General features: G+C 45.5%; 2 long non-coding RNA genes across 2 annotated transcripts; one reads left to right on the plus strand and one right to left on the minus strand.

The window, feature by feature from the left end:
• Positions 1-9,420: 9,420 nt before the first annotated feature.
• Positions 9,421-11,226, plus strand: LOC127000105 (uncharacterized). The gene is made up of 4 exons (XR_007753785.1): positions 9,421-9,776; positions 10,200-10,288; positions 10,669-10,827; positions 10,959-11,226. It is a non-coding gene; the product is annotated as an uncharacterized LOC127000105 (long non-coding RNA).
• Positions 11,227-27,628: 16,402 nt separating this feature from the next.
• LOC127000071 (uncharacterized) lies at positions 27,629-33,610 on the minus strand. Its single transcript, XR_007753770.1, has 3 exons — positions 32,742-33,610; positions 31,609-31,668; positions 27,629-30,625 (listed from the first exon to the last, which is right to left on the minus strand). It is a non-coding gene; the product is annotated as an uncharacterized LOC127000071 (long non-coding RNA).
• Positions 33,611-72,089: the final 38,479 nt, after the last annotated feature.

Raw genomic sequence — 72,089 nt, forward strand, 5'->3', positions numbered from 1 at the left:
CAATACAGGTTTAGTTACCTACTATAGCTTCGGCGCGGGATTGGCGGAGCACCTCCGCTCGCCTCATTTGCCTGGATTGCCTGCCTCATAGGGAAGGGCAAGTACCGTTAATTTCAGTACCGGTAGTACCGGTACCGAAAACTCAGGTACCGTTAGTACCGGTACCGGTACCGGTACCCGAAGTAGTATTTTTTTTATCTATGACTTCAGATGAAATTCCCAAATAAATTTCCTGTAAAGAAAACTCTCTCTCTCTCTGAATGAAGTGAATATTTATTTTTTCGATAAAAAAATAGCATGTATATATTAAGTTATTATGGATGTACTCGATCATTGTCTAATAACAATAACAATATTTATTAGCAACATAAAAAATAAAAAGAATCGGACATAAAGAATTATCCAGTAACTCCAATAAATAAAACAAATAATAAAATAATGGAAACGGGATACCACATTAAGGCGGGCGGGCGAGCACCGAGCGTCCCCAAATTCCAAACGGTACCGGTACTAGCGGCAATGCGCAGTGCCGAGTGATCATGACGCTTCCCGGCACCCAAGTGATCATGAGGCTTCGCGGTACCAGATACCGGTACTGGGTACCGCGAGGACTCGATTCCTCGCGGTACCAGGTACCGGTACCTGGTACCGTGAAGAATCGATTCCTCGCGGTAACCGGTACCGGTACCTGGTACCGCGAAGCCTCATGATCACTTGGGTGCTATAAAGCGTCATGATCACTCGGCACTGCGCATTGCCGCTAGTACCGGTACCGTTTGGATCTTAGTGACGCTCGGTGCTCGCCCGCCCGCCTCAATGTGGTATCACGCGGTATGGGCCCTGTATGGAGACGCTGAGTCACTGCCTCGCTGACCGTCCCCCCAAGTTCCCACCATTTTGTCCTGCTTTCCGTTTCCATCACAGCTCCCGTTTCCATTATTTTATTATTTGATTTATTTATTGGAGTTACTGGATAATTCTTCATGTCCGATTCTTTTTCTTTTTTAGGTTACTAATAAATATTGTTATTGTTATTACTTATTAGACTATGATCGAGTACCCATATCACCGAGATATCCACTCACTGAGTGGTGATCTCTCTCTCTCTCTTTCTCTCTCTCTGAATGAAGTGAATATTTATTTTTTCGATAAAAAAATAGCATGTATAGTTATTATGGATGTACTCGATCATAGTCTAGTGACAATAACAATATTTAGTAGCAACCTAAAAAGAATCGGACATGAAGAATTATCAATAAATCCAATAAAGAACTCCGAGCAATCTGGTACCGGTACCGTACTGTTTAGCTGGTACCGTTAGTACCGGTACTGGTACCGGTACCAGCCCACCCTAGTCTTAGGCCACTCGGCGGTGACTGAAAATCCCAGCTGTGTGGCAGCCAGGATTCGAACCCATGTCCCTCCTGGATATATATATATATATATATATATATATATATATATATATATATATATATATATATATATATATATATATATATATATATAAATTCATATATAAAAAAGAAAGAAGGAAGAACATGTGAAGCAATTGTAGAGAAAAAGTATCTAGTCTGGCTGGAGTAGGTAGGAAGACACCTACCGAACGGGCGCAAGCCACTCCCGGTGAGGTATATATGGGAGGTGAGAAGGGAGCTGAAGCCTCCAAAGACCCTTCCCAGGTCCTCCCTAACCGTTTCCCTATTGTCTCACCAACACCGGAGAGTAGTTCAGCATGCTCTCTAAAGACAGATCCTCTCTTTATCAACACCACACTACATTCACACAACATATACACCTTTTCCCAAAATCAAAATTTCAAAATGGCGCGCATACACCAAGCCTCGGAGTCCCCGACTGGGGGGGGGGACCACAAATTCCCCAGGAGGACTCCCTTCTGGCTGCCGACCTGAGAGGTGTCTTGATAACTCCTCGAACCTCTTTCTTCTCAATTTCTGCAACATTCGCGGTCTTCGCTCTAATTTTCATTCTGTGGAACATCATCTCTCCTCCTCTAAACCTCACCTTCTCTTCCTTACCGAAACCCAGGTTTCTGAGGCTACTGACAGCAATCTCTACTCTGTTCCTCCTACTATATCCTAAATTTCAATCCAAAGCTAGATGTTGTGTCTACGTGCGCAACGACATCACTTGCTATCGTGCCCACGACATTGACTCTTCTGAATTTTCCACCATCTGGTAAAGACTTCACTGTCATTCTATTACTAAATACATCTGTGCTGTTTATCTCTCACCTAACTCTACAAACTATGTAAAATTCTTTGACTATTTGAATTCTAAAGTGGAGCACATCTTGACCCACTCTCCCTTCGCTGAAATCTCCATCCTAGGAGATTTCAATGTTCACCACCAGCTTTGGCTTTCATCCTCTTTCACTGACCATCCTGGTGAACAAGCCTACAACTTTGCTATCCTCAACGACCTAGAGCAGTTGGTCCAGCACCCTACACGTATTCCTGACCGTCTTGGAGATCGGCCCAACATTCTAGACCTCTTCCTTACCTCAAACCCTTCTGCTTATTCTGTCAAACTGTTCTCTCCGTTGGGCTCCTCCAATCACAATCTTATTTCTGCATCCTGTCCTATCGCTCCTGTACACCCTCTGGACCCACCGAAGAGGCGATGCGGTGGGACAACCTGAGGATGTACTTTTCCGATTTCCCGTGGAATGATTATTGCTTCCAGGATAGAGACCCCTCTGTGTGTGCTCAGCGCATCACAGAGGTGATTGTCTCTGGAATGGAGGCATACATTCCTCGTTCTTTCTCTACTCCTCACGCAAAAAAGCCTTGGTTTAATCACGCTTGTTCTCGTGCTGTCAATGATAGAGAGGTAGCTCACAAAAGGTACCAGAGCCTTCAAACTAATGCTAATTATGAACTTTACATTTCTGCCCGAAATCGTGCCAAATCTATTCTCCGACTAACCAAAAATTCTTTCATTAATAGAAAATGTCAAAACCTTGCTTTCTCTAACTCTTCTTGTGCCTTCTGGCATCTAGACTAAACATCTCCTCCAACTTCACTTCTTCATCTTTCCTCCACTCCTCAGTCCTGACGGCAACACTGCCGTCTCATCTATCTCTAAGGCTGAACTCTTCTCTCAAACTTTTTCTAAAAACTCCACTCTGGACGATTCTGGGCATATTCCTCCTACTCATCCCCCCTCTGACTCCTTTATGCCTGTTATAAAGATTCTTCAAAATGATGTTTTCTATGCCCTCTGGCCTCAATCCTCAGAAGGCTTATGGACCTGATGGAGTGCCTCCTATTGTCCTTAAAACTGTGCCTCCGTGCTGTCACCCTGCCTGGTCAAACTCTTTCGCCTCTGCCTGTCAACATCTACCTTTCCTTCTTGCTGGAAGTATGCCTTCATACAGCCTGTACCTAAGAAGGGTGACCGCTCCAATCCCTCAAACTACCGTCCTATTGCTTTACTTTCTTGTCTATCTAAAGCTTTTGAATCAATCCTTAACCGGAAGATTCAAAAGCACCTTTCCACTTCTGACCTTCTATCTGATCGCCAGTATGGGTTCCGCAAGGGGCGTTCTACTGGTGATCTCCTAGCCTTCTTAACTGACTCTTGGTCATCCTCTCTTAGCCGTTTCGGTGAAACTTTTGCTATTGCGCTGGACATATCAAAAGCTTTTGATAGGGTCTGGCACAAATCTTTGCTTTCTAAACTACCCTCCTACGGTTTCTATCCTTCTCTCTGTACCTTTATCTCCAGTTTCCTTTCTGACCGTTCTATTTCTGCAGTGGTAGACGGTCACTGTTCTTCTCCTAAATCTATTAACAGTGGTGTCCCAGAGGGTTCTGTCCTATCTCCCACTCTTTTTCTGTTGTTCATTGATGATCTTCTTTCCAAAACGAACTGTCCTATCCATTCCTACGCCGATGATTCCACTCTGCATTATTCAACTTCTTTTAATAGAAGACCCACCCTTCAGGAACTTAACGACTCAAGGCTGGAGACTGCAGAACGCTTAGCCTCAGACCTTACTATTATTTCCGATTGGGGCAAGAAGAACCTGGTGTCCTTCAACGCCTCAAAAACACAGTTTCTCCACCTATCCACTCGACACAATCTTCCAAACAACTATCCCCTATTCTTTGACAACACCCAGCTATCACCTTCCTCAACACTAAACATTCTCGGTCTATCCTTAACTCAAAATCTCAACTGAAAACTTCATATCTCATCTCTTACTAAATCAGCTTCCTCGAGGCTGGGCGTTTTGTACCGTCTCCGCCAGTTCTTCTCCCCTGCACAGTTGCTGTCCATATACAGGGGCCTTGTCCGCCCTCGTATGGAGTATGCATCTCATGTGTGGGGGGGCTCCACTCACACAGCTCTTCTGGACAGAGTGGAGGCTAAGGCTCTTCGTCTCATCAGCTCTCCTCCTCATACTGATAGTCTTCTACCTCTTAAATTCCGCCGCAATGTTGCCTCTCTTTCTATCTTCTATCGATATTTCCACGCTGACTGCTCTTCTGAACTTGCTAACTGCATGCCTCCCCCCCTCCCGCGGCCCTGCTGCACTCGACTTTCTACTCATGCTCATCCCTATACTGTCCAAACCCCTTATGCAAGAGTTAACCAGCATCTTCACTCTTTCATCCCTCACGCTGGTAAACTCTGGAACAATCTTCCTTCATCTGTATTTCCTCCTGCCTACGACTTAAACTCTTTCAAGAGGAGGGTATCAGGACACCTCTCCTCCCAAAACTGACCTATCTTTCGGCCACCTCTTTGGATTCTTTTTAGGAGCAGTGAGTAGCGGGCTTTTTTTTTCATTAATGTTTGCTTTTTGTGTGCCCTTGAACTGTCTCCTTTGCTGTAAAAAAAAAAAAAAAAAAAAAAAAAGTCTATTTGTCCTGTACTGATCCTGTAGCAAATCAGGCACCAAGGAATCATTGCCATCTCTTACAAAAAAAATATTTCAAAATCTTTAAAAAAATAAACTATCATTTATTCATGGCATCAAGGAACTTTTGTTGAGGTGAGTTTTATGGTGTGGGAGTAGTTTGTGTCCCAGTCAATATTAGGCAAATTGAAGTCTCCAGTGATTAAGGTTCCGTTTCTTTGATTCCCAGCTTTTTCCAGAATCTGGTGCAACAGTCGGTCATTTTCTTGGGAGGAGTTCCCCTTCTGGTAGATACAACCAGTGAGCACCCCGGGACCCCCATCTTTTCTGATCCAGCTGAAATGGCATTCAGAGAAACGTGCAGCAATGTCATCTACGTCGTTGCAGGGCACAACATTCAGGGCTTTGTGGAAGTACATAGTAATTATTCCACCTCATTGTTCTCTTGTGTTATCTTTTCGTGTCATGTGGTAGTTCTGTAGTATTTCACTTTTGAGTTCGCTGTCGAGAACATTATCTGGTTTGCACCATGTTTCAACTAAGTATTTTATATCAGGTTTTGTTGAGAAAACTAAGTGTTTAAATTCTGGTATAGTTTGTTTCTTAAACTTTCACAGTTAGTTAAAATACACTTGAAAGTGCTCAAATCTGACAGTTTTTGGGGTGAAGAATTGCACATGTCAGGCACTTTGAGATTATTGCACTTATGACCTTTTGTACTTTGAAAAGACTTATTAATAGTATCACAACTCTTTATCTGAGAGATCCTTTAGTTTCTTATCTATATCTATATTATTTACATTTGTTCTGCTCGAGGTGATTTCATCTAGCTACCCCTCTCCAGCCTCCTTCAGTGTCAGAGGAATTCCTTTGTGGAATTCCCTCCCAGAATCCCTAGTCACCCTCCAGTCTCTATTTAAGTCAGCACTAGCTCGTCATCTTGGGGACAAACTTTTAGAATAGCTTTGAATAGACTATAACTCTTCGTCTTATCTTATAAATTCAATTACAAGTTGACTGCATATGATGCACTATCCAGCTCTTTCACTAGCACTTGTTTTTTTTACATCCCCTCCCTCCCTGCACTCCCAAGTAGTAATTCCCAAGAATAATCAATAACCAGAATAATTTGAAACATATACAAACCTATCAGAAGAACAGTGTGGTCCTCGTAAATAATGTAAGACTGTAGCAGTCACCGCTCAAATTCCGTGTTCCTTCCCCTTAGTGAAAAGAAAATGGGGTGCTGCAAAGAGAGACTAAGATTCTCAGTGTTTTCATGTAATGTCCATCGTCACTGTGTCTGCCAGTCTGTCTTGTCGCGTCTTCATCGTTAACTTTCTTTGTATTCGTTTACCTTTGACTGTCCGTCCACGTTCTCTTGTTGTCCACCGTTACACATTGTTCCACACATACACCAACACTTAAATGTTAACCTACACAAACAACATTCACACAAACGCATACACAAACAAACACCTATCCTATGTGTTGTCCTTGTCGTGATGAGCTGTGTAAGTTTTGTCTAATAAAGTAACCCTGGCGGATATGACTTTCTCTATCCGTGAACCGATTAGCACTTAGAACACTCGCTACCACCAACAATTGGTGACTCCGGAGTGTTGCTATGGTTCAAGGTGGCTTATAGCCGGTGCCGTTTTAAGGGCACTCTCTCCTAGAGTGGAGGACCTGGGCAGGGTAACTTGTCCATTCGTCCGCCCTCTCCTGGGGCAAAAATCCTCACCTCCATTCGGGGTTCGTGGGGCTGAGCACTCAGGTCGGGAGAAATATTACGCCGTAGGCGTAGCTGCCACCTTCAGGGTTCTCCCCCGCCCTCCCCCAGGCGCCCTCTGCGCCTTCCCCAAGCACCCTCTGTGCCTCCCCCAGGCACCCTTTGTGCCCTCCCCTAGGCGCCTTCTGCGCCTTCCCCAGGCACCCTCTGTGCGCCTCTTCCAGGCACCCTCTGTGCGCCTCTTCCAGGCACCCTCTGTGCGCCTCTTCCAGGCACCCTCTGTGCGCCTCTTCCAGGCACCCTCTGTGCGCCTCTTCCAGGCTCCCTCTGTGCGCCTCTTCTAGGCTCCCTCTGTGCGCCTCCTCCAGGCATCTTCAGCGCCCTTCAGGCATCTTTTGTGCCCCATGGTGCTTCTCCCGGCGCTCACCCACCCACCCCCACTCTTCCTCCTCCCTGCTTTTCTGCTGGTCCGGCGACTGAGACACGCACATCGTGTGACACACTACACAGACTCAGTGAACACTCAAACACAGTGCTACACATTACTGAGACACAGTGCCACACACTCAGTGTACACGCCACACACAGACTCGGTGTACACGCCATACAGACTCAGTGTATACGCCGCCACACACCACACAGACTCAGAGAGACACGCAAACACTGTGTGACACCCCACTGGGACTACTAGCTGCCTCCTGGATTAACCACCGCCTCCTGGATCTACCACCGCCGTCTTGGATTATCCTACACTTGTGGATCTTTGTGTACAGTGCAGTGTGTCCAGCAACAGTTCAGTGCAGCGCGTCCCCAGCTACAGTTAGTGTCACAGTGTTACATACTAAGCGTTTAGTGTTGTGTTACAGTGCCTTTTTGAACACTGGTTCACTCCCCGAGCCACAGAGGCCCCTGGCACGTGCCAGCGCCTATAGTACACGCAGTTCGTTTTACTCTCACGGACTGCCGCGGCTCCTGGCACATGCTAGCGCCCCTAACTTTTCAACTCGCTGTGGCCCCCGGCTCGCTGGCATCTAGCGCCTTCCCACGCAGTCGTTCGACGCACTCACGACTGCCGCGGCTCCTGGCATATGCTTGCGCCCCTCAATTCTCAACCGGCTGTGGTCCCTGGCACGCTGGCATCTAGCGCCTTACCACGCAGTCATTCGACGCCCTCACGGACTGCCGAGGCCCCTGACACGCTGGCAGCTGGCGCCTTTAATACACGCAGTCGTTCTACTCTCACCGACTGCCGAGGCCCCTGACACGCTGTCAGCTAGCGCCTTCACACGCAGTTCCCTCGACGCACTCTCTGACTGCCGTGGCCCCCGGCGCGTTTACGCCAGTGCCTTTCGCCCATCTCCACGCCGCTCGACTTCACCATACCTGACGACGACATGCAACTCTTCCTCTACTACGGCGGTGTCCTTCAGAGCACCACTCTTCTGCTCAGGACCCGTCTACGTGGTTCGCGATTCGGGAGTGCGGATTCAAGCCTTCCAGGATCTATTAAACAGCCAACCACTCAACTCACCGCAGCCCACCTTACGCAGCCCACCTTACGCAGCCCACTTCACGCTGCTCAACTCCTCGCTGCTCAACCCCTCGCTGCTCAACTCATCGCTGCTAAACACTTCAGCTCGACTTACCGTAGCTGTCCTCACTGCGCTACTCATCTCAGCTCGACTCACCGTAGCTGTCTCCTACGCGCTACTCACTCCAGCTCGACTCACCGTAGCTGTTGTCACCGCATTACTCACTCCAGCTCGACTCACCGTAGCTGTTGTCACCGCATTACTCACTCCAGCTCGACTCACCGTAGCTGTTGTCACCGCATTACTCACTCCAGCTCGACTCACCGTAGCTGTTGTCACCGCATAATTCACTCCAGCTCGACTCACCGTAGCTGTTGTCACCGCATTACTCACTCCAGCTCGACTCACCGTAGCTGTTGTCACTGCATTACTCACTCCAGCTCGACTCACCGTAGCTGTTGTCACTACACTACTCGCCCCAGCTCGACTCACCGTAGCTGAACTACTCAACGCAACTCGGCGCAACTTACCGCGCACCTCAACGCAACTACTCAGCGCAACTTACCGCGCATCTCGACACAACTCTACACAACGCTACTCATCGCAACGCATCACCGTCTGCCACAGCGCCCCAGCACCAGGGAAGATTTCGTTCCTCCTTCCTCGTCACTGGGGGGGAGTAATCTGTAGCAGTCACCGCTCAAATTCCGTGTTCCTTCCCCTTAGTGAAAAGAAAATGGGGTGCTGCAAAGAGAGACTAAGATTCTCAGTGTTTTCATGTAATGTCCATCGTCACTGTGTCTGCCAGTCTGTCTTGTCGCGTCTTCATCGTTAACTTTCTTTGTATTCGTTTACCTTTGACTGTCCGTCCACGTTCTCTTGTTGTCCACCGTTACACATTGTTCCACACATACACCAACACTTAAATGTTAACCTACACAAACAACATTCACACAAACGCATACACAAACAAACACCTATCCTATGTGTTGTCCTTGTCGTGATGAGCTGTGTAAGTTTTGTCTAATAAAGTAACCCTGGCGGATATGATTTTCTCTATCCGTGAACCGATTAGCACTTAGAACACTCGCTACCACCAACAAGACCGGTGATATCATTAACACGCACTATTTGCCCGACCCAGCGGCCTGTGGCTTGCCTTGGTGCACCCACCACAACCCTGATCCCTCCCACCAACTTCAGTTTCCTTACCAGACATTTTTTTTCTTTGCAGAACACGACTTTGTGTCCCAATGGCCACCACTGGTTTTAGTGTCGATGGTAGGCATTGAGACAGCTGCTGTGCTCTGTACTTCTTTCGTCCTTGGTGCCGCTGACTTCAGGACTCCTTGGTGCATCCCTCTAATGTGTATATTATATTATACATGTGAATGTGTGAATGTATGTCGTTACGCCATGGCACAGCGGCGCCAGGACGTTACACGTAGACGCTACGTTGTGCTTAGGAGGTGCTTCTTGCCGTGGGAACGGTGTTGATTCAGCAAGCCTGGTGCCCCGGCCCGCTCCTGCGCCGGGAGAAGCCGGCAGATATTAGCGGGCGGCGGGCGAGAGCAGAGGACTTCTCGGGGTGTGCGTACGACTTACGACTCGTCCACAAAATACTGTAACTATTCTGTAAGACTGTTGATATAGTTAAAAAGCCTATATAATTGTTTAAACTACCAGAGAGAGAGAGAGAGAGAGAGAGAGAGAGAGAGAGAGAGAGTAAATTAAGTGAACTCAAAGTGACCTTAACGGCTCCGCTCGGCCAACACATAATACACCTCACTTAAGTAAAGGTTATTGTGTTGTCTCAACCACTTCAATCAACTGGAGAAAGCAGGCAACGGTACACCGGACCTGACGTGAGATAACAGTTCGCGCCTTAACCCTATACTTCCCACCCGGACGAATTCGTCCGGTAATTTATAACAGGACTCTATGGGCAATACACTGCATATATGATCTTGTTTCCCAAGCCGACGAATTCGTCTGGTATTTGTGCATCCCGCCACACGTGACTCCGCCCACTTTCTATTGTTTACAGCTCAGTATGCGCCTGACAAATGAGGGAGGTGGACATGCCTGATTTTGCTGCAGGCGCTCTCATTTATGACCACATGGATGAAATATCAAGTAAGTTTTGCATATAGAAAAAATCAGAGAAGTTGTTGAATAGTTATACTTAGGTGTAGTATGTATAAAATCAGAGTTAGATAAAGTTTGTAGCTTATACAATAGTATTAGTTTAGCAGACGAGTTCGTCCAGTTGGGAACATCACGTTCCGTTTTCTATTATACCTACTCGATAAAGAAAATGTACATATATTTATAATCTATTGTTGATACATATTATATTGTAGGCTATTGTTATGTACTATATCATTGTCATTCATAGAGCCTAGAGTTTATTATTATTATTATTATTATTATTATTATTATTATTATTTTATTATTATTATCTATTTATTTATTTATTTATATTGTTGTATTATTATCGTTGGTTTCTATTTCAGATATCCCGTCGACTACATTTTATGGCAGACAGATTGACAGGCTACGTGCAAGAGATCAAGAATATGCGCAAGAAATCAACCTAGAAAATGAAGAAAGTGATGTGGAACCTGAAGAAGAGGAGGTAGATGACCCTGTCATGCCCACAAATCTACTCACTGGTAAGTTGAGAATCTTTCTTGGTTGAATCATGACCTGCAATATATATATATATATATATATATATATATATATATATATATATATATATATATATATATATATATAACTTCCTTTCTTATCTTTTTTCTAGATACAGCACAGACTGAAGATATTCATGCTGAAAGGGCTACCTTTGATGCAGAAGCATACCTGCCACTCTCAGAAGATGATACTGTTGTTTTGGAGGTTGCAGAAGCTACAGTGGACAATGAATTTCTAGTTCAGTTCTAGTTAAGGAGTTGAAAATGTTATTTTTTTACTATATCAGTATTTGATGCAAAATGACATCAAAACTGCTTTATATGTACATTGTAACCACTGTTTAACAAAAATAAACACTTAATCAAGTCAAAGACGACTTTACCTTGAATGTAGAAATACTTGTTTTCTTTTATTAAGAAATTACCCATTATTCACTGTGCCCATATGGACGAATTAGTCCTCTAATTCTGTATCATTTAATATATGTAATATGATGAAAAATTCAAAATGATTAGATATTATTGATGGAAACAAATGCAAAGAACAGCAACATTATTTTTTTCTCAAAAAAAAGGAAAACTTGGGAAGTATAGGGTTAAACATAAAAACTTAAAAACAGCTAACAAAAAGGCTAACAAAAGTGGTGAACAGCGGTTTCCGGACCATCCGAAGTGTTCAATCAGTGTTATCTTTCTCTCTCAAACATATTAACAGTCGCAGGTGGGGTCAAGGGGCAGACAAAGGGGAGTGCAAAAAAACGCTGACAGAGCCCGCTCCCTTCCTCTGCCTTGCTGTGTCGAGTAGGGGTGGGCAGGTAGCGGTACCAGTACCGGTACTAACGGTACCAGCTGAACGGCACGGTACCGGTACCAGATTGCTCGGATTTATTTATTGGATTTATTGATAATTCTTCATGTCCGATTTTTTTTTAGGTTGCTACTAAATATTGTTATTGTTATTAGACTATGATCGAGTACATCCATAATAACTATACATGCTATTTTTTTATCGAAAAAATAAATATTCACTTCATTCAGAGAGAGAGAGAGAGAGAGAGAGAGAGAGAGAGAGAGATCACCACTCAGTGAGTGGATATCTCGGTGATATGGGTACTCGATCATAGTCTAATAACAATAACAATATTTATTAGCAACCTAAAAAAGAAAAAGAATCGGACATGAAGAATTATCCAGTAACTCCAATAAATAAATCAAATAATAAAATAATGGAAACGGGAGCTGTGATGGAAACGAAAAGCAGGACAAAATGGTGGGAACTTGGGGAGACGGTCAGCGAGGAAGTGACTCAGCGTCTACACACAGGGCCCATACCGCGTGATACCACATGGAGGCGGGCGAACTAAGATCCAAACGGTACCGGTACTAGCGGCAATGCGCAGTGCCGAGTGATCATGACGCTTCCCGGCACCGGGTACCGCGAGGAATCGATTCTTCGCGGTACCCGGTACCGGTACCTGGTACCGCGAGGAATCGATTCTTCGCGGTACCAGGTACCGGTACCTGGTACCGCGAAGCCTTATGATCACTCGGGTGCCGGGAAGAGTCATGATCACTCGGCACTGCGCATTGCCGCTAGTACCGGAGTACCGGATGTTTAATATTTTTCCTGAATTGTGAACATTGTTTGCATTTTAGGTATACTCATTAATTTTATTTTCTCCTTTCTTGTGTGTTTTCATCATGCTAAGTATTCACTCATTATTCTTTTCCCTCTTTTTAATGCCTTTTGGAAGCATCTAGGGTGAGTGAGCACACACTTAGCAGTGTTAATTTTTCCTTTTACCATATTTTTCCTCATGAAGCCTTATTTCCCTAATGCCTTTTTTTTTTAAATGGCAGGTCAATCTGATCCGGAATTAGAAACTTTGACCAAGGAATTCCAGATGTTGGTGCAGGATTCGGAAGCGACCGCCGAGGATGACAATTTCCGTGTCCTAAGGAGCGGGTCAGCTCATGACAGTGTCCCTTCCTCCTCCTCCTTCTTCCCTCCCGCATGATAACAAAGGATCCACAATGGCTACTAACACTACTAAACTTCTGCCGACTACGGCATCAGTCAGAGCTTTCGCAGGCAATAAACCGGATTACAGTGCGAGAGACTTCATCCTACAATGCGAGGATGTAATGAACAACTCATTTGTGTCAGAACCGGGAGATAAAATCTCCTTCATTAGGTCCAGATTAAAGCCGGGAACAGAAGCATCCGCTCTTATGTACACCAGCGCGTTCATGGAACCGCAACAAACCAAAGATTATGCCCAGTTTCGGTCACATTTTCTGGAGTCTTTTGGGGAAGATGTTAGGCACAGCCTCGTCAGAGGTGTTAATGTAGCTGTGACCAAATTGATTTCAGCTGTGGAGAGTAAAGGGCTTTTTGCCGGACAAGTAGACGCCTATCGGTTGTCTACTGATTTGGGCTCATATTTGAAAGCTGGTGGCTGGACAGAGGGAGAGAATATGTCTCTATCTAATGTACTCAAATTTCTGGAATTTTTCATGTACATGGCTGTCATCAAGGGTCAGTTTCGAAAAAGTTCTTTATCCCTAGCCTACGGCCCCACTGACAAGTTGCACGATTTCGTGCTGAAGATTAAAAAAAAAAAAATTGAGGAGAAAGACCACTGTTCCCACTGTAGTCGCTGTCGACCAGAAGGCCGCAAATGTTAGCGCGTCCTCATCGGTGGTGGCGTCCGCCACCGAAAAGCCTAAGCGCCACTGTTCATACTGTCAGCGCGACGGTCATAAGGTTGACTATTGTATAAAACGTCAGCGGGATCGCAGGGCTAAAAGGGAGAGGGGAGGCTCACCGATGTCAGGCAAATATGCTTCTCAGAAGACCCCGGCCGCTTCAAAAAGTCGAGCCGAGGGCTACAACACTGGCAAGTTCTGTTTTATCCACGGTACTGGTAGACACACCACAGAGGAGTGTTTCTCTGTGCTACAGTTAAAGAAAGAGCCAGCAGGAAAGTTCGTGAAGAAATTGAGACTGCAGTGCAGGCTGACAATAGTAGCTTGTATGAATCTGTTGTGGCCTCGTGCAGTCAGCCTGAAATTATGGCGCTTAGAGTCAAGTTGGGTCCGCTACAAGGGTCATTTGCGGTCGACACCGGCGCTGCGGTTAATGTGTTGTCAGAAAGGACGTACATGGCTTTAAAACTCGCGTCGCGGGGAGGCCGCTACCAGCTACGACCCTCTGACCTAAGCCTTTGCGGTGTCACCGCCAACAGGTTTAACATCCTTGGGTTGGTGAGTTTGCCAGTGAGTATGGGACGAAACACCCCTGTCATGCGTTTGGATTTTTACGTGACGTCAAACTTTTCTCTGCCGTCTGACGGTCTTCTTGGGTTGTCGTCTCTGAGGTCTAACCGCATGGTAATACTTCCAGATAGTAATACAGTAAGGTTTCAAGGGAGATGTTTCAAGGCCATGGATCAACCTGTGCGCCTCGCTTCTCCCTGGGAAAGAAAGGAAACACCCAGCAAGGGTCGGGAAAGTGTTTCTCCTGAGTCGGTAGTGCATACCGTGCCGACTCTTTCCACGGTGCCAGTGCATGGCGCGGGCACCAACTCACTTCATGATCAACCACCAACACCACCTGACGTTTTCAGGGGATGGAAAAATGTCAATGCGATAGTCGTAGGGAGTCATGAAATTCCTCAACGAACCGCAATGCACGTCCCCGTGTCAGTCCCTAACGCCACCGTAGGTTGTGACATCTGCCTAGAAGGGCCTAGTCGTGTCAACACGCTAGCGATAGAGTCCACCCTTAACACGGTACGCGAGGGAAGTAGGACCGTAGCTTTAGTGGTTAATGCCACTGGCGGTCCAGTTAAACTCAAAAATGGTGTCATTTTGGGTCGCGCATTAGCGTTCGACGGACAGGTGTCCCCAGATCCTTTAGAGTTAAAGCGGCCTTGTTTCGGCGCGGTGGGTCAACCTGCCGCCGGCGACAAAACATGTCAGGCCTCATCTATCGATTCTTTAGTCAAAGTGGTCGATTATCCCGAGCTTAAGGGCCCGCTTCTGAAGCTTTTACATCAGTATCGTGATGTCATTGCCCTGCCCGGTGAACCTTTAGGTGCGACTGATACGACAGAGCACAAGATTAGGGTTAAACCCAACACCGAACCGGTGTACACTCCTGCATACAGACTCCCACACAGTCAAAGGCAGATTGTAGATGAACAGGTTAAAGATATGTTAGACCAGGGTGTTATTCAGCATTCCCGATCTCCGTGGAACTCGCCCTTGTTTCTACTCCCTAAAAAGGACGGAAGTTTCAGGCCTGTCATCGATTTTAGGAGAGTAAATGAGGTGACTGAGGATGATAGGTACCCTCTGCCCGTTTTAGGTGACTTGTTAATGTCCCTGGGGCAAGGGAATACTATTTTCAGTAGTCTTGACCTTTTAAGTGGGTACTGGTAGGTGCCGGTGGCAGCTGAATCCAGAGAGATTACAGCCTTCAGTACCCCTAGCGGTCATTTTGAATGGTTAAGGATGCCGTTCGGCCTCAAAACCGCACCCATTACTATTCAGAGGATGATCAACACATTGTTCTCAGACATGATAGGCAAAGAAATCTATGCATATTTTGATGATTTAATCATCTGTAGCAGGGATGGCGGCAGTCACCTAGCTAAACTAGAAGCAGTTCTGCTTAAACTTAGAGGCGCTGGCCATAAGGCCAGGCTGACTAAATGTATATTTTTAAAGCAAAAAATCACCTTTTTAAGCCACACTGTTGATGGAGATGGTACCCACACTATGGACGATAAAATATCGGCCATAAAGAATTTTCCGCAACCCCAAACCGTCGAAAACGTTCGGTCTTTCCTTGGGTTGTCCGGCTACTATAGGCCTTTCATACAAGGTTTTGCCAAAAGTGCTTCGCCTCTAACGTAACTTTTAAAGAAAGAGTTACCTTTTCATTGGAATGCCCCACAACACAAGAGTTTTACAGGCTTGAAGTCAGCGTTAATCAACGCTCCAGCCTTGGCATTGTAATGTGTATATTATAACATACATGTGAATGTATGTCGTATCGCCATGGCCCAGCGGCGCCAGGACGTTACACACAGACGCTACGTTGTGCTTAGGAGGTGCTCCTTGCCGTGGGAACGGTGTTGATTCAGCAAGCCTGGTACCGCTGGCCGCTCCTGTGCCGGGAGACGCCGGGCAGACGATAGCGGGCGGCGGGCGAGAGCAGAGGACTTCTCGAAGCGTGCGTACGACTTACGACTCGTCCACAAAATACTGTAACTATTCTGTGAATATATTTAAAAAGCCAATACAACCATTTAATCAACCAGAGAGAGAGAGAGTAAATTAAGTGAACTCAAAGTGAACTTAACGGCTCCGCTCGGCCAACACATAACTAAAAACCTATTGTGTTGTCTCACGACCTCTATCAACTGGAGAAAGCAGGCAACGGTACACCGGACCTGACGTGAGATAACAGTTCGCGCCTTAAACAAAAAACAAAAACAAAAAAAAACAAAAACCAGCTAACAAAAAGGCTAACAAAAGTGGTGAACAGCGGCTTCCGGAGCTTCTCCGAAGTGTTCTATATGTGTTATCTCTCTCTCTCTCTCTGAACACTTAACACTTAACGGTCGCAAGTGTCGTCAAGGGGCAGACAGGAAAGTGTGCAAGAACGCTGACACAAGCCGCGCCATCCCCCCTGCCCCGTGCGAGTCGAGTCAGCACACTCCACCACACCGCCCCGCGCGCCCCGCACCTCCCCGCGCGCCAACATCGCCCCACTGTCGGGGATCCTGCTTCCCAATTCTGGGACGCCCACTTGTCTGCTTACGACACAGCCATTCGTGGGTGGGCGCTTACCTTCGCCAGACCAGGGCGGACTTTTGGCGACGACCTTGGTGGAGCGTGGTCACTCCCCCGCCCATTCCTCAACGCTGCCGGGCGCCGACTTCTCCCGCCCATTCCTCCCCGCTGCCAGCCGCTGCCGGGCACTGCCGGCGGTCTCTCGATCTGGCCGCTCCAAGGACGCGGGGACAGCCAGCCAGGGACGAGGGCAAGCCAGCAGAGGACGAAGGAGTGCCACGGGCATCTTCACATTTTTATGGTATGCACATGCATGTAGCTGACACAACACTAATTATATTAATACACCACTTGTTGATGACATTTCAGGTGATTTTTACGTGATTTGTGTGTCTCCGTGTGGAGCCGTTTCTAGTTTCCCTTAGTCTGTTGACTTTTATTCTAGTGCGGAGGGATGTTCAATATTTTTCCTGAATTGTGAACATTGTTTTCATTTTGAGTATAGTCATTTATTTTATTTCTCCTTGCTTGTGTGTTTTTATCATGCTAAGTATTCACTCATTATTCTTTTCCCTCTTTTTAATGAGTTTTGGAAGCATCTGGGGCGAGTGAGCACGCACTTAGCGGTGATACTTTTCTTTTACCATATTTTTCCTCATGAAGCCTTGTTTTACTAATGCCTTTTTTAAATGGCAGGTCAACCTGAGAAGGAGTTAGAAACTTTAACCAAGGCATTTCAGCAGTTGGTACAGGATTCAGAAGCGACCGCCGAGGATGACAATTCCCGTATCCTAAGGAGCGGGTCAACTCATGACAGAGTTCCTCCTCCTCCTCCTTCTTCTCTCCCGCATGATAACGAAGGTAATATCTTAACTAACCAAGAATCCACAATGGCTACTAACTCTATTAAACTTCTGCCGACAACGGCATCAGTCAGAGTTTTCGCAGACAATGAACCGGATTACAGTGCGAGAGACTTCATTCTGCAATGCGAGGATGTTATGAACAACTCATTTGTGTCAGAACCGGGAGATAAAATCTCCTTCATTAGGTCCAGATTAAAGCCGGGAACAGAAGCATCCGCTCTTAGTTACACCAGCGCGTTCGTGGAACCGCAACAAACCAAAGATTATGCCCAGTTTCGGTCACATTTTCTGGAGTCTTTTGGGGAAGATGTTAGGCACAGCCTCGTCAAAGGTGTTAATGTAGCTGTGACCAAATTGATTTCAGCTGTGGAGAGTAAAGGGCTTTTTGCCGGACAAGTAGACGCATATCGGTTGTCTACTGATTTGGGCTCATATTTGAGAGCTGGTGGCTGGACGGAGGGAGAGAATATGTCTCTATCTAATTGTTATGCCGGACGTATTACTTAGGTTCCTTGTCGCCGTCAGGAGACTCCGTGGGAGGGAGATATGTCAACACTTTGCACAGCTTCTGTAGTTTAATATTCTTCCTTAGTAGTACACTTCACTCTGACTCTTTACTTACCACTAGCTTACTATGACTGGGACTGGGCCTCTCTCGCCCTCTTCTCCTATATATATCCAGAACAGTACTGTCTAGAATGTTTCAGTATATTTTAGATCATACAAGAACATGTAGCAAAAATATATGCGAGTTGGCAACACTTCCCGCCTGGCGTCTGGCCGCGCCCCGCGGGGCGCGGACGGCTCGCCTTTATCCCCGCCCCTTTGCTCGTTTCTCCGGGAGCCTTCTAGAGGCCTATGGTCGCCGGGGGAAGCTTCCAGCACAACAATATAAATACAACTCGTACAGAGTATCGTCCTAGAAACAGCGAGGATGGTGGTAGTTGTACTATATGTCTGATTCAGCCTTGTTCCCCGCCCCCCTGCTCGTTCCTCCCGGAGCCTTCTAGATGCCCATGGACGCCGGGGGAAGCTTCCAGCACAACACTATCCCCCCCTCTTAATTGTGATCGTCCCGATCACACACTTAACTATATACAAACATAAGAAAATTAATCAAAAACATAATAATCATCGTATCGCTGTGGACGCCTGCGTTGTCTCTGTCTTCTGCTCGGTGCCTCCTGCGCGTCTGTCTCCTGGTGTGCCTCGTCATCGTCCGCTTCTTGGGGTGTCCCTGGAACATCTGCCGAAGCCGGGAGGTTATCTCCCTCGGCTGAAAGGTCCAGAAGGCCTATGTCGTCGTCGACCTCCTCTTGGTCCTGGACGTCCCTTGCGTTTTCGTCGGCTGCTGGGTGTCTGTAGTTGTTCCAGGTGTAGTTTCCCGGACCGTGGTACCTCCATAGGCGGTTGACGTGGACAACTTTCGGCTTGGTCCTTTCCGTTCTCCGGATTCGGTAAGTCACGTCGGAGAGGCGTTCTAGCACAGTATAAGGGCCTTCCCAGGGGCTCTGTAACTTCGGAGACTGTCCTTTCTTCCTCTGCGGGTTGTAAGGCCAGACTTGGTCTCCTTCCTTGAAGTCAACGTGGCTTGCCCTCATATTGTAACCGCGCTTCATGGCCTCCCCGGAGAACTTCAAGGCACCACGGACTTGATGGTGCACCTCTTCCAGCCGTTCCTCTAGTTGACGGGCAAAACTGGAGGCGTCCCTTGGAAGGCTTTCCCCAGGAGGCCTTCCTGTCAGTAGGTCCACCGGCAATCGCAACTCACGTCGAAACATCAGCTTTGCCGGTGAATACCCCGTAGTCTCGTGGGCGGCAGACCTGTAGGCCATGAGGAGCGCAGGCAGCTTCTGATCCCATGAAGACTGATCATTGTTGCACTGCTTGGCCAACTCCTCGCCCAACGTCCAATTAAACCTCTCCACCATTCCATCTGACTGTGGGTGCAGAGGGGTGGTCCGGGTCTTCTTGATACCCAGGAGCTTGCAGCACTCAGCAAGGACTGTTGACTCAAAATTCCTTCCCTGGTCGGAATGGAGCTCGTTAGGCACACCGAAGCGACAGAAGAACTCCTCCACCAATACCTTAGCGATGGTAGTGGCTTCCTGGTCAGGGATGGCGTAGGCTTCCAGCCACTTGGTGAAGTAATCCATTGTGACGCAGATGTACCTATTTCCGTTCGTCGTCAGAGGCAAGGGTCCTGCTATATCCACTGCCACCCGTTCCATGGGGGCTCCAACCTGGTATAGTTGCAATGGGGCACGGTGGCGCTTCTTGGGGCCCTTCTTTGCACAGCACACCTCACACGCGTGACACCATTCTTCCACGTCCTTCCTCATTCCAACCCAGTAGAACCTTTGGCTCAGGCGACTCAGTGTCTTCTTTACCCCAAGGTGTCCGCTGGTGATGCTGTCGTGCATTTCTTTCAAGACGCCTTCCCGGGACTTCATAGGTAGCACCGTGGACCAGTAGTGGTCAAGACCATCATGAGAGACCCAGCGTCGCTGCAACACCCCGTTGTCCATCCGAAGAGTGTCCCACTGAGTCCAGTAATTCTTGGTGGTAGGGCTTTCTCTCGAGATTACTTCCCACCCAGGTCGCGTTGACGATTGACTCAGCCACTCCATAATTGGTCTCAGATCTCGGTCTTCCTTCTGCAGTTTTTCCAAGTCTTCCCATGGCACCTCCGCTGTTTGTTCCACTGTAGTGCGGCGGCACATATTCTGGACGCTTTCCCTCTGGAGGCAATGTTGACACTCAGGTAGGCAGGGGCGCCGGCTCAAGCTGTCCGCGTTACCGTGTGTTAGCCCAGATCGGTGCACAATAGTGTAGTGATGCTGCTCTAGTTTACCTATCCAGCGAGCAAGCTGGCCCTCAGGGTTTTTCAGTGATTTCAGCCACCGTAATGCAGCGTGATCCGTGCGGATGGTGAAAGTTGCACCGTACAGGTAAGCATGGAAAAAGTCAAGGCTGGGGTGAGCTTCTTGCTGAAGTAGGCCACAACCCGTTCCATGTCGGCACATGCCTGGGACAGCACTCCACCAATCCCCTCATCACTGGCATCACAATCCAGTATAAAAGGCTTAGAGGGGTCTGGGTAGGTGAGTACGGGCGAGCTGATGAGGGCCTCCTTGAGCTTCTCAAAGGCAACCTGAGTTTCCGCTGTCCACTCAAACTTGCGCCCCTTCTTCGTCAGGAGGTGCAGTGGTGCAGCAATCGTAGCGAAGCCTTTCACAAACCTGCGGTAGTATGAGCACAACCCGAGGAAGCTCCGCAGCTCCTTCACGTTGGTGGGTGTCGGCCAGTCCCTTACCGCAGCCACCTTCTCAGGATCAGTGCGTACTCCAGCCTCGCTCACGATGTGTCCCAAGTATTGGACCTCCTTTTGGAACAGACAGCATTTCTTCGGGCTGAGCTTAAGGTGTGCAGCTCTAAACCGGGCGAAAACCTCTGATAGCCTTTTCATCTCCTGCTCGAAGGTCTGGCCAAAGACAATCACGTCGTCGAGGTAGATGAGTGCCGTCTTCCAGTGAAGTTCCTCCAGCACCCTCTCCATCAGCCGCTCGAACGTGGCCGGCGCGTTGCACAGGCCAAAGGGCATGACCTTAAACTGCCACAGGCCTTGACCGTAGGAGAAGGCTGTTTTCTCTTTGTCCTGCTCCGCCATTTTGACTTGGTGATACCCAGACTTCATATCCAGTGTTGAAAACCACTTGGAGCCCACCAAGGCGTCGAGCGTGTCGTCGATCCGTGGAGTGGGTATGAATCCTTGATGGTGAGATCGTTGAGGGCTCGGTAGTCCACGCAGCACCTGAGGGAACCGTCCTTTTCCTGACGAGCACTACAGCAGACGCCCACGGGCTGCTGGACCGCTCGATTAACCCTTGTTGCCGGAGATCATCCATTACCTCATCCATCTCCTTGCGACGGGCTGGTGCCATCCTTCGAGGAGCTTGCTTCACTGGGCGGTGGCTGCCTGTGTCGATGTGGTGCTCTACCAGGTCCGTACACCCCAAGTCCAGGTCTCCTGTGGAAAACACATCTGCATTTCTCACGAGAAGCTACCAGAGCTGTTCCACTTGGGGTTCCTCTAGACACTTGGAGCTCCTGTCAAACAGATCGCGCAGGTAGTCAGGCAGCTCCTCCTGGGGCTTCGTCAGGGTTCTCCTGCAGACACAGGTTCTTGGTTTCTGGTCGATCTCTTGGCACAATCCCACCATGGTCCCTTGTTTTATTTTCTTAGGGCTGAAGGAGACATTGGCCACGACGACAGGCACTTCCGCTGCAGCAGGGTCTACCAAAGTACTTCCTACAATCACCCCGTTTTCTACCGGGCATCGACTTCCACTCTCTACCACACACAGGCTAGCCGGGGGCACCTGTAATTTGACAGGGTAACAGCATCTCCGACCTCGGAGGAATAATGGTGGTGCGCTTGACCGTCACTGGCAGGTCTTCCTTGTTCACAGTCGTCAGTGGCACCTCCTTCCTCCTACAGTCAGCTGCTTAGCGCGGAAGTCCAGCTCGCACCTGTGGGAGACAAGATAATCCATACCTAGGATGCAGGGGTCATCCATGTCGGCCACGTACACAGAGAGGAACTCTTCCTTTCCTCCGAGCTCAAACTTCACGTCCACTGGGCCTCTGAGCTCTGCGTAGTGTCCTGTGACTCCGCACAGTCGATGCGGCGTCTTAGGAAGCCGACGATGACTCACCACGTCAGGCCGCACCAATGTGCGTTCCGAGCCTGTGTCGACGACCACAGGCCACAACACTCCGTCAACCTTGCCCTCCACTTGGCAGCTTGTCATGGTGGTTCTCCTGCACACTGATATCTTCGGGGCATGTACAGGACAGACTGGTCGTTGCCCCCGTGAACCAGTCCTTCTTAGTTTCCCGAGTGGTGGTCCCTCGTTGGGGGCACATTTTTCCCGACACTCATTCTTCCAGTGCCCCTTTTCTCCACAGGTCTAGCACTTGGGTCCTTCCCTGGGCTTCTTCTTTGCGCCACCTTCATATTCCTTCTTCCTCTTATAACATTCGTTCTCCTTGTGCCCAACCTTCTCGCAGTACCAGCACGTTCCTTGGAACCTGTCTGTGTCGCTGACAGCGCCCTTTCGTGCCCTAAAGCCAGAAGTCGAGTCGTCCCTGAAGCTTGATAAGCTAGACCTAACAAAGGACTCAAACTCCATGGCACGTGCCAGAGCTTCCTGCATTGATGTTGGCTTAGCTTGGTTCACTTGTATCTTCAGCTGAGGGCTGTCCAGGGCATCGATGAATTGATCACGCAGCAAAACCGTCAGCAGGTCAGGGGTGGCACCTGGGTATGCCTTGTGCGCCATGCTCTCAAGGTCCTGAACGAGTTCCTGGAGAGACTCGCCGCGCCTCCTGTTGCGGGTTCTGAACCTAACCCTGAAGAGCTCGTTCTGGTGCTTGGTCCCATATCGTTGCTCCAGCGCCTGTGCCAGCCCGCTGTAGCTGCCCTTTGTCGCATTGTCGAGCTGAGCAAGGACCTCCAGCGCCGCCCCTTTCAGGCTAGTGGCCAGCTGTACCGCGCACTCTTGGTCATCCCATCCGTTCCGAGCTGCCAACAGCTCAAACTGAGCGCGTAAGCCTCCCAGGAGACCTTGCCATCAAACTCCTGAGGCTTCTTTCTAACAGGCGAACCCAGCAGACCCATGGGGCTGGCGGAACTTCTTGCGGGGATAAACTCAGGCGAAACAGGGCTCAAACTACCCCGGATTTGCGTAGGAGAAGCATCTTGGGTACAACTAGCCCCTGCAGGCACTGGCTGTCCGTTTCCAGCCAAGCAGTCTTCAAGGGCCTTCACTCTGTCACTTACTTCTAGTATTTCTTTGTGTGTCGTCTCACGTCACACCTCCATCGCTTGTTGAAGATTTGTGTGTTCTTTCTCCACTTCTATCAGGCGTTGTCCCAAGTTCGTGGTCACATCAGTCATTTCTCTTCGCACTGATTCACTTCCATCTTGTACTGCTTTTAGCTGTAGCTGTAATCCCGTGAAGCGATCTTCTAGCTGTTCTTTGAGTTCTTGGAGTGTTCCTTCTTGTTGCTGCTGTGCGCTTTCTTGTTCTTTGAGTTCTTGGAGTGTTCCTTCTTGTTGTTGCTGTGCTCTTTCTTGTTCTTTTGAGTTCTTGGTGTTTTTTCTTGTTGTTCCTTGAGTTCTTGGAGTGTTCCTTCTTGTTGTTGCTGTGCTCTTTCTTGTTGTTCTTTGAGTTCTAGGTGTGCTTTTTCTTGTTGTTGCTGTGCTTTTTCTTGTTGTTCTTTGAGTTCTTGGAGTGCTCTTTCTTGTTTCTCCCCCTGTAGTCTCAAGGCTTCCAAAAGTTCAGTCAACATGTCGTCCCTCTGGGCAGCTTGGGAACGAGTCTCCATGGCGAAAACAAATGCCTACACTCCTGACACCAGTGTTATGCCGGACGTGTTACTTGGGTTCCGTGTCGCCGTCAGGAGACTCCGTGGGAGGGAGATATGTAAACACTTTGCACAGTTTCTGTAGTTTAATATTCTTCCTTAGTAGTACACTTCACTCTGACTCTTCACTTACCACTAGCTTACTATCACTGGGACTGGCCCTCTCGCCCTCTTCTCCTATATATATCCAGAACAGTACAGTCTAGAATATTACAGTATATTTCAGATCATACAAGAACATGTAGCAAAAATATATGCGAGTTGGCAACACTTCCCGCCTGGCGCCTGGCCGCGCCCCGTGGGGCGCGGACGGCTCGCCTTTATCCCCGCCCCTTTGCTCGTTTCTCCGGGAGCCTTCTAGAGGCCTATGGTCGCCGGGGGAAGCTTCCAGCACAACAATATAAATACAACTCGTACAGAGTATCGTCCTAGAAACAGCGAGGATGGTGGTAGTTGTACTATATGTCTGATTCAGCCTTCCAGCAACTCTTAATTACGGTTTAAAAGCTTTGTGAGACTGTGCAGGTCTACGCTTGCTGGTCTGAGCATGCACCGTTCACGAGAGACCAGTGTTTGTAAACAATTTTTGACGGTGGGGACGCCAAATAACACAACACCGGTTTAGGCATTTCTAGTATTAACGTCCATATGTACGTGTCAACGTGTGGTTTTAAGGTTTTGTAAGTTTCCTAAAATACAGGTCATGAAAATCTGAATTCATCAATGTAATTCTATCTGAAATATCAATATATAGTATCGTTTTCGCCTATCGGACTTATCGCAAGCTAGTATCGGAATTGTGGATTTATATCGGATATCGGTTATCGGTTATCGCCTATATTTCTGTCTCTAGTTAACGAATATCGGTTATCGCCGTTAAGGTTTTTCATTATCAGTTAACGGTTATCGGGAATAAGGTTTTCTGTTATCGTGCCCAGCTATGTAGTGCTACTTACACATGTATCCTTTCCCATCTAGTGCTTGGGCAATGTTCTCCGTCCCCACATTTTATTGTCTTATTGTCCAGGGGGAGGTACCGCCCCCTCCCTTGTTGTGCTTTCCTTCTTACCATTGTATCATTTTAGTTTCATGGTGCTACCTACACATGTACTAATAGTTGTATAATCTCACACTGCCCTGCCTGGGGGTTGGGATGGCATGTTCCTCCCTTCTCCCTTGTTGTTTACCTGCAACAAAAAACTATCAATCAATCAGTTGTATAATCACACTCTGTACGGCCTGGGGGTTGGGATGGCATGCTCCTCCCTTCTCCTTTGTTGTTTTACTTGCAACAATAAACTATCAATCAATCAATCAATCAAAATACGCGATAATCGGAAAATAGGAAAACCTGAATATAGTGTTAGGAAGAGAAAAAAAAGAAGCAGATCAGATCAAAAGAAGAAGAAAAGAAAATACGGAAATAAAAGAAAATGGGAAAAATATGTAAATCAGAAAAGAGGAAGACATGAAAATCTGAATATAGGTACACAGAGTACAAAGAGGAGAAGGGATAAGAAGAAAATAGGGAAAAAAAAATGGGAAAATATGTAAATCAGAAAAGAGAAAATAGGAAAGTCTGAATATAGGGAGACAGAAAAATCAAAGAATCCAGAAGGACCCAAGAAGAAGCTATACAAAGAGGAGAAAAAGAGTAGGAGGAGGTAGCCAACAAGTCTCCTGTGACATCAAGATCAAGGTCGAGGTCCGCCGCGCGCCCTGAAGTGTTCTGGCAGTGCTTCTCGTGGAGGAGGAGGAGCCCCTCGGCGTCCAGGCCCCCAGGGTGAGTGTGCGGGTGGTGTGGGGTGCAGGAGGGCCAGGGTGTGGACGGGCTGCACTTGGGACTGGAAGGAGCGGAGGGCCAGGGTGTGGACAGGCTGCACTTGGGACTGGAAGGAGCGGAGGGCCAGGGTGTGGACGGGCTGCACTTGGGACAGGAAGGAGCGGAGGGCCAGGGTGTGGACGGGCTGCACTTGGGAAAGGAAGGAGCGGATGGCCAGGGTGTGGACGGGCTGCACTTGGGACAGGAAGGAGTGGAGGGCCAGGGTGTGGACGGGCTGCACTTGGGAAAGGAAGGAGCGGATGGCCAGGGTGTGGACGGGCTGCACTTGGGACAGGAAGGAGCGGAGGGCCAGGATGTGGACAGGAAGGAGCGAAGGGCCAGGGTGTGGACGGGCTGCACTTGGGACAGGAAGGAGCGGAGGGCCAGGGTGTGGATGGGCTGCACTTGGGACAGGAAGGAGCGGAGGGCCAGGGTGTGGACGGGCTGCACTTGGGACAGGAAGGAGCGGATGGCCAGGGTGTGGACGGGCTGCACTTGGGACAGGAAGGAGCGGAGGGCCAGGGTGTGGACGGGCTGCACTTGGGACAGGAAGGAGCGGAGGGCCAGGGGGTATTATTCTAGTGTTTGCCCATACTCACCCCTCGCAACCAAAATTGGCTAGGGGGCCATTGAGACTTTGGGGAATGCGGTGGTAAACATGCCTCTTTTCAAGTTATGCCTATCCCCTGCCCTATACAATCTTGGGGACCTGCTGCTGCTGGGGATGCTGCAGTTTCAATTACTAATTATAACTTATTCAGAAATGACGTTTCTGGTTCAGTTCATAAACATGTGGCTATATTTTCCAGTACAAACCTGTGAAGTCAAATGTCAGCGCTGCATCCCCTTTCTGGCCTAAAGCCAATTTTAAGCAAATTAATCAATTCTTGTCCACTGTAGACTGGGACTTTGAATTCCAGAATATGAACTCTAATGATTCATACAATAAATTTTTGTCCTATATAAACTATCTTGGAAGAACATATGCTCCACAAAAAACTCTTCGCTCCTCATCAAGTGCCCCTTGCAAACCATGGGAATACAAACCTCCTAGAGCTCTTATAAACATCCGAAAGAATAGTTGGAACCATTACAAACAGATGAGAGCAGTACATGGTAGAAACTCCGTACTTGCTTTTGAAGCTTTGCAAACATTTCTGGATGTAAATTACCAGTACAGGAACAATTCCACTCAGAAACAGATTTCTTATGAGGAGGACATCCTTAATAATTACTCAGTTAAGCCCAAATTATTTCACTCGTACATACGCGGGAAAAAAGTAGGCTGTCCTTCCGTTGGTCCTCTTGGTGATGCAGAAAACTTAGTATCCGACCCTAAAGAGATGGCTCAGCTCTTATGTGGTGCTTTTCCTCAGTGTTTACCTTACCCTCTGGTCTTCCACTGTCACCACTCCAAGTACATGATGGCTCCTTTCACCAGATACACGTCACAGTTCATGATGTTGCTAGGGAACTTGCTATTAACCCTTCCACTGCAATGGGACCTGACTCTGTTCATCCAGTATTACTAAAACATTGCTCCACTAATTTAGCATATCCTCTGTTTAAAATATTAGTTTCATCTATAAATGGGAGATTCCTGAAATTTGGAAAAATCTTCAGTAGTACTTATTTTCAAGAAAGGTAAACGAAGTGATCCTCTTAACTATCGCCCAGTAAGCCTCACTTCTGTTAGCTGTAAAATTTTAGAGAATAATTGTTGCTGCACTGCATAATTATTTGGAAGCCAATTCAATACTGACTGTCAACCAGTTTGGTTTTCGCCTGGCAAGTCTGTGGAGGATCAGCTCTTACTTACGTATAATGCAGTCTCAGAGTGGATGGACATGGGCAATATGGTTGATCTTATTCTCTTTGATTTTTCAAAAGCCTTCAACACTGTTAATCACCAGATTCTATTTACTAAACTTAATTCAGTGGGCATTAATGGTGTTATTCTATCTTGGATCAAGACATTTCTATCCCATAGGACTATGGAAGTTGTAGTGGGCGGACAGATCAGTTCTTCATTTCCAGTAATTAGCGGTGTGCCACAGGGTTCTGTGTTAGGTCCTACTCTTTTCCTTATTTACATAAATCACATCTCCAATACTTTAGTATCAAACATAAAATTATTTGCATCCCCTTTCTGGCCTAAAGCCAATTTTAAGCAAATTAATCAATTCTTGTCCACTGTAGACTGGGACTTTGAATTCCAGAATAACTTTATCTTCTGATAAAGCCTCAGAGCCTTAATACAGTGTTGGAGGGCATTAGTATTGTCCAAAGAGATATTGATTCTTTAATTAAAGTTGCAGAATCGTGGGACTTAAAGATTAATACTGACAAAACTAAACTCATGAGCTTTGGCACCGACCTCCGTCAGTCTTATGATTTGGGCCCGTATTCATTTTATACTGTTAAAGGCAATCCCCTAAGTTTCAGTTTTGCTGCAGTAGATCTCGGCATAACCATTGATCCATCATTAAGATTCCATCACCATATCCAATCTGTAGTGTCAAAGGCTGCTGGTTTGTCATATTCCTTTCTTAAGTCAACCTTGTGTCGCTCACCTTCCTTTATGGTTAAACTATTCAGAACTTTACGACCTAGCTAACTGAGGGGGGCTTCACCCCCCTCGACCCCCCTCCTAACCAAGGGGGGCTCCACCCCCCCTGGACCCCCCCTCCCCCATCATTAATTAAAATGATTATGGGGGACCCGTGAGAATTCGGGGTTTCTGATGGGGGAGCATATTTAAATTATTCCAACCGAACTTGACGACCTAACTAACTGAGGTCGCCCCCCTCGACCCCTCTCCTTACCAAGGCCCTGGAACCCCACCCCCTTTAAACGATATATAATCCCTTACGTTTACTAGACAAAATATATATATTGCAGCCGCCTTTTTTATAGGAGCAGTGATTAGAGGTATTTTGTAATTGATTGTTTCTCTTTTTTTTTTGCCTTTGAGCTGTTTCCTTTGCTGTAAAAAAAGAAATGGCAATGCTGCTCACCTCCTCGTGGCTGCAGGTATTTTTGCTAAATGTAGCGGATCGTTGGCAACACTGCTCACCCATAGCGGATCGTTGGCAACACTGCTCACATCAAGATGGCTGCCTCCGCCGCTCATTCAAAACAATGTAGGCTATGCCTTTTCACTGGTGTTCTAATGTGATTCTGTTGATTTATCGACCTCATTTGAAATGCATATTAGTCGATTTCCTGCTCCCCCACCCAAAAACCCCGTGTTCCCACAGGTCCCCAAGATCGTATAGGGTAGGGGATAGGCATAACTTGAAAAGAGGCATAACTCGAAAAGTAGACATCTGCGACGGAAATGAGGTACAAAATCGTGCAGTTCACTACATTTATCACCAGAAAAACATGAACCACGTCAAAAAATCGTTGGTTGGGTGAAACGGTAAATTGTCTGGAAATTTCATACATTCCGGGGTTTTTTTACAACGTACAGAAACCACACTTGGTAATTATTGAAAATCACTCCGCACCTCGAAAATACGATATTACGCCTCCATATTGTACTTAAGGGCATATTATACATACGAACGATGTGTTTACATGGCGACGCCATTGCAATATGAGCAGCGTTGCCAACGATCCGGTTAGCAATGGTACGCTAGGTTAGCGATGGTACGTTGAGTTAGCGATTAGCCCACGCATGAGACCAGATGTACCACGCGTGGTTATTTTTTTTTTTTAGAACACGCACCTTTACCTAATACTATTTCCGATGGTACGCTAGGTTAGCGATGGTATGCTTAGTTAGCCATTAGCCCACGCATGTGAGACCAGGTCCACCACGCGTGGTTATTTCTTTTTTAGAACACGCACCTTTACCTAATATTATGACCGATGGTACGCTAGGTTAGCGATGGTACGCTTAGTTAGCCATTAGTCCACGCATGTGAGACCATGTCCACCACGCGTGGTTATTTTTTTTAAAACACGCACCTTTAAGAGGGAGGGGTCCACAATACAGTATTGCATACTGTTGGGTAGGGAAGAGAACAAATGCTTCCAAGCATTACACCTGAAATAAACAATGGCAGATATTCAAAGCTTGTGAGCTGAACAAGATCTGATTTATAACAGGCAAAACTAACAATGGTGCATTACATGCAATATCTGGCAGGGGATTCCTTGCATTACGATTGGAAAGTGGCAGACACCTAAAGCTTGTTAACTGAACAAGATCTGATTGGTAACAGGCAAAACCAACAATGGTGCATTACATATGATATCCAGCAAGGAAGATAAATGATTCCTTGCATTACAACTGGAAAGTGGCAGACACCCAAAGCTTGTTAATTGAACAAGATCTGATTTATAACAGGCAAGACTAACAATGGTGCATTACTAGCAATATTTGGCAAAGTATATGGAAAAAAATTCTTGGCGTAACAAGAGTAATACTAAATAATGGCAAATCCCACGAAGTTTCTCTTCTTTTGATAAAGCCTGTGCTCTTTGCTGCAGGGCTGTCAGAGTCTGTTTGCTCCAGACAACATGTACTGAAATACCCCTGAGTCATGAGTGAAGTGTTGAAACTGAAGGCAAGTGAAATACTGTGCTTAGAAATCTATTAGCATTTGGACTTTGATAGTATAAGGCCAGAGCAAACCTCCTCTCTTGTAACCCATATCTCCTAGGCTTAGATCTTGCAGCATGTTGAACCTGACCTCAGAAAAAATCCATCCCTATTGGATCTAAAAAATTGCTGGCTCTGGGCAAAAACTGCCCAGGAGTTGTAACAGCCTGGGCTTTGAGCTGCCTTGCCTCCCGGCGCAGACAGCAGACTGTTGTGTGCAGCAATTTTCACTTTTCATGTCTGAAAAACATGAAAACTATGTAATCACAATTAATCACAATTCTAAATAATAAAATATGTGCATGTAATTGCATTATTTTCAGTGCTCTAAGGACAGTGAATCTAAGCATTGACATTATGTCTGCACACCAGCTTCGATGGAAGGCTTCACTTAGATTGCCTGACAAGAGTAATATTTTCAGGAGATGGGGGAGAGGATACAACTGGAGACTCTTGACAGATATAATGTCAAGATCTACAAGCACCCATTTACCATATATATCTTTGATGTTCAGTCCATACTAAAACATTTGTCAATGTGTTGCCACACTAAAAATCTAAAAATTCCCTGTTTCTGCAATGTTAGTCATACCATCCAAGTGAATTAAGAATGAGTTCCGGGCGGCAGCATGAGCCAATACTAAATGGCGCCACTATAAAAAAAAATTCCTGCATCATGACAGGCCTGGGCCGACCGCCAGGCCCCTGAAGAAAACTTACCGACGCTATAGGCAGGTGGGGAAAAAAAAAAGGATCACATCAGAAGAATGGACAAAGGTTTGTTAGTGGCACTTCAAGGTTATGCTACCTCTTCAAAGATTGGCCAGTCATGGTTTAAAGTGGAACAGGATAAACAAGAAACAGGTAGGTATCTGTGGACACTACTGTTACTATCAATTGCCAGCCTATGGCAAAATTTGAACCTATGCTATCAAAAACAAAGACCCATGTGCTGATCACTCGACTAATCGTAACGGTACTACAGCCATAGAAACATAATAAAGAGTTTAAATATATCATTCAAAATGTCAACCTTTTTACATACCTTTTTTTAAGATATGAAGCCTATTGGTGTAACAGTTAAATATTGAACTCAATTTGTATGCAGAGATGTGAAGTATGTTATTAAGCTGTAATGTTTCCAACACATTAGTTGTGAATAAAGCAACATGGAATAGTAACTAAAGAGGATAAATTATCACTGAGAACAAGAGGTTCCTTACTATATTGTGATGAGCTTGATGGCCGAGTCGAGTTTCCTCCAACCCCATCAAGTTCACACCCTGTTGAGAGGCAATTTTTTAATCAAAGTGAAAAATGGATGCAAATGGTCACTAAAACTAGTTATTATACTTGGTGTCTCAAATTCGGGCAAAGAATTTAGGGAAGGACTCCCAGACTTGGCGTCACTGATGAGGTAAATGATCTCGTGCACTCATTGGGCTATAATATATACATTGTTATAATGTGTATTATTGTCTTGTTACTATATATTACCTACTGATGATGGAAATACATGTCAGGATTAATCATCAGTTACAAGGAAAAAAGAATCATGTATGGAAATTGTGAACTTTTAAGTTCATGTAACAAACAAGGTTTATTATACACAAAAAGGTTGGATACTTCTGATGTAAAAGATTTTTGGATATAACATCACCCCCTTCCTCCATATTGGTTCTTTAAAGCAAGGGTTGACTATAGCTGCTTATTCTTTGCGGCAGGTTTCACGACACTTTTTTTTAGTGCAAAGCATCTGGAAATCAATGATCATTATAAGGAATACTTCTCATGAGTGGCTACTAAAACTTGACAACCTAGAAGGATGCACCATCAGACTGTAAAGGATAGATATATTATAAGACATAGCTACATTGGTGGATCGAAGGGGGGGCCCGGGCCCCCCCCATGATCCTGAGTGATACAGGAAAACTAGCTCAAAAGCGCACTGCGGCTAAAACAATGCTTTGGCACAAAGTCCAGGCCGTTATACCCATTGATTTAGGTCACTCCACCAGTTTTTCAAGACCAGGACTGCCGAAAATGGCTAATCGGTAATGCTAATGCTCCTTCCACCCGCAAAAAGTCTGACGTCCCCCCAAAAACCTCATTTCTTGGATCTGCACCCAAAGACATACCGTAACAAGGTTCAGTGATCATGGACAAAAAAAATGTTAAGACAATCAATATCCAATCATTTCAGGATACATAAATCAGCATCCATATGAAGGAATTCTACAACTTAAAAGTGATGTTGAGAAGGGCATGTGTTAAGTGACTTGCACAGTCTATTTTGTGAAGTCATAATTAGATTAATAACACAACAATCAACAAACACTAGATGAAGTATTCATACCAAAATCAGTACATGGAGCTGGTGCACTGCAATGGGGAGCACATTCCTGCAGCTCACCAAGAGGGTTGGATGCTACCATGTACTTCAGGGGGGGTGGCTAAATGTTTTCACCCTTGGCCTCTTTCTTGGCCTCTCCCCCTTCAGCTGCCACATTCTCTTGGATGATATCGGACGTGTTCGGATCTGTTGGGATGTGGTTGTGTTAGATGTGGAATAACATATGACAGTGGTACATGGAAGAAAAGAGTATGTCCACACGGTAAAATACAGAGATGAGGATTGCACTGCATTAGTTAAGTGATTACAAGATGTAAATTGAATTTTTTTGGATACTGAAAGGATGTACGGGGACAACTGGGTGAGAAGGGAGAGAGATGCAGATTTTTATGTTATATAGCTAGTTACACCAATGAAGACTTAGGACATACACATTCAGAAAGACCACAGTTTTGGCTGCTAGACGGAAAAGCACTAGATGTCAAAGTGCCAGGACATTGAAGGAAGTAATAATAAGAAAAGCAATAATAATTAATGAGTATAAATATATTTCTGATATTTTTGTTTATCTTAATACTAGTATTAGAATTTTCAAACACTATGAATATAATAAATAAATATTGATAAATTAATGAAAATAAATACATTAATTGTACTAATACTACCACTAACAATATTAACAGCACTGCACCTAATAGACTGAGCAATAAACTGAGTCTGATATATAACCATAATTAAACTCTCTTTGTCTGAGTGTTATGTGAAGCTTGCTCCATGCACTGTGATAGGAATGGCATAGATGCATGCAGGTTTCTGAGATACTTGCAGTCACCAGCCACTTGTAGATATGGCACCAAAATGTGTGATAAGCATTGGCAGCCACCTTCTATTTATTTAATTATTATTTTCTTTAAACAAAGGAGACAGATCAAGGGCAAGAGCGTATTGGAAGAAAAAGCCCCACTACTCACCACTCCCAAACAGACAAAAGTAGAGTCTTGATACACTCTTCTTGAAGGTCAAATTATAGGCAGGAGGAAATGCAGACGATGGAAGGTTGTTCCAGAGTTTATCAGTGTAAGGGATGAAAGAGTGGAGATGCTGGTCAACTTTTGCATAAGATGTTTGGCAAGATAGAACATGCAGTAATTGACTTAAATTAGAAAAGTATAGATTTAGGAGGAAATGGGCAGGCATTGGTTTAGTAATGGGGTGGTGGGGGAATGGAATAGACTCGGCAGTCACATAGTGAGTGCAGGGACGATAGCTTGTTTTAAGAGTAGACTGGATAGCTACATGGACGAGGCTGACAGGTGGAAATGGGGAGAAATCTGGAGCTGTCGTGTGTAGGCCATTCGGCCTCTTGCCGCGGGAGGAGGGGAGGCATGCAGTTAGCAAGTTCAGAACAGCTGTCAGCGTGAAAATGATTAGAATTTCCAATTTCACTTACCCCGGCTGGCATCCTTCCGTAATAAATGTAGCTTCACACCCGGCTGTGTCCTCTTTATCACCACAAAGGGACATGATTTGAGGCTCCGGCTGGTAAACGTGGCGGCCGTGGCAGTGTTACGATTTTTGAACGAGGCAGCGTTGCAATCGGAGCAGAGAAAGATATTGCTGCGCCATCTGTTGCAACCGACATACACCACCACCCGCCCACGGTCTCCCATAGAGGTCCCCTCTCCTGTTCTATAGTCTCCTTGACTGCTCCTCACTCCTCAGCCACTGCTGTCGTCTGCTTGTTTACATACAGCCGTGAGGTACCCACGTACCCACGCTCGTACTCTCAACCGTTTTCCAATCATATGGACAACCAACAACTCACTCCCGGTTGGGCATACGGGCAACTGCGGCTGGGCATATGGGCAACTGCGGTTGCCCATAGCCCCAATGGTTGGACACCGCCTTTTAAGGTAGCACGCATGACGCCAACGGTAGGTAGACGTGACCCATACATGTCAAAGGAGCGTGAAACTCGTGGCGGTAATGCGCTAAAGTCGTGATGGTAAGAATTTAGGACTAAGCGCTAAACTCGAGGATTGTGAAACTCGGATAGCGCGAAACTCGAGAGGGTACTGTATATCAATATTGACAACATTTTGTGAAAGGAGTAACACACTTAATGTGGCATGTTAAATTGAGTAACAAGTTGAAAAAGTTTGGGAACCACTGCTCTAGAGGAACTGTCAAAGGGAAATCAAGAATGAGCTTCCGGGCACAGCATGAGCCAAGAATAGATGGCGTCACGATAAACACTTTCCTGCACCACGACGGGCTTGGGCCAACTACCACTCTTCCTATGGCTATTTAAAGTGTTTATGTTGTGACTATGCAGTGTCATTCCACATTCTGATTAATATCACGACTAAAAATATACCAAGAAATCTTACAATAAATGAGTTAACAAATGACACTTTTTTTTTTTTTTTTTTTTTTTTTTGTGTGTGTGTGTGTGTGTGTGTGTGTGTGTGTGTGTGTGTGTGTAGCCTAGCACTTTGCAGTAGGGGGGAAAAAATCCAGCCTTAACACGTTAACTGCGTATTGGGCCATCAGTGTACCAAGCAGATGTTTCACTTGTTGCATATCGGTAAATCTGTGGCCTGAATAGCCCTTTCCATAAACTTTACAAATATGAGTATATAAACAATTTATGGGTAAATTTGTATTTATTATGACTGCAGATGTGCTGCAATGGTACCAGGTAATAAGTTAAAAATGATAAGGTAATAAATATATATGTAAAAAGAAATAAACAGGCATCCAAAATACATATAAAGTTTGGTGACATTTTGCTTCCAAAATATAAACATTGCATTCTGTAACAGTAATCAACCATAGAGGAAAATGCCCTCATCTCAAACAACGTAAAATACCATTCCGCAAATAACGTAAAAAGTTAAAATTCCTGATAAATTAAAATTTTGCTTTCATAACATAGTAAAAATAATGTTCCCCATCCTGCTCTTCATCTGTTTCTGACTCATCACTTTCCTCGGAGAGCTCATCATCTGGGTCATCTGAATTGACAAAAAAATCTGAATCACCAGATGAGGTATCTGATCGCCCTCCGTAAAAGACAGTCAGGTTCATTTCTGTTGAAATGGAGAAAAAAAACATTACTAATAGTTTTATTATGTTCAGCTTATCAAAATGTAAGATATTGTATCGATACAACTCATATAAGTATCATAAAAACTACACCAAATAGCGAAACAAGACCATATCATCAGTGTGTCACGAACTGGTACATATATATGCCCCAACCCATGCCTGGTACATTGGTGCACCAATACGCGATAGAGGGAAAAAATATTAGTGGTCTGCGATGTGGTGTATATTTGTACCATGAATTTTTACACTATACTACAGGCCATCCTCTCACAATGATACATACCTCCTCTCTCTCTGCAAAAGTCTAACGAACACTGGCGTGGTGGGCGTCATGAAGGTGAGGTGAGAGCGCTGAGTTACCAAACGCGGTTACTGTGTTAACAGGCCTTAAAACTATCAAGCTTGCAGCTGTGGTCACTGGATATTATCCGTTTATGTATACTTCCGTCTTGGTATTGTTATGAATGTCGCTTCAGATTTATTTAGGTTAGTTCAAAAGACATTTATCAATGAATATATTATTGCATTAGTTTATTATTGGTACAGTCTGTTTGTTACCTTGAAACTCAAAAGGGTTTAGGTAGGAATACAGACTTAATTTCATGCATGTTAGAACAAGTTAAGACTTGGCCAATGAGTGCGTAGTACCATCACCCCAGCAATGATACCAAGTCCGTGTGTCCCTTCCTGTAGGATTATCCCTGCCAGCTCATGTGACACTTGCAGTTATTTTTTTGCCCCCCTTCCCCCACACTCCCAAGAATAATCAATAACCAGAATAATTTGAAACATATACAAACCTATCAGAAAAACAGTGTGGTCCTCGTAAATAATGTAAGACCGATGATATCATCAACACGCACTATTTGCCTAACCCGGTGGCCTGTGGCTTGCCTTGTGTCCACCCACCACCACCCTGATCCCTCCCTCCAAGTTCAGTTTCCGTAACAGTCTTTCTTTTTTTTTTTTCAGCACATGTCTGTGTCCCAATGGCCACCACTGGTGTTAGTGTTGAAGTGAGGCATCGAGACAGTTGCTGTGTTCAGTGCTTCTTCTGTCCTTGGTGCCACTGACTTCAGGACTCCTTGGTGCATCCCACGTCTTGCCTGCTCAATTGCTCACTGAGTGTGGCTTTGAAGCAACCTCGCCGCCTTCTCCGGCATCTCCAAGGTTCCTCAAGGCCAGCCAACTCCTCACATCCAGAGTAGTGCTGCAGTGGAGGCTGCAAGGTGCAAGGATGACCTCAATAAATACACCCACACACTCTGGTGTAAGACCTCATGAAAGCCAGGAGTGTGGCAAAAGGTTTAGGAAGAAGAGTAACCCCAAACATCACCCTTACACACACTGGTGCAAGAAACCATGAGTGTGAAGTTTGTGGGAAATGTTTCAGTCAGAAGAGTACCCTCAAGAAACATGCCCTTACACACACTGGTGAAAGAAATCATGAGTGTGAAGTTTGTGGGAAATGTTTCAGTCAGAAGGGTAACCTCAAATTGCACACTCTTACACACACTGGTGCAAGAAATCATGAGTGTGAAGTTTGTGGGAAATGTTTCAGTCAGAAGAGTACCCTCAACAGACACACCCTTACACACACTGGTGAAAGAAATCATGAGTGTGAAGTTTGTGGGAAATGTTTCAGTGAGAAGGGTAACCTCAAATTACTCACTCTTATACACACTGGTGAAAGAAATCATGAGTGTGAAGTTTGTGGGAAATGTTTCAGTCAGAAGGGTAACCTCAAATTACACACTCTTATACACACTGGTGAAAGAAATCATGAGTGTGAAGTTTGTGGGAAATGTTTCAGTGAGAAGGGTACCCTCAAGAGACATGCCCTTACACACACTGGTGAAAGAAATCATGAGTGTGAAGTTTGTGGGAAATGTTTCACTCAGAAGAGTAGCCTGAAATTACACACTCTCACACACACTGGTGAAAGAAATCATGAGTGTGAAGTTTGTGGGAAATGTTTCAGTCAGAAGGGTAACCTCAAATTACACACTCTTACACACACTGGTGAAAGAAATCATGAGTGTGAAGTTTGTGGAAAATGTTTCATTGAGAAGGGTACCCTCAAGAATCATGCCCTTACACACACTGGTGAAAGAAATCATGAGTGTGAAGTTTGTGGGAAATGTTTCAGTCGGAAGGGTCACCTCAAATTACACACTCTTACACACACTGGTGAAAGAAATCATGAGTGTGAAGTTTGTGGGAAATGTTTCAGTGAGAAGGGTACCCTCAAGAAACATGCCCTTACACACACTGGTGAAAGAAATCATGAGTGTGAAGTTTGTGGTAAATGTTTCAGTGAGAAGGGTACCCTCAAGAAACATGCCCTTACACACACTGATGCAAGAAATCATGAGTGTGAAGTTTGTGGGAAAAGATTCAAACTGAAGAGTACATTGGACAGGCACCTCTTCAGACACTCTGGTCATAAAGGGTTCAAGTGCGACGTTTGTGGGAAACGTTTCACGACTAAGGGTGAGATTGTCAGGCACATGAAGGTCCACTTCTCCTGAGGTGCTGTGCTGATTCACTTCTGCTGTGTGTGTGAGTGCAAGTGTTTGTAGTGGTGGTGTTACAAGGCTGTGTGTAGCACAGAGAACAGAAAATAATCATGTATTGGAACAAATGGTGACTGTAACGGCATGATCTATTATTCACTTTCCATCCTAGGCTGCATGTGGTTGGTGGGTACTGTAAAGGGTCTGATCTTTTTGGTGATTGTGCTGGGCTGGCTGTTGTGGCCAGGGCTTATTGGTCAAGTGTGTGTGTTACTAGTAATAATATAGTGTATTTGGTCTTACCACCTGCTAAGCTTAAAATGTACACATTATAAACACATTGTAAAGAACAAGTACAAAATGATGGGTTCAAGGATCTAACGTATCAGTGGGAGGTTGGAATGATGGTGGTGGGAGGGTGGATGCAGTGTGGTGGTGCCGGGGAGGGGGAGGACATCCTCTTCCTGATAATGGCAAGGTGTTAGTCCCTGGTCATCCTTAGGTCAGACACTGATGGCGGGATTCAGGCAGAGCAGTGGGAGGTAACTCAAGCCACAGACTGAACACTGTTGTGCCATACCCTGGGCTGGCGGGACAAGAGAGAACATAAGAACATAGGAGTCTGCAAGTCTGCAGGTAGGCCTGTACGAGGCAGCTCCCGTGTATCTAACCCCACCTAATATCGCTGTCCATGAATTTATCTAATCTATTTTGGAATGTGACAATTGTATTGGCACTCACCACATGACTGCTAAGAATATTCCACTCATCCACCACCCTGTTTGTAAACCAATTTTTGCCTAAGTCCCTGTTGAATCTGAATTTATCCAGTTTAAACCCATTATTTCATGTCCTACCCAGTCATCTTACCAACAAAACCTTATGAATGTCTCCCTTATTAAAGTCCTTCATCCATTTATAAACCTTGATCATGTCTCCACGCACCCTTCGCCTTTCTAGAGAATGTGGGGTGGTTGGGGGGACGTGGGCACAGCACACCTTGGTGGGCGTACATTGTGCTCCACTTGGTGACAAGGCTCCAACACAGCAGTCACCAAAGCAGAGCAGGCCTTTCCTGGCAGCAGGGTGGGCAGGATGACAGTTCTGTAGGCAAACCACACCAAACTGGCAGATGAGAAGGGAAGGCCGTGGTAATTGATGGCTTATGGTGTTGTCACTTTCCTGTTTCCACCCATGTGATGTCTCATCTCAACAAGCAAGTCAAATACCACAGCAGCCTTGGGTGGGGGGGGAAGGGGGGCTAACAGCAGTGCCACCACTTCCTTAGAGGCATGAGAGAAGTAACGGGAGAAAGGAATAAGGGAGAAGTTTGGTATTGCAAAAGCGATTTATCAATTCTCTCCATACACTCCTGTCTTCTTCCCTCCCCTATTTCTCTTAGGTGTTCTACCACCCTTCCCCCCCATCCCCTCTCTTCCCCCAATCAGAATTATAACAGCTTGCATTTACATGTGTTTTGTATGCCCACAAATCTCAGTGTACCACTTGGGAATTTATGTAAAGATAAAAAAGCAGCACAAGAGACGAGTTTTATTATCATAAGAAAATAGGGTGTTTTTTTTATTTCACTCTCCAATCACTGTCAAGACAACTTGTGAATCACAGCTCTGGATATTGAGTCAAACTTTACTAAAAATCCTGTGGAAGACAGGCAAGGCACGAAACAGCACCACTGCCCGGCCATCATGCCTTGCCGTGCCCTTCATGTGAGGCTCAGCCAGCAATGCCCAGACTTACTCCCTTCTCTAGTTTTTGTGTTGGAACACTTATTGTAGTGCGGCGACTATACCTGATGAACGAGCCTCCCATAACCCATGTAGCCAGTGGGGTACTTCTTTGGCCAACTCGGTAAGGAGTGGCTCTCCCATTACGTTGGTCATGGGTTCAATCCCAGGCAGCCGGTGAATACCCTGATCTTGATTAATTTCTCGTGTGTTTTGATACACGCAGAGGACTTGTTGGGAAATAGAGGAAATAGAAAAACAAACTCACAGGGCATGACAGTGGTGGCATAGCGGTGGGCATCCTCTCCTGCAGTTCTGTTAAGTTTCCCCGAAGGTGTAACAGGTAGGATAGCCCATGCTCCGAGGGTAATAGAAAATGGGAAGTGTTGGAGGTATGTCTCTACAGGGACACTGTAAAATAGTGCACCAAAATGGGTCACAGTCTAAAGGTCTCAACACGCAGAAATTAATCTACACAGAGGGGAAAGTCGTGTAGTGCGGTGACTATGCCTGATGAACGAGCCTCCCATAACCCACTTAGCCAATGGGGTACCTCTTTGGCCGACTTGGTAAGGAGTGGCTCTCCTGTTACGTTGGTTGTGGGTTCAAACCCAGTCAGCCGGCAAATACCTTGACCTTGATTAATTTCTCGTGTGTTTCAATACACGCAGAGGACTTGTTGGGAAATAGAGGAAATAGAAAAATAAAGTCACGGGGCATGACATTATTACAGTGGTGACAATTAACCTTTTTGACCCGGCCCTCACAGTGGAAAATGAGTCACTAATGATGCTGAGGATCCAGGGTAGATTAATGAAAAAGTAGTGGGCAGGTGGCTTTGTAAAGTGAGAGGTGTTCCTGATGGAAACAGGAAAAGAAACAAATCTAGCCACTGAAAAGAACCAACCTTGACCACCAGTAGACCTTCACTATCACCATACACCAAGACAGTTATACTGCTGTCACTATGACCTATCCCTTCACTATCTTCACTCTCCTCCTTTATCATCACTACCATATATTTATCCAGAGTCTATGATGTGGGACTTTATCAAACACTTTCTGGAAATCAAGATAGACTATATGTCCAGTGATTTAGTTACATCATAAACTGAGAAGAGGTCGTTATAAAAGGTTAATAGGTTTGATAGGCACGATCTTTTGTTGCGGAAGCCATGTGGTGAATCCCCAATTAATGAGTGGCTTTGATGGTAACTCACAATTTACCTACAAAAAGCTTACCTACAACAAATTAGAGTAATGGGCCTGTAATTACCTGGTGTTTTTTTGTCTCCTTTCTTAAAAATCGGTGTCACGTTGGCCTTTTCCAATCAGAAGGGACGATGCCTTATCACAAGGACACATCAAAAATGGTTGTGAGGGAGGAGAGTATTTTGCTCTTTGTTTCTTTAAGCAGTAAAGGATATATATTGTCAGGTCCGGGGCTTCTATTTGTTGTAAGGATTAGAGAACTTTGAGGACTTCATCGATAGTTATTACAAAGTTAGGCAATGCATGCTCAAGAGGAGAAAGAATACTGTATTCTTCCTCCAAGAGAGCTACCCGCTGAGCGCCACTCCATGTATTATTCCTCCAAGGATAAAACTAAAGAACTAAACCTGAAGAATTATAGGCCGATAGCCCTGGCAAATACGGTGGGAAAGAGTTTCTGTGCTGTGTTGAATGAAAGGTTGTGTAAGTGGATTGAAAGAGAGAGAGTGCTGGGTGAGGAGCAGAATGGTTTTTGCATAGACAGGAGGGCAGAGGACAATATGTATGTTGTAAATGAGATGATAGAAAGGAAAAAGAGCAATGAAAGTCCATTTTATCTTGGGTTTCTTGATATTGAGAAAGCGTATGATAGAGTAAATAGGGAAGTGATGTGCAAGGTATTGGAGAAAGTAGGTTTGAGTAATAAGATAGTGCGAATCATTAGGAGTATGTATGTGGATACAAGAGCCAGGTATAGGTTAGGAGCATTAGAGACAGAGTGGGTGAGGAGTGAAAGGTGTTAGGCAGGGCTGCATTCTGTCTCCAATTCTCTTCAGTGTTTTCAGTCTGTATACTGAGGAGTTGGCAGCCAGGATGAGGAGAAAGAATGCAGGAGTAAAAGTGGGAGAAGACACGGTAGTCGTGAGTGAGTCAGCAGAGGAACTGCAGGAACTATTAGATGTGGTGAATGAGTATGGGAGAGATTTTGGAGTGAAATATAGTAGTGAGAAAAGTCAGATAATGGTTGTGAATGGGGCAGAAGATGAGAGAAATAGGATCTGGAGGCTAGGAGACACAGAGCTAGGGCAAACAGATGCATACAAGTACCTGGGTGTATGGATGAGTCCGAGCAGATGTGAAAGGACAAAGAATGAGAAGATTAGTTTAGTGAATCAATGGGTGGGCCGTCTGGGAAGTGCGGCAAGAATGAGAGCATGTAAGTATGACGTGCTGAGAGAGGTGTGGAAGAGTGTAGCAGTGCCGAGTGTGATGTATGGGATGGAGGTGATTACATGGAGTGAGTTGGAAATGGATAAATTGGAAGTAGGGCAAAATAGGATCGGTAGGTTAGCTTTGAATGCACCAAGGTATGTAGCGGTGGAAGCTTTGAGGGGTGATATGGGGTGGAGTACCTTAGGGAAAGATTTGGGAAGGCTACCCTTAGATACCAAGTCAGATTGGAACAAATGGATGACGCGAGACTGGCATGGAAGGCTTACTTGTGGAGTGTGCATGAGAGCAAATGGATTAAGAATTGCATGAGAATGGTTGGTGACAGTGGTATGCGAGTCAGGTGGGTGAGCAGAGAGGAAGGGATCGAGGCGTTTCTTTGAATGGAAGGTGACTGACAGGAACAGTGAGGGTCTAGAATGGGATCTGAGAAAGTGGAAGAGAGAGATAGACAGTGCAGTGAAAGGTGACGGTCTGAGGAGGTGGAAGCATGCGTTGGAGCGAAAGAGTACTTTGGAGTGGTACAGGGAAAAGGAAGCCCCGCAGTGTGTCAGCTGGTATGATGGAAGCCTGGGTGGTGATCTTCTCTTCCAAGCTCGAGCACAATGTATGAATGTGAATGCAAGAAATTACAGGTGGTCTGAGTCCCACAGCAAAGTATGTCAGATGTGTGACAGGGGTGTGAATGAAACTGTCGCGCATGTGATACTGGTGTGTGGGAGGTACCGGAGAGAAAGGACGGAGATGATGAGGGTGCACCATGGCACTGAGTGAGATGGGGTGGGATGTGAATGGGAGGATTGCAAGAACGGAGAGGGAATGGACGCTGCTGCTGCTGCTGGGACTGAGTGCTGAAGCAAATGAGAATTATAGAAGCCATGAAGAGTTTTCTGGTGAAGATCTGTGGTGTGCAAGAAATAGGGAATTGGAAGATCTGTAATAGATACCGCTTGTTTTATTTTATTTTTACAAGTTGTGCCGATATGAAGGCCTGACTCTCCAACGGGTCACCTGTACAGCAAGAGCAAGCGTAAGGAAAAGAAAATAGAAGAAATAAAAGACCATAAACAAAATGCATAAAAAGAAAACAGCTTATGGCATAAAAGTCTCCAAGTAGGAAGAAAAGAAAAAAAATAGGTAAAATAAAAGATTGATTGACTGATTGATTGATAATTTATTGTTGCAGGTAAACAACAAGGGAGAAGGGAGGAACATGCCATCCCAACCCCCTGGCAAAAAAATGGGAATATGCTTGCCTTGAGGTGTCAGGATGGTAGTCCCTCCAGCATTCACTATGCCCAGGTATCAAGTATCTGCACACACACTTATGGTAGGCTTAGTGCATCCTATGATCTGGTGGTGATGCGGCTGAGGCTGGGCTATAGATATTATTGGGAGGTCAGTGGGGCTGACCCTGTACCTTGCCGCTTGTGTATCACCTTTGGCTTCCACCTTTGGCTTCTACCTGTGACCTTTGGCCTCTACCTGTGACCTGGACCACCTGCTGTGCCCCTGCTGACCTGACTTTTCCTACCTCGTCGCCATGGCTCGGGGTCGGCTGGCTCCTGGACGTGGTGCCGGTACAGGTGGGAGCCCCACTCATAGGCACAACACCCAGCGTGATTCTAATGTCAGTGTCAATAGTTCAGTCAATAGCAACCTTAGTTCTTGTACTGATGGCCACTGCGGAATGTGTGGAGGTGAGACTAATGATGATTCTATTGGCTGTGATAGATGCCCTTTGTGGTTTCATGACTCAACAATCTGTATGGGCCTACCCCAGACTGCTATCCAGGCACTTAAGGATGTTGGTGGTGAGGGGATACTGTTTGTCTGTACAGGTTGTAGGGTAGATAGTGGTAGTACCTCTAGGGGCTCTGCTGGTGCTGGGGGTGGAAATGTTAACCACGGTGCCATGATGCAACTACACAAGACAGTTAGATCTCTGTGCGCCTCTGTAAGATCTCTCACTGAGCAGGTCACCAACATGATCAGTGTTCAGGGTACCACTACACAGGCTGCTGCTGGCACTAGGACTTCCCCTAACCCAGCACTGCAAATTCCTACAGAGACTAACCTCAACTCAGTTTCTGTTAGCCTTATGATCAGGAAGGAGATCACTGAGATGGAGGAGAGGAGAAAGAGGAAGGACTCCTTGATTGTTCGAGGCATCAAGGCCACCAACGACGCTGAGGCCTTGGCAAAGACAGATCAGGCTGCTACTTTGGCTGTAGGTTCCGTTGTCTCATTGTCTGATATATACTGCATCAATCGTGAGCGAGGAATTTATAGTCAAATGTGTAAATATGGACAAAAGACAGGAATCGCTTCAGAAAGCCAGTTCGCTGAGGACCAACGAACAGTGTCAGCATATCTATTTCAACAGAGATTTAACATATATGCAAAGGCTGTATGCTAGGCGCCAGCGTTCTGTGGGTACTGCCAGCGGCCAGCTGGGGGTTGGGGCTGGCTCTGCTGACTTTTCCTCTCGTGATGCTGGTGGCGGTGCCCAGCATGGCCAGCCGTCCGGTGGTGCTGTGTCCCGTTCTGTCCCTTTACCACAGTAAATTTATCTCAGATCAATGTAAATAGTATTAGTAATAAGTTAACTTTAGTTTCATACTTTCTGTCTCAAAACAAGATTGATATCTTAGCTGTTACTGAAATGTGGCTTCTTCCTTCCGTTTCTGATTCTTTCGTTGCCATTCCCAACTATAACATAGTGCATAAAGATACATCAGCATCCACTGCCAAACATGGTACCTGCCTTTATATACGCAACACTTTTGCATATTTAGCGCTGGACCTACCAGTCAGAAACTTAGTAGGAGTTCACCTGCCTTCCTATGGTGTATATATTCTAGCAGCTTATCGCCCTCCCTCAAACTCCCAACTGCATGATGTTGAACTTAAATCATTCCTGGAGGACTTTGCTCTTGGTAAGGAATTAATCCTTGTGGGAGATTTCAATCTACCAGGTATTAACTGGTGTGGTGACGTGCCCACTGCCTCTACTGCCCATGACACCTCCTTCCTTGACTGCTTTATGTCTCTTGGTCTTCATCAGTGGGTGACAGAGCCTACTAACACAAGAGCGGACAACACTCTTGACTTGGTATTTACCACGGAACATGACAGGGTCGCTCAGGTGCAGCTCCATCCTCTCTTGCCCAACTGTGATCACCTCCCTATATCCTTTATCTATACCTTTCATGGTCTCACTCCAGCCCAGACTCCAAAGTCAATTATACTATGGCACATGGGTAATTATTGAGCCATGAATAATGCTCTCTTGGAATTCGACTTTGACAACGAGTTCTCAAACATGTCTGTGGAAGCTGCTTACAATCGACTTCTAGAAATACTGCAAGCAATGATTTCACTGTATGTTCCTAGCAGAGTGGCCTGTGACCGCCCCATAGTCCCTTGGAAATCCAAGCCACTGGCTGAACTGGTCAGGAGGCGTCACAATGCATGGGTTCATTATAAAGCAATGCGACAGTCATGGGGTAGGAACTCAGATGTCGCCCAGATAGCCTTGTCCTCCTTTCTAGATGTTAACTATGAGTATAGAAGCTACTCCTATCAGTCACAGAAAGACTATGAATCCCACCTGATCTCTAACCTAAAGACTAAGCCTAAGTTGTTTCATGCTTACATCCGTAACAAGAGAGTGGGACGACTCACTATAGGACCCCTTAAACAACCCTCTGGTGAAATTTGTTCTTCTGCCCCAGAAATGGCAGATTTGTTTACTAAGGCCTTCTCTTCTGTATATTCTACCAGTGCCCCTGACAATCCAGTAGAGCACCAGCACTTTGTAGGTAACTTGAATAACTTGGTTATAAATCTGTCTGATGTCACCAATACTCTGCGTGATCTAAATCCTTCCAGCAGTACGGGGCCTGATGGTATCCACCCTTGTTTGCTCAAACACTGCTTCTCATCCCTTTCATACCCCCTTCTCTGGCTCTTCCATCAGTCAGTCCAAACTGGTGAACTCCCATCAGTCTGGAAGTCTTCCCAAGTAGTCCCCATCTTTAAGGTGTGCATTCTTCCCCTCTTAATTACAGACCAATAAGTCTCACTTCAGTATCCTGCAAGTGTCTCGAGCGTATTATTGTGAACAATCTGACATCTTTTCTCGTGAATAATAACTTATTAGATTCTAATCAGTTTGGCTTCCGTAAGGCTCACTCAGTTGATGATCAGCTCCTTCTAACATATGATGACGCCACCTGCTGGTTTGATCAGGGGCATATGGTCGACCTTATACTATTTGACTTTAGTAAAGCGTTTGGCCTTGTTAATCATAACATTATGATCAGTAAGCTCTCCCACATTGGTATAGGGGATCCCTTACTCTCTTGGATACACGGATTTCTGAACGGTAGAGTAATGAGGGTTGTGGTTGGGGGTTCTGAGAGTGATTCTACGCATGTAACTAGTGGAGTTCCCCAGGGGCCTGTCCTTGGACCAACCCCTCTCTGCTGTGCAGAGAGATGTAGACCTACTGGTGTCACGTGCGGAATCGTGGGGCCTCAGGCTCAACTTGGACAAGACCCGTGTTCTTAGGTTCTGCCGAGGATCTGCTCCAAATCTTGGCCCGTACTCTGACTACTATATTAGAGGAAATCCTTAACAGTTTGTGCAGTCTGCATCAGATTTAGGGGTTCAAGTTGATACTTCACTGAAGTTTCATCTCCACATACGCTCTCTTGCAAGTAAAGCTGCTGGAATTTCGTCGAATTTACTTAAGAGCACAGTTAACCGTGAGCCTGAGTTTATGAAATCTCTTCTCACCTCTCATATCCGTCCTGTGCTGGAATTTTGTTCAGTTGTATGGCACACAGGGTATGTAGGTGATACCGACATGCTTGAGAGAGTCCGACGACGATGGACCAAGGAGATTGTTGGACTTTCGCATCTTGACTATGCCTCCCGACTGGATGCCTTGGGTCTCTTTTCTGTGCATGGCAGACTGCTTAGAGCTGACATAGTCAAGGTCTGAAAGATTCTCAATGGCCTGTCTCCTGTGCAACCCTCCGAGTTATTTTCCCTCCAGACATCATCTAGGACCCATGGAAATTCACCCAGAATATTTCTACCCCACAGCAACACAGAAATACATAGGTGATACTTCTCAGTCCGAGTGATTGCTTTGTGGAATAGCCTGCCAGACACAGTTATCCTGTCAACATCCTTAACTGTGCTTAAGAGAAAACTAGCAGAGTACCTTGGTCAAATGCAATACGAATTTTAACCCCTACATACTAACACCAATGTATTCTCATAATTATATAATTTCATATGATCTCATTTTAACTATAGTTCCTAAACACTCTGGTCAAAGAATATATTAACTCTAAATTACTTTATTCTACTTACAGCAATATAAACAAAAATACTTATTTCACTTATATACATGTCATTATATTTTATAACTAGTCTTTACTTAGTGCAATCAACACACATTCCAACAGCGGCTTAATAGTTTTAGTGTTAAGAGTAATTACACAAATATGTATTCTGCTGGCGTGTTGGCACTTGTGGGGTTCCCTTCTCGTGGAACCCGTCTAGGTAAGATGTTTAGGTAAGGCCAGGGGGTCACACGCTCAAACACTAAGTCCTGCAATGTTCTGCTATTAGTGCCTACTGCCCACAGGGCCACTGGGACCTGTCTGAGCTGATGTGCTGGTTCATTAACAATAATGTTCTTTCAGCTGTGCTTAGTGAGTATCCTGCATTTGGCCCTAGATTGTAGTTCATATGTCCAGTCCCTTATGTCTGCTCCCTTGACTAAATCAAGGCCTTTATTTTTTTAGCACTTGTCCCCTATAATTGTATCTTTTTAGTTTCCTGGTGCTACTTACACATGTATCCTTTCCCATCTAGTGCTTGGGCAATGTTCTCCATCCCCACATTTTATTGTCTTATTGTCCAGGGGGAGGTACCGCCCCCTCCCTTGTTGTGCTTTCCTTCTTACCATTGTATCATTTTAGTTTCATGGTGCTACCTACACATGTACTAATAGTTGTATAATCTCACACTGCCCTGCCTGGGGGTTGGGATGGCATGTTCCTCCCTTCTCCCTTGTTGTTTACCTGCAACAAAAAACTATCAATCAATCAGTTGTATAATCACACTCTGTACGGCCTGGGGGTTGGGATGGCATGCTCCTCCCTTCTCCTTTGTTGTTTTACTTGCAACAATAAACTATCAATCAATCAATCAATCAAAATACGCGATAATCGGAAAATAGGAAAACCTGAATATAGTGTTAGGAAGAGAAAAAAAGAAGCAGATCAGATCAAAAGAAGAAGAAAAGAAAATACGGAAATAAAAGAAAATGGGAAAAATATGTAAATCAGAAAAGAGGAAGACATGAAAATCTGAATATAGGTACACAGAAAAAATAAAGAATCAAGGAGGACCTAAGAAGATGTACAAAGAGGAGAAGGGATAAGAAGAAAATAGGGAAATAAAAAAAAAAGGGAAAATATGTAAATCAGAAAAGAGAAAATAGGAAAGTCTGAATATAGGGAGACAGAAAAATCAAAGAATCCAGAAGGACCCAAGAAGAAGCTATACAAAGAGAAGAAGAGTAGGAGGAGGTAGCCAACAAGTCCCCTGTGACATCAAGATCAAGGTCGAGGTCCGCCGCGCGCCCTGAAGTGTTCTGGCAGTGCTTCTCGTGGAGGAGGAGGAACCCCTCGGCGTCCAGGCCCCCAGGGTGAGTGTGCGGGTGGTGTGGGGTGCAGGAGGGCCAGGGTGTGGACGGGCTGCACTTGGGACTGGAAGGAGCGGAGGGCCAGGGTGTGGACAGGCTGCACTTGGGACTGGAAGGAGCGGAGGGCCAGGGTGTGGACAGGCTGCACTTGGGACTGGAAGGAGCGGAGGGCCAGGGTGTGGACAGGCTGCACTTGGGACTGGAAGGAGCGGAGGGCCAGGGTGTGGACGGGCTGCACTTGGGACTGGAAGGAGCGGAGGGCCAGGGTGTGGACAGGCTGCACTTGGGACTGGAAGGAGCGGAGGGCCAGGGTGTGGACAGGCTGCACTTGGGACTGGAAGGAGCGGAGGGCCAGGGTGTGGACAGGCTGCACTTGGGACTGGAAGGAGCGGAGGGCCAGGGTGTGGACAGGCTGCACTTGGGACTGGAAGGAGCGGAGGGCCAGGTGTGGATGGGCTGCACTTGGGACTGGAAGGAGCGGAGGGCCAGGTGTGGATGGGCTGCACTTGGGACTGGAAGGAGGAGGGCCAGGGTGTGGACAGGCTGCACTTGGGACTGGAAGGAGGGAGGGCCAGGGTGGATGGGCTGCACTTGGGACTGGAAGGAGCGGAGGGCCAGGGTGTGGACAGGCTGCACTTGGGACTGGAAGGAGCGGAGGGCCAGGGTGTGGATGGGCTGCACTTGGGACTGGAAGGAGCGGAGGGCCAGGGTGTGGACAGGCTGCACTTGGGACTGGAAGGAGCGGAGGGCCAGGGTGTGGACAGGCTGCACTTGGGACAGGAAGGAGCGGAGGGCCAGGGTGTGGACAGGCTGCACTTGGTACTGGAAGCAGCGGAGGGCCAGGGTGGACAGGCTGCACTTGGGACTGGAAGGAGGAGGGCCAGGGTGTGGATAGGCTGCACTTGGGACAGGAAGGAGCGGAGGGCCAGGGTGTGGACAGGCTGCACTTGGGACTGGAAGTAGCGCAGGGCCAGGGGTGTGAACGGGCTGCACTTGGGAAAGGAAGGAGCGGAGGGCCAGGGTGTGGACGGGCTGCACTTGGGACAGGAAGGAGCCGAGGGCCAGGGTGTGGACGGGCTGCACTTGGGACAGGAAGGAGCGGAGGGCCAGGGTGTGGACGGGCTGCACTTGGGACAGGAAGGAGTGGAGGGCCAGGGTGTGGATGGGCTGCACTTGGGACAGGAAGGAGCGGAGGGCCGGGGTATGGACGGGCTGCACTTGGGACAGGAAGGAGCGGAGGGCCAGGGTGTGGACGGGCTGCACTTGGGACAGGAAGGAGTGGAGGGCCAGGGTGTGGACGGCTGCACTTGGAACAGGAAGGAGCGGAGGGCCAGGGTGTGGACGGGCTGCACTTGGGACAGGAAGGAGCGGAGGGCCAGGATGTGGACAGGCTGCACTTGGGACAGGAAGGAGCGAAGGGCCAGGGTGTGGACGGGCTGCACTTGGGACAGGAAGGAGCGGAGGGCCAGGGTGTGGATGGGCTGCACTTGGGACAGGAAGGAGCGGAGGGCCAGGGTGTGGACAGGCTGCACTTGGGACAGGAAGGAGCGGAGAGCCAGGGTGTGGACGGGTTGCACTTGGGACAGGAAGGAGCGGAGGGCCAGGGTGTGGACGGGCTGCACTTGGGAAAGGAAGGAGCGGATGGCCAGGGTGTGGACGGGCTGCACTTGGGACAGGAAGGAGCGGAGGGCCAGGGTGTGGACGGGCTGCACTTGGGACAGGAAGGAGCGGAGGGCCAGGGGGTATTATTCTAGTGTTTGCCCATACTCACCCCTCGCAACCAAAATTGGCTAGGGGGCCATTGAGACTTCGGGGAATGCGGTGGTAAACTTGCCTCTTTTCAAGTTATGCCTATCCCCTGCCCTATACAATCTTGGGGACCTGCTGCTGCTGGGGATGCTGCAGTTTCAATTACTAATTATAACTTATTCAGAAATGACGTTTCTGGTTCAGTTCATAAACATGGAGTTGGCATTTATGTACACAATTCTTACAGATGTCTCAACATGAACATCAAAATACCTGTCTCCTCAGTCTTTCTTCCAGATTACAAAATATTTATTGTAGTTGTTTATAGACCTCCCTCTTACTCTCTTCAAGATAATAATAAACTCATAGATTTTCTAACAGACTTTTGTACTAACAGGGAAGTAATAGTGATTGGTGATTTTAACCTTCTATCTCTTGGTTACTAGGCAGTGTAAATAATGTAACTGCTAATACTGATAAACTTTTTCTAGACTGTTTCACCTCATTAGGCCTCACTCAGTGGATTGATGAGCCAACAAACATCAGGGCAGGCAATACTTTAGATCTATTTCTCACTACTGAAACTGATCGAGTAGTCTCCTCTAATGTATTTCCCCCATTTCCCAACTGTGATCACTGTGTTATACTTTGTGGCTATATTTTCCAGTACAAACCTGTGAAGTCAAATGTCATTGCATCCCTTTCTGGCCTAAAGCCAATTTTAAGCAAATTAATCAATTCTTGTCCACTGTAGACTGGGACTTTGAATTCCAGAATATGAACTCTAATGATTCATACAATAAATTTTTGTCCTATATAAACTATCTTGGAAGAACATATGCTCCACAAAAAACTCTTCGCTCCTCATCAAGTGCCCCTTGCAAACCATGGGAATACAAACCTCCTAGAGCTCTTATAAACATCCGAAAGAATAGTTGGAACCATTACAAACAGATGAGAGCAGTACATGGTAGAAACTCCGTACTTGCTTTTGAAGCTTTGCAAACATTTCTGGATGTAAATTACCAGTACAGGAACAATTCCACTCAGAAACAGATTTCTTATGAGGAGGACATCCTTAATAATTACTCAGTTAAGCCCAAATTATTTCACTCGTACATACGCGGGAAAAAAGTAGGCTGTCCTTCCGTTGGTCCTCTTGGTGATGCAGAAAACTTAGTATCCGACCCTAAAGAGATGGCTCAGCTCTTAGGTGGTGCTTTTTCCTCAGTGTTTACCATACCCTCTGGTCTTCCACAGTCACCACACCAAGTACATGATGGCTCCTTTCACCAGATACACTTCACAGTTCATGATGTTGCTAGGGAACTCGGTGCTATTAACCCTTCCACTGCAATGGGACCTGACTCTGTTCATCCAGTATTACTAAAACATTGCTCCACTAATTTAGCATATCCTCTGTTTAAAATATTAGTTTCATCTATAAATTCGGGGGAGATTCCTGAAATTTGGAAAAAATCTTCAGTAGTACCTATTTTCAAGAAAGGTAAACGAAGTGATCCTCTTAACTATCGCCCAGTAAGCCTCACTTCTGTTAGCTGTAAAATTTTAGAGAGAATAATTGTTGCTGCACTGCATAATTATTTGGAAGCCAATTCAATACTGAATGTCAACCAGTTTGGTTTTCGCTCTGGCAAGTCTGTGGAGGATCAGCTCTTACTTACGTATAATGCAGTCTCTGAGTGGATGGACATGGGCAATATGGTTGATCTTATTCTCTTTGATTTTTCAAAAGCCTTCAACACTGTTAATCACCAGATTCTATTTACTAAACTTAATTCAGTGGGCATTAATGGTGTTATTCTATCTTGGATCAAGACATTTCTATCCCATAGGACTATGGAAGTTGTAGTGGGCGGACAGATCAGTTCTTCATTTCCAGTAATTAGCGGTGTGCCACAGGGTTCTGTGTTAGGTCCTACTCTTTTCCTTATTTACATAAATCACATCTCCAATACTTTAGTATCAAACATAAAATTATTTGCATCCCCTTTCTGGCCTAAAGCCAATTTTAAGCAAATTAATCAATTCTTGTCCACTGTAGACTGGGACTTTGAATTCCAGAATAACTTTATCTTCTGATAAAGCCTCAGAGCCTTAATACAGTGTTGGAGGGCATTAGTATTGTCCAAAGAGATATTGATTCTTTAATTAAAGTTGCAGAATCGTGGGACTTAAAGATTAATACTGACAAAACTAAACTCATGAGCTTTGGCACCGACCTCCGTCAGTCTTATGATTTGGGCCCGTATTCATTTTATACTGTTAAAGGCAATCCCCTAAGTTTCAGTTTTGCTGCAGTAGATCTCGGCATAACCATTGATCCATCATTAAGATTCCATCACCATATCCAATCTGTAGTGTCAAAGGCTGCTGGTTTGTCATATTCCTTTCTTAAGTCAACCTTGTGTCGCTCACCTTCCTTTATGGTTAAACTATTCAGAACTTTACGACCTAGCTAACTGAGGGGGGCTTCAACCCCCTCGACCCCCTCTAACCAAGGGGCTCCACCCCTGGACCCCCTCCCCATCATTAATTAAAATGATTATGGGGACCCGTGAGAATCGGGGTTTCTGATGGGGAGCATATTTAAATTATTCCAACCGAACTTGACGACCTAACTAACCGAGGTCGCCCCCCTCGACCCCTCTCCTTACCAAGGCCCTAGAACCCCATCCCCTTTAAACGATATATAATCCCTTACCTTTACTAGACGAAATATATATATTGCAGCCGCCTTTTTTATAGGAGCAGTGATTAGAGGTATTTTGTAATTGATTGTTTCTCTTTTTTTTTTTTTTTTTTCCTTTGAGCGGTTTCCTTTGCTGTAAAAAAAAGAAATGGCAATGCTGCTCACCTCCCCGTGGCTGCAGGTATTTTTGCTACATGTAGCGGATCGTTGGCAACACTGCTTACCCATAGCGGATCGTTGGCAACACTGCTTACATCAAGATGGCCGCCTCCGCCGCTCATTCAAAACAATGTAGGCTATGCCTTTTCACTGGTGTTTTAATGTGATTCTGTTGATTTCTCGACCTTATTTGAAATGCATATTAGTCGATTTCATGCTCCCCCACCCAAAAACCCCGTGTTCCCACAAGTCCCCAAGATCGTTTAGGGCAGGGGATAGGCATAACTTGAAAAGAGGCATAACTCGAAAAGTAGACATCTGCGACGGAAATGAGGTACAAAATCGTGCAATTCACTACATTTATCACCAGAAAAACATGAACCACGTCAAAAAATCGTTGGTTTGGTGAAACGGTAAATTGTCTGGAAATTTCATACATTCCGGGGTTTTTTTACAACGTACGGAAACCACACTTGGTAATTATTGAAAATCACTCCGCACCTCGAAAATACAATATTACACCTCCATATTGTACTTAAGGGCATATTATACATACGAACGATGTGTTTACATGGCGACGCCATTGCAATATGAGCAGCGTTGCCAACGATCCGGTTAGCAATGGTACGCTAGGTTAGCGATGGTACGTTGAGTTAGCGATTAGCCCACGCATGAGACCAGATGTACCACGCGTGGTTATTTTTTTTTTTTAGAACACGCACCTTTACCTAATACTATTTCCGATGGTACGCTAGGTTAGCGATGGTATGCTTAGTTAGCCATTAGCCCACGCATGTGAGACCAGGTCCACCACGCGTGGTTATTTCTTTTTTAGAACACGCACCTTTACCTAATATTATGACCGATGGTACGCTAGGTTAGCGATGGTACGCTTAGTTAGCCATTAGTCCATGCATGTGAGACCATGTCCACCACGCGTGGTTATTTTTTTTAAAACACGCACCTTTAAGAGGGAGGGGTCCACAATACAGTATTGCATACTGTTGGGTAGGGAAGAGAACAAATGCTTCCAAGCATTACACCTGAAATAAACAATGGCAGATATTCAAAGCTTGTGAGCTGAACAAGATCTGATTTATAACAGGCAAAACTAACAATGGTGCATTACATGCAGTATCTGGCAGGGGATTCCTTGCATTACGATTGGAAAGTGGCAGACACCTAAAGCTTGTTAACTGAACAAGATCTGATTGGTAACAGGCAAAACCAACAATGGTGCATTACATATGATATCCAGCAAGGAAGATAAATGATTCCTTGCATTACAACTGGAAAGTGGCAGACACCCAAAGCTTGTTAATTGAACAAGATCTGATTTATAACAGGCAAGACTAACAATGGTGCATTACTAGCAATATTTGGCAAAGTATATGGAAAAAAATTCTTGGCGTAACAAGAGTAGGTAATACTAAATAATGGCAAATCCCACAAAGTTTCTCTTCTTTTGACAAAGCCTGTGCTCTTTGCTGCAGGGCTGTCAGAGTCTGTTTGCTCCAGCCAACATTTACTGAAATACCCCTGGGTCATGAGTGAAGTGTTGAAACTGAAGGCAAGTGAAATACTGTGCTTAAAAACCTATTAGCATTTGGACTTTGATAGTATAAGGCCAGAGCAAACCTCCTCTCTTGTAACCCATATCTCCTACTAGGCTTAGATCTTGCAGCATGTTGAACCTGACCTCAGAAAAAAATCCATCCCTATTGGATCTAAAAAATTGCTAGCTCTGGGCAAAAACTGCCAGTTGTAACAGCCTGGGCTTTGAGCTGCCTTGCCTCCTGGCGCAGACAGCAGACTGTTGTGTGCAGCAATTTTCACTTTTCATGTCTGAAAATACATGAAAAAAAATTAATCACAATTCTAAATAATAAAATATGTGCATGTAATTGCATTATTTTCAGTGCTATAAGGACAGTGAATCTAAGTATTGACATTATGTCTGCACGCCAGCTTCGATGGAAGGCTTCACTTAGATTGCCTGACAAGAGTAATATTTTCAGGAGATGGGGGAGAGGATACAACTGGAGACTCTTGACAGATATAATGTCAAGATCTACAAGCACCCATTTACCATATACATCTTTGATGTTCAGTCCATACTAAAACATTTGTCAATGTGTTGCCACACTAAAAATCTAAAAATTCCCTGTTTCTGCAATGTTAGTCATACCATCCAAGTGAATTAAGAATGAGTTCCGGGCGGCAGCATGAGCCAATACTAAATGGCGCCACTATAAAAAAAAATTCCTGCATCATGACAGGCCTGGGCCGACCGCCAGGCCCCTGAAGAAAACTTACCGACGCTATAGGCAGGTGGGGAAAAAAAAAAAGGATCACATCAGAAGAATGGACAAAGGTTTGTTAGTGGCACTTCAAGGTTATGCTACCTCTTCAAAGATTGGCCAGTCATGGTTTAAAGTGGAACAGGATAAACAAGAAACAGGTAGGTATCTGTGGACACTACTGTTACTATCAATTGCCAGCCTATGGCAAAATTTGAACCTATGCTATCAAAAACAAAGACCCATGTGCTGATCACTCGACTAATCGTAACGGTACTACAGCCATAGAAACATAATAAAGAGTTTAAATATATCATTCAAAATGTCAACCTTTTTACATACCTTTTTTTAAGATATGAAGCCTATTGGTGTAACAGTTAAATATTGAACTCAATTTGTATGCAGAGATGTGAAGTATGTTATTAAGCTGTAATGTTTCCAACACATTAGTTGTGAATAAAGCAACATGGAATAGTAACTAAAGAGGATAAATTATCACTGAGAACAAGAGGTTCCTTACTATATTGTGATGAGCTTGATGGCCGAGTCGAGTTTCCTCCAACCCCATCAAGTTCACACCCTGTTGAGAGGCAATTTTTTAATCAAAGTGAAAAATGGATGCAAATGGTCACTAAAACTAGTTATTATACTTGGTGTCTCAAATTCGGGCAAAGAATTTAGGGAAGGACTCCCAGACTTGGCGTCACTGATGAGGTAAATGATCTTGTGCACTCATTGGGCTATAATATATACATTGTTATAATGTGTATTATTGTCTTGTTACTATATATTACCTACTGATGATGGAAATACATGTCAGGATTAATCATCAGTTACAAGGAAAAAAGAATCATGTATGGAAATTGTGAACTTTTAAGTTCATGTAACAAACAAGGTTTATTATACACAAAAAGGTTGGATACTTCTGATGTAAAAGATTTTTGGATATAACATCACCCCCTTCCTCCAAATTGGTTCTGTAAAGCAAGGGTTGACTACAGCTGATTATTATTTTCGGCAGGTTTCACGACACTTTTTTTAGTGCAAAGCATCTGGAAAGCAATGATCATTATAAGGAGTACTTCTCATGAGTAGCTACTAAAACTTGACAACCTAGAAGGATGCACCGTCAGACTGTAAAGGAAAGATATATTATAAGACATAGCTACATTGGTGGATCGAAGGGGGGGCCCAGGGGGCCCGGGCCCCCCCAATGGTCCTGAGTGATACAGGAAAACTAGCTCAAAAGCGCACTGCGGCTAAAACAATGCTTTGGCACAAAGTCCAGGCCGTTATACCCATTGATTTAGGTCACTCCACCAGTTTTTCAAGACCAGGACTGCCGAAAATGGCTAATCGGTAATGCTAATGCTCCTTCCACCCGCAAAAAGTCTGACGTCCCCCCAAAAACCTCATTTCTTGGATCTGCACCCAAAGACATACCGTAACAAGGTTCAGTGATCATAGACAAAAAAAATGTTAAGACAATCAATATCCAATCATTTCAGGATACATAAATCAGCATCCATATGAAGGAATTCTACAACTTAAAAGTGATGTTGAGAAGGGCATGTGTTAAGTGACTTGCACAGTCTATTTTGTGAAGTCATAATTAGATTAATAACACAACAATCAACAAACACTAGATGAAGTATTCATACCAAAATCAGTACATGGAGCTGGCGCACTGCAATGGGGAGCACATTCCTGCAGCTCACCAAGAGGGTTGGATGCTGCCATGTACTTCAGGGGGTGGCTAAATGTTTTCACCCTTGGCCTCTTTCTTGGACTCTCCCCTTCAGCTGCCACATTCTCTTGGATGATATCGGACGTGTTCGGATCTGTTGGGATGTGGTTGTGTTAGATGTGGAATAACATATGACAGTGGTACATGGAAGAAAAGAGTATGTCCACACGGTAAAATACAGAGATGAGGATTGCACTGCATTAGTTAAGTGATTACAAGATGTAAATTGAATTTTTTTGGATACTGAAAGGATGTACGGGGACAACTGGGTGAGAAGGGAGAGAGATGCAGATTTTTATGTTATATAGCTAGTTACACCAATGAAGACTTAGGACATACACATTCAGAAAGACCACAATTTTGGCTGCTAGACGGAAAAGCACTAGATGTCAAAGTGCCAGGACATTGAAGGAAGTAATAATAAGAAAAGCAATAATAATTAATGAGTATAAATATATTTCTGATATTTTTGTTTATCTTAATACTAGTATTAGAATTTTCAAACACTATGAATATAATAAATAAATATTGATAAATTAATGAAAATAAATACATTAATTGTACTAATACTACCACTAACAATATTAACAGCACTGCACCTAATAGACTGAGCAATAAACTGAGTCTGATATATAACCATGATTAAACTCTCTCTGTCTGAGTGTTATGTGAAGCTTGCTCCATGCACTGTGATAGGAATGGCATAGATGCATGCAGGTTTCTGAGATACTTGCAGTCACCAGCCACTTGTAGATATGGCACCAAAATGTGTGATAAGCATTGGCAGCCACCTTCTATTTATTTAATTATTATTTTCTTTAAACAAAGGAGACAGCTCAAGGGCAAGAGAGCGTATTGGAAGAAAAAGCCCCACTACTCACCACTCCCAAACAGACAAAAGTAGAGTCTTGATACACTCTTCTTGAAGGTCAAATTATAGGCAGGAGGAAATGCAGACGATGGAAGGTTGTTCCAGAGTTTATCAGTGTAAGGGATGAAAGAGTGGAGATGCTGGTCAACTTTTGCATAAGATGTTTGGCAAGATAGAACATGCAGTAATTGACTTAAATTAGAAAAGTATAGATTTAGGAGGAAATGGGCAGGCATTGGTTTAGTAATGGGGTGGTGGGGGAATGGAATAGACTCAGCAGTCACATAGTGAGTGCAGGGACGATAGCTTGTTTTAAGAGTAGACTGGATAGCTACATGGACGAGGCTGACAGGTGGAAATGGGGAGAAATCTGGAGCTGTCGTGTGTAGGCCATTCGGCCTCTTGCCGCGGGAGGAGGGGAGGCATGCAGTTAGCAAGTTCAGAACAGCTGTCAGCGTGAAAATTATTAGAATTTCCAATTTCACTTACCCCGGCTGGCATCCTTCCGTAATAAATGTAGCTTCACACCCGGCTGTGTCCTCTTTATCACCACAAAGGGACATGATTTGAGGCTCCGGCTGGTAAACGTGGCGGCCGTGGCGGTGTTACGATTTTTGAACGAGGCAGCGTTGCAATCGGAGCAGAGAAAGATATTGCTGCGCCATCTGTTGCAACCGACATACACCACCACCCGCCCACGGTCTCCCATAGAGGTCCCCTCTCCTGTTCTATAGTCTCCTTGACTGCTCCTCACTCCTCAGCCACTGCTGTCGTCTGCTTGTTTACATACAGCCGTGAGGTACCCACGTACCCACGCTCGTACTCTCAACCGTTTTCCAATCATATGGACAACCGACAACTCGCTCCCGGTTGGGCATACGGGCAACTGCGGTTGGGCATATGGGCAACTGCGGTTGCCCATAGCCCCAATGGTTGGACACCGCCTTTTAAGGTAGCACGCATGACGCCAACGGTAGGTAGACGTGACCCATACATGTCAAAGGAGCGTGAGACTCGTGGCGGTAATGCGCTAAAGTCGTGATGGTAAGAATTTAGGACTAAGCGCTAAACTCGAGGATTGTGAAACTCGGATAGCGCGAAACTCGAGAGGGTACTGTATATCAATATTGACAACATTTTGTGAAAGGAGTAACACACTTAATGTGGCATGTTAAATTGAGTAACAAGTTGAAAAAGTTTGGGAACCACTGCTCTAGAGGAACTGTCAAAGGGAAATCAAGAATGAGCTTCCGGGCACAGCATGAGCCAAGAATAGATGGCGTCACGATAAACACTTTCCTGCACCACGACGGGCTTGGGCCAACTACCACTCTTCCTATGGCTATTTAAAGTGTTTATGTTGTGACTATGCAGTGTCATTACACATTCTGATTAATATCACGACTAAAAATATACCAAGAAATCTTACAATAAATGAGTTAACAAATGACCCTTTTTTTTTTTTTTTTTTTTTTTTTTTTTTGTGTGTGTGTGTGTGTGTGTGTGTGTGTAGCCTATCTCTTTGAAGTAGGGGGGAAAAATCCAGCCTTAACCGTTAATCATGAGGGCCATCAGTGTACCAAGCAGATGTTTCACTTGTTGCATATCGGTAAATCTGTGGCCTGAATAGCCCTTTCCATAAACTTTTACAAATATGAGTATATAAACAATTTATGGGTAAATTTGTATTTATTATGACTGCAGATGTGCTGCAATGGTACCAGGTAATAAGTTAAAAATGATAAGGTAATAAATATATATGTAAAAAGAAATAAACAGGCATCCAAAATACATATAAAGTTTGGTGACATTTTGCTTCCAAAATATAAACATTGCATTCTGTAACAGTAATCAACCATAGAGGAAAATGCCCCTCATCTTAAACAACGTAAAAATACCATTCCGCAAATAACGTAAAAGTTAAAATTCCTGATAAATTAAAATTTTGCTTTCATAACATAGTAAAAAATAATGTTCCCCATCCTGCTCTTCATCTGTTTCTGACTCATCACTTTCCTCGGAGAGCTCATCATCTGGGTCATCTGAATTGACAAAAAAATCTGAATCACCAGATGAGGTATCTGATCGCCCTCCGTAAAAGACAGTCAGGTTCATTTCTGTTGAAATGGAGAAAAAAAACATTACTAATAGTTTTATTATGTTCAGCTTATCAAAATGTAAGATATTGTATCGATACAACTCATATAAGTATCATAAAAACTACACCAAATAGCGAAACAAGACCATATCATCAGTGCGTCACGAACTGGTACATATATATGCCCCAACCCATGCCTGGTACATTGGTGCACCAATACGCGATAGAGGGAAAAAATATTAGTGGTCTGCGATGTGGTGTATATTTGTACCATGAATTTTTACACTATACTACAGGCCATCCTCTCACAATGATACATACCTCCTCTCTCTCTGCAAAAGTCTAACGAACACTGGCGTGGTGGGCGTCATGAAGGTGAGGTGAGAGCGCTGAGTTACCAAACGCGGTTACTGTGTTAACAGGCCTTAAAACTATCAAGCTTGCAGCTGTGGTCACTGGATATTATCCGTTTATGTGTACTTCCGTCTTGGTATTGTTATGAATGTCGCTTCAGATTTATTTAGGTTAGTTCAAAAGACATTTATCAATGAATATATTATTGCATTAGTTTATTATTGGTACAGTCTGTTTGTTACCTTGAAACTCAAAAGGGTTTAGGTAGGAATACAGACTTAATTTCATGCATGTTAGAACAAGTTAAGACTTGGCCAATGAGTGCGTAGTACCATCACCCCAGCAATGATACCAAGTCCGTGTGTCCCTCCCTGTAGGATTATCCCTGCCAGCTCATGTGACACTTGCAGTTATTTTTTTTCCCCCTTCCCCCACACTCCCAAGAATAATCAATAACCAGAATAATTTGAAACATATACAAACCTATCAGAAAAACAGTGTGGTCCTCGTAAATAATGTAAGACCGATGATATCATCAACACGCACTATTTGCCTAACCCGGTGGCCTGTGGCTTGCCTTGTGTCCACCCACCACCACCCTGATCCCTCCCTCCAAGTTCAGTTTCCGTAACAGTCTTTCTTTTTTTTTTTTCAGCACATGTCTGTGTCCCAATGGCCACCACTGGTGTTAGTGTTGAAGTGAGGCATCGAGACAGTTGCTGTGTTCAGTGCTTCTTCTGTCCTTGGTGCCACTGACTTCAGGACTCCTTGGTGCATCCCACGTCTTGCCTGCTCAATTGCTCACTGAGTGTGGCTGTGAAGCCCACACGCCGCCTTCTCCGGCATCTCCAAGGGTCCTCAAGGCCAGCCAACTCTCACATCCAGAGTAGTGCTGCAGTGGAGGCTGCAAGGTGCAAGGATGACCTCAATAAATACACCCACACACTCTGGTGTAAGACCTCATGAAAGCCAGGAGTGTGGCAAAAGGTTTAGTAATAAGAGTAACCCCAAACATCACACCCTTACACACACTGGTGCAAGAAACCATGAGTGTGAAGTTTGTGGGAAATGTTTCAGTCAGAAGAGTACCTCAAGAAACATGCCCTTACACACACTGGTGAAAGAAATCATGAGTGTGAAGTTTAGGGAAATGTTTCAGTCAGAAGGGTAACCTCAAATTGCACACTCTTACACACACTGGTGCAAGAAATCATGAGTGTGAAGTTTGTGGGAAATGTTTCAGTCAGAAGAGTACCCTCAACAGACACACCCTTACACACACTGGTGAAAGAAATCATGAGTGTGAAGTTTGTGGGAAATGTTTCAGTCGGAAGGGTAACCTCAAATTACACACTCTTACACACACTGGTGAAAGAAATCATGAGTGTGAAGTTTGTGGGAAATGTTTCAGTCAGAAGGGTACCCTTAAATTACACACTCTTATACACACTGGTGAAAGAAATCATGAGTGTGAAGTTTGTGGGAAATGTTTCAGTGAGAAGGGTACCCTCAAGAGACATGCCCTTACACACACTGGTGAAAGAAATCATGAGTGTGAAGTTTGTGGGAAATGTTTCACTCAGAAGAGTAGCCTGAAATTACACACTCTCACACACACTGGTGAAAGAAATCATGAGTGTGAAGTTTGTGGGAAATGTTTCAGTCAGAAGAGTAACCTCAAATTACACACTCTTACACACACTGGTGAAAGAAATCATGAGTGTGAAGTTTGTGGGAAATGTTTCAGTCAGAAGGGTAACCTCAAATTACACACTCTTACACACACTGGTGAAAGAAATCATGAGTGTGAAGTTTGTGGAAAATGTTTCAGTGAGAAGGGTACCCTCAAGAATCATGCCCTTACACACACTGGTGAAAGAAATCATGAGTGTGAAGTTTGTGGGAAATGTTTCAGTCGGAAGGGTCACCTCAAATTACACACTCTTACACACACTGGTGAAAGAAATCATGAGTGTGAAGTTTGTGGGAAATGTTTCAGTGAGAAGGGTACCCTCAAGAAACATGCCCTTACACACACTGGTGAAAGAAATCATGAGTGTGAAGTTTGTGGGAAATGTTTCAGTGAGAAGGGTACCCTCAAGAAACATGCCCTTACACACACTGATGCAAGAAATCATGAGTGTGAAGTTTGTGGGAAAAGATTTAAACTGAAGAGTACATTGGACAGGCACCTCTTCAGACACTCTGGTCATAAAGGGTTCAAGTGCGACGTTTGTGGGAAACGTTTCACGACTAAGGGTGAGATTGTCAGGCACATGAAGGTCCACTTCTCCTGAGGTGCTGTGCTGATTCACTTCTGCTGTGTGTGTGAGTGCAAGTGTTTGTAGTGGTGGTGTTACAAGGCTGTGTGTAGCACAGAGAACAGAAAGTAATCATGTATTGGAACAAATGGTGACTGTAACGGCATGATCTATTATTCACTTTCCATCCTAGGCTGCATGTGGTTGGTGGGTACTGTAAAGGGTCTGATCTTTTTGGTGATTGTGCTGGGCTGGCTGTTGTGGCCAGGGCTTATTGGTCAAGTGTGTGTGTTACTAGTAATAATATAGTGTATTTGGTCTTACCACCTGCTAAGCTTAAAATGTACACATTATAAACACATTGTAAAGAACAAGTACAAAATGATGGGTTCAGGGATCTAACGTATCAGTGGGAGGTTGGAATGATGGTGGTGGGAGGGTGGATGCAGTGTGGTGGTGCCGGGGAGGGGGAGGACATCCTCTTCCTGATAATGGCAAGGTGTTAGTCCCTGGTCATCCTTAGGTCAGACACTGATGGCGGGATTCAGGCAGAGCAGTGGGAGGTAACTCAAGCCACAGACTGAACACTGTTGTGCCATACCCTGGGCTGGCGGGACAAGAGAGAACATAAGAACATAGGAGTCTGCAAGTCTGCAGGTAGGCCTGTACGAGGCAGCTCCCGTGTATCTAACCCCACCTAATATCGCTGTCCATGAATTTATCTAATCTATTTTGGAATGTGACAATTGTATTGGCACTCACCACATGACTGCTAAGAATATTCCACTCATCCACCACCCTGTTTGTAAACCAATTTTTGCCTAAGTCCCTGTTGAATCTGAATTTATCCAGTTTAAACCCATTATTTCGTGTCCTACCCAGTCATCTTACCAACAAAACCTTATGAATGTCTCCCTTATTAAAGTCCTTCATCCATTTATAAACCTCGATCATGTCTCCACGCACCCTTCGCCTTTCTAGAGAATGTGGGGTGGTTGGGGGGACGTGGGCACAGCCTTGGCGGGGGTGGCGTACATTGTGCTCCACTTGAGTGACAAGGCTCCAACACAGCAGTCACCAAAGCAGAGCAGGCCTTTCCTGGCAGCAGGGTGGGCAGGATGACAGTTCTGTAGGCAAACCACACCAAACTGGCAGATGAGAAGGGAAGGCCGTGGTAATTGATGGCTTATGGTGTTGTCACTTTCCTGTTTCCACTCATGTGATGTCTCATCTCAACAAGCAAGTCAAATACCACAGCAGCCTTGGGTGGGGGGGGAGGGGGGGCTAACAGCAGTGCCACCACTTCCTTAGAGGCATGAGAGAAGTAACGGGAGAAAGGAATAAGGGAGAAGTTTGGTATTGCAAAAGCGATTTATCAATTCTCTCCATACACTCCTGTCTTCTTCCCTCCCCTACTTCTCTTAGGTGTTCTACCACCCTTCCCCCCCATCCCCTCTCTTCCCCCAATCAGAATTATAACAGCTTGCATTTACATGTGTTTTGTATGCCCACAAATCTCAGTGTACCACTTGGGAATTTATGTAAAGATAAAAAAGCAGCACAAGAGACGAGTTTTATTATCATAAGAAAATAGGGTGTTTTTTTTTTATTTCACTCTCCAATCACTGTCAAGACAACTCGTGAATCACAGCTTTGGATATTGAGTCAAACTTTACTAAAAATCCTGTGGAAGACAGGCAAGGCACGAAACAGCACCACTGCCCGGCCATCATGCCTTGCCGTGCCCTTCATGTGAGGCTCAGCCAGCAATGCCCAGACTTACTCCCTTCTCTAGTTTTTGTGTTGGAACACTTATTGTAGTGCGGCGACTATACCTGATGAACGAGCCTCCCATAACCCATGTAGTCAGTGGGGTACTTCTTTGGCCAACTCGGTAAGGAGTGGCTCTCCCATTACGTTGGTCGTGGGTTCAATCCCAGGCAGCCGGTGAATACCCTGATCTTGATTAATTTCTCGTGTGTTTTGATACACGCAGAGGACTTGTTGGGAAATAGAGGAAATAGAAAAACAAACTCACAGGGCATGACAGTGGTGGCATAGCGGTGGGCATCCTCTCCTGCAGTTCTGTTGAGTTTCCCCGAAGGTGTAACAGGTAGGATAGCCCATGCTCCGAGGGTAATAGAAAATGGGAAGTGTTGGAGGTATGTCTCTACAGGGACACTGTAAAATAGTGCACCAAAATGGGTCACAGTCTAAAGGTCTCAACACGCAGAAATTAATCTACACAGAGGGGAAAGTCGTGTAGTGCGGTGACTATGCCTGATGAACGAGCCTCCCATAACCCACTTAGTCAATGGGGTACCTCTTTGGCCGACTTGGTAAGGAGTGGCTTTCCTGTTACGTTGGTTGTGGGTTCAATTCCAGTCAGCCGGCAAATACCTTGACCTTGATTAATTTCTCGTGTGTTTCAATACACGCAGAGGACTTGTTGGGAAATAGAGGAAATAGAAAAATAAAGTCACGGGGCATGACATTATTACAGTGGTGACAATTAACCTTTTTGACCCGGCCCTCACAGTGGAAAATGATTTAGTTACATCATAAACTGAGAAGAGGTCGTTATAAAAGGTTAATAGGTTTGATAGGCACGATCTTTTGTTGCGGAAGCCATGTGGTGAATCCCCAATTAATGAGTGGCTTTGATGGTAACTCACAATTTTCCTACAACAAGCTTACCTACAACAAGTTAGAGTAATGGGCCTGTAATTACCTGGTGTTTTTTTGTCTCCTTTCTTAAAAATCGGTGTCACGTTGGCCTTTTCCAATCAGAAGGGACGATGCCTTATCACAAGGACACATCAAAAATGGTTGTGAGGGAGGAGAGTATTTTGCTCTTTGTTTCTTTAAGCAGTAAAGGATATATATTGTCAGGTCCGGGGCTTCTATTTGTTGTAAGGATTAGAGAGCTTTTAGGGCTTCATCGATAGTTATTACAAAGTTAGGCAATGCATGCTCAAGAGGAGAAAGAATACTGTATTCTTCCTCCAAGAGAGCTACCCGCTGAGCGCCACTCCATGTATTATTCCTCCAAGGATAAAACTAAAGAACTAAACCTGAAGAATTATAGGCCGATAGCCCTGGCAAATACGGTGGGAAAGACTTTGTGCTGTGTTGAATGAAAGGTTGTGTAAGTGGATTGAAAGAGAGAGAGTGCTGGGTGAGGAGCAGAATGGTTTTCGCATAGACAGGAGGGCAGAGGACAATATGTATGTTGTAAATGAGATGATAGAAAGGAAAAAGAGCAATGAAAGTCCGTTTTATCTTGGGTTTCTTGATATTGAGAAAGCGTATGATAGAGTAAATAGGGAGGTGATGTGCAAGGTATTGGAGAAAGTAGGTTTGAGTAATAAGATAGTGCGAATCATTAGGAGTATGTATGTGGATACAAGAGCCAGGTATAGGTTAGGAGCATTAGAGACAGAGTGGGTGAGGAGTGAAAGGTGTTAGTAGGGCTGCATTCTGTCTCCAATTCTCTTCAGTGTTTTCAGTCTGTATACTGAGGAGTTGGCAGCCAGGATGAGGAGAAAGAATGCAGGAGTAAAAGTGGGAGAAGACACGGTAGTCGTGAGTGAGTCAGCAGAGGAACTGCAGGAACTATTAGATGTGGTGAATGAGTATGGGAGAGATTTTGGAGTGAAATATAGTAGTGAGAAAAGTCAGATAATGGTTGTGAATGGGGCAGAAGATGAGAGAAATAGGATCTGGAGGCTAGGAGACACAGAGCTAGGGCAAACAGATGCATACAAGTACCTGGGTGTATGGATGAGTCCGAGCAGATGTGAAAGGACAAAGAATGAGAAGATTAGTTTAGTGAATCAATGGGTGGGCCGTCTGGGAAGTGCGGCAAGAATGAGAGCATGTAAGTATGACGTGCTGAGAGAGGTGTGGAAGAGTGTAGCAGTGCCGAGTGTGATGTATGGGATGGAGGTGATTACATGGAGTGAGTTGGAAATGGATAAATTGGAAGTACATAGGGCAAAATAGGATCGGTAGGTTAGCTTTGAATGCACCAAGGTATGTAGCGGTGGAAGCTTTGAGGGGTGATATGGGGTGGAGTACCTTAGGGAAAGATTTGGGAAGGCTACCCTTAGATACAAAGTCAGATATTGGAACGAATGGATGACGCGAGACTGGCTTGGAAGGCTTACTTGTGGAGTGTGCATGAGAGCAAATGGATTAAGAATTGCATGAGAATGGTTGGTGACAGTGGTATGCGAGTCAGGTGGGTGAGCAGAGAGGAAGGGATCGAGGCGTTTCTTTTAATGGAAGGTGACTGACAGGAACAGTGAGGGTCTAGAATGGGATCTGAGAAAGTGGAAGAGAGAGATAGACAGTGCAGTGAAAGGTGACGGTCTGAGGAGGTGGAAGCATGCGTTGGAGCGAAAGAGTACTTTGGAGTGGTACAGGGAAAAGGAAGCCCCGCAGTGTGTCAGCTGGTATGATGGAAGCCTGGGTGGTGATCTTCTCTTCCAAGCTCGAGCACAGTGTATGAATGTGAATGCAAGAAATTACAGGTGGTCTGAGTCCCGCAGCAAAGTATGTCAGATGTGTGACAGGGGTGTGGATGAAACTGTCGCGCATGTGATACTGGTGTGTGGGAGGTACCGGAGAGAAAGGACGGAGATGATGAGGGTGCACCATGGCACTGAGTGAGATGGGGTGGGATGTGAATGGGAGGATTGCAAGAACGGAGAGGGAATGGACGCTGCTGCTGCTGCTGGGACTGAGTGCTGAAGCAAATGAGAATTATAGAAGCCATGAAGAGTTTTCTGGTGAAGATCTGTGGTGTGCAAGAAATAGGGAATTGGAAGATCTGTAATAGATACTGCTTGTTTTATTTTATTTTTACAAGTTGTGCCGATATGAAGGCCTGACTCTCCAACGGGTCACCTGTACAGCAAGAGCAAGCGTAAGGAAAAGAAAATAGAAGAAATAAAAGACCATAAACAAAATGCATAAAAAGAAAACAGCTTATGGCATAAAAGTCTCCAAGTAGGAAGAAAAGAAAAAAAAATAGGTAAAATAAAAGATTGATTGATTGATTGATTGATAATTTATTGTTGCAGGTAAACAACAAGGGAGAAGGGAGGAACATGCCATCCCAACCCCCTGGCAAAAAAATGGGAATATGCTTGCCTTGAGGTGTCAGGATGGTAGTCCCTCCAGCATTCACTATGCCCAGGTATCAAGTATCTGCACACACACTTATGGTAGGCTTAGTGCATCCTATGATCTGGTGGTGATGCGGCTGAGGCTGGGCTATAGATATTATTGGGAGGTCAGTGGGGCTGACCCTGTACCTTGCCGCTTGTGTATCACCTTTGGCTTCCACCTTTGGCTTCTACCGGTGACCTTTGGCCTCTACCTGTGACCTGGACCACCTGCTGTGCCCCTGCTGACCTGCCTTTTCCTACCTCGTCGCCATGTCTCGGGGTCGGCTGGCTCCTGGACGCGGTGCCGGTACAGGTGGGAGCCCCACTCGTAGGCACAACACCCAGCGTGATTCTAATGTCAGTGTCAATAGTTCAGTCAATAGCAACCTTAGTTCTTGTACTGATGGCCACTGCGGAATGTGTGGAGGTGAGACTAATGATGATTCTATTGGCTGTGATAGATGCCGTTTGTGGTTTCATGACTCAACAATCTGTATGGGTCTACCCCAGACTGCTATCCAGGCACTTAAGGATGTTGGTGGTGAGGGGATACTGTTTGTCTGTACAGGTTGTAGGGTAGATAGTGGTAGTACCTCTAGGGGCTCTGCTGGTGCTGGGGGTGGAAATGTTAACCACGGTGCCATGATGCAACTACACAAGACAGTTAGATCTCTGTGCGCCTCTGTAAGATCTCTCACTGAGCAGGTCACCAACATGATCAGTGTTCAGGGTACCACACACAGGCTGCTGCTGGCACTAGGACTTCCCAACCCAGCACTGCAAATTCCTACAGAGACTAACCTCAACTCAGTTTCTGTTAGCCTTATGATCAGGAAGGAGATCACTGAGATGGAGGAGAGGAGAAAGAGGAAGGACTCCTTGATTGTCTGAGGCATCAAGGCCACCAACGACGCTGAGGCCTTTGGCAAAGACAGATCAGGCTGCTACTTTGGCTGTAGGTTCCGTTGTCCCATTGTCTGATATATACTGCATCAATCGTGAGCGAGGAATTTATAGTCAAATGTGTAAATATGGACAAAAGACAGGAATCGCTTCAGAAAGCCAGTTCGCTGAGGACCAACGATCAGTGTCAGCATATCTATTTCAACAGAGATTTAAAATATATGCATAGGCTGTATGCTAGGCGCCAGCGTTCTGTGGGTACTGCCAGCGGCCAGCTACACACAGGGCCCATACCGCATGGAGGCGGGCGAGCGCCGAGCGTCACTAAGATCCAAACGGTACCGGTACTAGCGGCAATGCGCAGTGCCGAGTGATCATTATGCTTCCCGAACCTGCGATCATGAGGCTTCGCGGTACCAGTACCGATACCAGGTACCGGTACCAGGTATCGGTACCTAGTACTGCGAAGAATCGATTCCTCGCGGTATCCGGTATCGGTACTGGTACCGCGAAGCCTCATGATCACTTGGGTTCCGGGAAGCTTAATAATCACTCGGCACTGCGCATTGCCGCTAGTACCGGTACCGTTTGGATCTTAGTGACGCTTCGGCGCCTGCCCATGCGGTATGGGCCCCGTGTAGACGCTGAGTCACTGCCCGCTGACCGTCTCCCAAGTTCCACCATTTTGTCCTGCTTTCCGTTTCCATCACAGCTCCCGTTTCCATTATTTTATTATTTTATTTATTTATTGGAGTTACTGGATAATTCTTCATGTCCGATTCTTTTTCTCTTTAGGTTGCTAATAAATATTTTTATTGTTATTAGACTATGATCGACTACATCCGTAATAACTATACATGCTATTTTTTTATCGAAAAAATAAATATTCACTTCATTCAGAGAGAGAGAGAGAGAGAGAGAGAGAGAGAGAGAGAGAGAGAGAGAGAGAGAGAGAGAGAGAGAGAGAGAGAGATTTACATAAAAAATCAGACCACACAGACCCCATGGTCCAGACTAGGTGGTCTGTCCTTAAACCTAAGTGATTTTACATTAATCAGAAGGGTCCAAAACGTTGCATTTCTACTCTAGTTGATATTAAGTTGAAGGAGAGAGAGTTTTCTTTACAGGAAATTTATTTGGGAATTTCATCAGAAGTCATTAAGAAAAAAAAAATTCCTTCTGGTACCGGTACCAGTACTAACGGTACTTGAGTTTTCGGTACCGGTACTACCGGTATTCAAATTAACGGTACTTGCCCATCCCTACTGGGGGTTGGGATGGCATGCTCCTCCCTTCTCCTTTGTTGTTTTACTTGCAACAATAAACTATCAATCAATCAATCAATCAAAATACGCGATAATCGGAAAATAGGAAAACCTGAATATAGTGTTAGGAAGAGAAAAAATGAAGCAGATCAGATCAAAAGAAGAAGAAAAGAAAATACGGAAATAAAAGAAAATGGGAAAAATATGTAAATCAGAAAAGAGGAAGACATGAAAATCTGAATATAGGTACACAGAAAAAATAAAGAATCAAGGAGGACCTAAGAAGATGTACAAAGAGGAGAAGGGGTAAGAAGAAAATAGGGAAATAAAAAAAAAGGGAAAATACGTAAATCGGAAAAGAGAAAATAGGAAAGTCTGAATATAGGGAGACAGAAAAATCAAAGAATCCAGAAGGACCCAAGAAGAAGCTATACAAATTAAAGAGGAGAAAAAGAGTAGGAGGAGGTAGGCAACAAGTCCCCTGTGACATCAAGATCAAGGTCGAGGTCCGCCGCGCGCCCTGAAGTGTCCTGGCAGTGCTTCTCGTGGAGGAGGAGGAGCCCCTCGGCGTCCAGGCCCCCAGGGTGAGTGTGCGGGTGGTGTGGGGTGCAGGAGGGCCAGGGTGTGGATGGGCTGCACTTGGGACTGGAAGGAGCGGAGGGCCAGGGTGTGGACGGGCTGCACTTGGGACAGGAAGGAGTGGAGGCCAGGTGGACGGCTGCACACTTGGGACAGGAAGGAGCAGAGGCCAGGGGTGTGACGGGCTGCACTTGGGACAGGGAAGGAGCAGAGGGCCAGGTGTGGACGGGCTGCACTTGGGACAGGAAGGGAGAGTGGAGGCCAGTGTGGTCGGGCTGCACTTGGGACAGGATGGAGCAGAGGGCCAGGGTGTGGACGGGCTGCACTTGGGACAGGAAGGAGAGGAGGGCCAGTGTGGACGGGCTGCACTTGGGGACAGGAAGGAGCGGAGGTCAGGGTGTGGACGGGCTGCACTTAGGACAGGAGGAGCAGAGGGCAGGGGTGGACGGGCTGCACTTGGGACAGGAAGGAGCGGAGGGCCAGGGTGTGGACGGCTGCACTTGGGACAGGAAGGAGGAGGGCCAGGGTGTGGACGGGCTGCACTTGGGACTGGAAGGAGCGGAGGGCCAGGGTGTGGAGTGGGCTGCACTTGGGACAGGAAGGAGCGGAGGGCCAGGGTGGACGGGCTGCACTT

This window comes from Eriocheir sinensis, chromosome 17, assembly GCF_024679095.1.
Source record: "Eriocheir sinensis breed Jianghai 21 chromosome 17, ASM2467909v1, whole genome shotgun sequence".
NCBI lineage: Eukaryota > Metazoa > Arthropoda > Malacostraca > Decapoda > Varunidae > Eriocheir > Eriocheir sinensis.